The sequence below is a fragment of the Quercus robur genome, chromosome 2 (assembly GCF_932294415.1).
Source record: "Quercus robur chromosome 2, dhQueRobu3.1, whole genome shotgun sequence".
NCBI lineage: Eukaryota > Viridiplantae > Streptophyta > Magnoliopsida > Fagales > Fagaceae > Quercus > Quercus robur.
Window position 1 is genome coordinate 20,597,423 of NC_065535.1, and position 67,540 is coordinate 20,664,962.

Sequence of the window (67,540 nt, forward strand, 5' to 3'; positions counted from 1 at the left end):
GAACTGGGAGTGGAGGAAACAAATAACACATTTATTGCCTTTACTTTTAAATTTTTAATGATATAAAGTTTGCTTCCCACTATGTTCCTTTGTCAGGACATACTTTCTTTCTTTTTTTTTTCTTTCTTTTTTTTTGAGAAGATACTAAATTGGTCAAACTGTCATAGTTCCTCTGTTTTTGAAAACAAAACCAGTATATCCAATATTCTGGGAAAGGAAAAACCCAATATAGCCATTAAAAAAAAAAATGAATAAGTTTTCAATAATCCAGCAGACCTTTGAAAGAACCTACCAGAATGGATGCATTTACCTTCTTTTTTCCTTCTTTTTTTTTCCTGAGTACGATGCATTACCCACTTGAGCATCAAAACTTTCAGCTCTCCTATCTCCATCAACCTATGTGAAAAATCGCATATTCTTCCGAGCAAATATAGTCTACTGCTCCCTTGTATAGAGATCTGGTTCACAACTTGCATTTGGGCCACTCTAACCATTGCCATGATTTTTTGCAAAAAAAATTTTTAATGTGGAAAAATTACGTTTGAAACCTTATAATTTAGGGATGTAACAAGTAAACCATATAATATCCAAAAAAATAAAATTAAACTTATGAAGTTTTAAAAAATACTAAATTGAATCTTATAGGTTTAAAAGTAACAAATTAATCTCTAAAGTTTCAAGAAGTATCAAATAAAACCCTTAATTTATTAAACTAACACAATGTCGTTCTACTTAAATTATCTGAATTTTTTTTTTCTTTTGAAATTTAGTTTGTTACTTTTAAGAACTCATAGTAAAATTCACCATATTTGAAATTATAAAATGGTTCTAAAATGTAATTTTACTAAATTTCTTTCATGATCCCACAAATATTTGTTGTGCTTTCCCTGAGGTAGCTTAACTAGGATTTGTGCTTCCCGAGTACCCGAACAAGAAAGAGGTACACCTGTCAGGATCATCATCAAAACCTAGACTTACCCACATTCTTCGAAGAATGTGGATTAGCACTAGACTTACCTAGCTCCATTGATCTATGCAACAAAAATATTCATTGTCTAAGGTTTGTTAATATGGAATACCTAAAGTATTCTAGGATAATAACTCTTAACCTTGAACAGTTATTTGCCACTTGTTATTATTCCCTAGGCTTTGTTTATTTGTTACTTATTCTTGGAACATGAGAGAGAGAGAGAGAGAGAGAGAGAGAGAGAATTACTCCATTAGCACGTATGACTAAATTTAATATCTAGAATTTTAAATCATTATTTATCAATTATTCAAAGCAGTGCTGCAGCCATAATTGATTGTCATAGACCAAAAATGCAGCAGCCTTAGCACTAGACCTTATGTGGATTAGCACTAGAATTGTCTTAAATAAAGTAGACTATTCAATTCCTTGTTCTTGGTACGTTGAAGGCATCATAACTAATCCTAACCCTTATTCTTCCTTAACCTAATCCATGGAATGACTTACAATCCAAAGCACTGAGATGCCATTCAATTTAAAGCCATTGGCACATTTGAATTAAGCAAAAACTATATAATGGCCCCTAAAAAACAAGTATTGGTAGTTCAGGAAATTCATTGTGCTCACAAAAATTTTCTGAATTTTTCAAACATAGTGGGAGCGACTCAAAGTTAAATCCTAAAATGCAAACCATTAAGAAAATTTGAGATCAAAGCCCTGCCCTAGTTTTAACATCATACACAGGCACCAAATGGCTTCTTGAAGCAATTGGGTACAGGTATAGCTATGAGTGTCTTGCACCAAATGGCTTCACACACATGTATGTATGATTTTATCAAAATGAAAGGGTGAAGCCTCAGTACATGGAAAGTATACAAGAGAAATGCAACAAATTAAGACCTGAAATTACATGAAGCCAAATACCATTATACTTAACTCCTACCCCCTTTTCCTTTTTGGCTAGGTGAAGGTATGAACCCAGTATTTTCTCACCGACAAGGATGGAGGTGACACTAAGCCCAAAGACCATTGGGCTACAAATCTACCTTGTAGAAAGACCGACTGTGTAACTTCCTCCTGCCAAGGCCCCACAGAAAACAATAATCAATTTAAAATATTCTGATCACTTAACATATATTCTCAAACAAATGCATTTCTAGTGCATGCTATCCTACTACAGCTGTTTAACATCCTATTTCAATAAATTCGTACTTAGTCCATAAAACTTCAATTTTTGTAGGATCTAAGATAAGTAGTGATTCGTAGGCAGCCTTACCCCATTTGAAGAGATTGAATCTCCAACTCAAACCTACAGCTTGTCACTTTTGGTAAAAGGCATTTGTTATTGCACCAAGGCTCAATCTCTTGAACACCCTATTCCAATAATTCCAATAAAAAAGGACAATGTAACATACAACAACTATTGAGCTGTTTAGTGAAAATTTTGTGGAAGTCACAAAATTTTCAATTAGAAAAAATAAAGATACAAGAAAAAGAGTGATGGAATCTTATTTTGAGATTTATCTTTTTAACACATTGCTCAAATATAAATTCTAGAAAGCAGCCTTACCCCATTTGGTAATATTGAATCTCGAAATCAAACCTACGGATTGTAGCTTTTGGTAAAAGACATTTGCAATCACACCAAAGCCTCTTAAACACCTTATTCCAACTATTCCAAAAAAAAAGGGCAAAGTCAACAACTATTGAGCTGTTTATGGTGAAAATTTTGTGGAAGTTACAATTTTAAATTAGAAAAAGCAACTATAAATACGAGAAAACAATGATGGAATCTTAATTTGAGATTTATCTTTTGCACACATTAATTGCTAGAATATAAATTCTAGAAATTGAATTAATGTTTCATACTTTTCTTGATAACCTCTAGACCATAAACTGAGGTCATCCCATCATTCATTAGTAGAATTCCAACGTACTTTTTCACTTGAAAAAAAAAAAAAAAAAAAAAAAAAAAAAAAAAAAAAAAAGGCAGAATCAAATTAAAAATAGCCACAACTGTAATAAAAGCCTTCATTCTTTGATTTGTAAACAAACTTACAAAGGATTATTTACTTTTCTTAAAAGCAGTGACTAGGAAAGCACCAAAGCATTCAATTCCCGTGAATGCAAACCTGAGAAGAGCTTCCAAGAACATCTTTCCAAATAGCTTTCACTTTAGCTTCTTTCAGGATCAGAGCTTCCAAGAACATCTTTCCAAATAGCTTTCACTTTAGCTTCTTTCAGGATCAGAGCTTTCAAGAACATCTTTCCAAATAGCTTTCACTTTAGCTTCTTTCAGATCCTGCAAATTGTCACATACACACACAAAACCAGCATGGATCAAATGCCTTTATCGAGCACAACAACACATTATTCCCCAACCATGCATTGAGAGGCTATATTTTGATTAAAAAATATATGTACATCAAAAGGCCCCCATCTTATCTGGACTACTTTCTATGCAGTACTTCTAACAAGTATATGACAATTCCAAAAAATTTGTCCACTTCCATGTTTTGCCAAATATCTAAATGCCCCATTTTTGCAAGTTTCCACTCCTCACTCGCTGGACACCACAACTCCTTGAACATATCTATGCTACTAAGTAAGTGCATGCATGCATGCATACACAAATGAGGCAAAAAAAAAAAAAATCAATAATAATAAAATCTGAGCATCTCTACCATACAATTGCAATATTAATAAAAGTTAACACCCATTAACAAGAAACCAAGAAAATAAAAGACTAAAAGGAAAAAATTAATGGATGTTATAATTTGTATCAACAAATAATTCAAGAGCCTGAGTTTGTGAATCAGTCTCATCACTCCATTGATATAGTCTCTTTTTATGGTAGCCTGTGCATATATTGCAGGGAAAGTTGGTACCTCATATCTTGATTTTGTTGTCGTGCTTAAGTAAGATGGCCTAGCCATTTCTATTGGGAACTCCTACTAGTCACCCTGGAATGAAGAAAAAAAAATCACCAACAAAAGGCTTTGTTTGGCTTTAGTGAAGCAGAGAGAAAGGAAAACAATCCATTGTTTGGTTGAGATGAATAAGGGTAAGGGAAAGGAAAATTTGAGGGATGTCTTCTCTTCCATGGCCTACCAATTTCTTTCCTCCCAAATTGGGAGGAAAAGGAGAGAGAAGAAAGAGTTTTAGAGGTGGGGCCCACTAAAAAGACATTTTCTCTCCATTTCCTTCCTATAAACCAAACGCTTCAATGGAAAACTTATTTCCTTTATCTTCCCTTCTCTTTCCTTTTCACTCCCCCTTTCCTTTCTTTACCCTCTCCCTTGTGTTTTCCAAACACAATGTAAGTAATTATTCTCTCCATAATTTTTTTCATTGGTGATACTCCATGGAATTTTCTCCTTTACTGATGGCTCTAGCCTCTATGTGCTTAACAAATGACATTTTAATGGAAGGATGTTTTCACTCACATACCCGTATTGGATATGTATCATACTGGATACCACTAAGATACGTACCAAGCCGGGGTTTTTTTTTTTTTTTTTTTTTTTTTTTTTTAGTGTCAATACATCCAGGATGAGCCCATGATACGGTTTAGATAATGTTGTAACACATGATAGTGAGAGATAGCCCAAACTTGTAAGAATTTTTATTTAAATTTTTTATATATTGGTTAAAATGTTAAACACTTATTTAGTTATCTTTTATTTACTCTTTTGGATCATGGTTTGTATTCTAAATATCTTTTAATAGTCATGGATTCACTTTATTATCCATTATTTTTCTTAAGTTGATATATGTTTAACAATATATAAATAAAATATATTTATAGGTAATTAATACACATATCCCGATGTATCATACCTTAGGTTTTTCAAGAAATGTTGTATCCTTGTGTACCTATATCATACCCATACCAGTATCCATACCCGTGCTTCTTAGAGTAGAAGGAATATATTTAAGTACAAAGGAATTAGTAGCTTCATTATAGCCATTAAGAAGCAAATTCAAATCATCTCCAAAAAAGAAAATTTTCAGGCACATTTAGCAATTCTAGCTTGATATCCCTAAAAGTAAGTGATACCTTCAAACCCAAACTTTTGGTCATGGTGACAATTAGTTTAGGCCAAACAAATAATGATGGAAACAATTTCATATTGGTTTTGAGAGAGAGAGAGACAGAGATGAATATGGAGACTTGTCCCATTCTAAAACATTCAAAGCTACACGTGTGGGTACACGTGTGGGCATAAAATGTGAGTGGAAGTCCCACGTAGAGAAAAGGTAAAGAAGTTAAGAAAATGGTCCTATATGTAACATCTCAATTGGAGTCTCCTGAAGATACCATCTCCCCCAACAAATGATATCAAATTCAAGCCCATGGTGGTATGAGGTAAGGCCGCAATACTTTTTTTGCAGTTAAAGCAAGGACAAGGTGTGCATGTACTTGGAGCTCACACAAGTGTGCATCGCATAAGGCAAGACCACAATACTTATATATATGTTATTAGTAAAAAGTCCAACAATATGGTATTGCCAGTGGTGCTAGATCAAAGAAGAGGTTCTCACGGATGTAAGGGTCCTTGTGGATGAAGCAGTTGTAGGTGGCCCAAAAGCAGGTATGTATCAAAGTCCACAGAAAGGTAATAACTCACACAAGAAAGGGAGATTATTTAGTATACACGGGTGAGTGAAAGTACAACATGGAGAAAAAGTTTTGATAAGTAAAGAAGTTGAGTTAATATATAAAAATAATAATAATAAAAAATAAAAAAATTAAGCCAAAGTCATAGGTTTAAATTTTAAGGTCAAGTGGTATTCTTATATATTATATTAAGGTTTCAATTAGTCTCCCTAATATACTATCTCCCCAACACTATAGGTCAAAAACATATTAAACGAATATTCTTTTGGCCTAAGGGCCAGGAATATATTAATGATCAATTTAACTAGGATGGCAATGCAACATGTATAAATCAACAAATGGTTACTAATAAAACAAGAAAAGCAAATGTTGCAGTATTGAGAAACAAAAATATTTCACAAATCGAACATCATAAAAGAATTAATAAAGTTAATGTATGCTTTCAAGTCTATTAATATGCAAGTCAAAGAGTCAACTCTAGGAAATCTCATTTATATTTCCTGGTACACAGTTGTTAATAAGGTTAATGGTATTTTATAAGTACCTAGAAAATAGGAATATAATTTCCAAAGTTGTTATTCCAGTGATATTAAGTCTGGTTCCAAATTTCTTGTAAAAGGCCCGAGGCTTGGTTTTGATTACTTAATGCTGTCTAGGCTATCAAGAGTTCAATACTAGTTTCATTGTTCTCTCAAGTTTTCTGCTATTTATTGTTTTTCTTTTGTTATTGGTGTTTAGATTACTGTGTATTCTTACAAGACATGAAATCAGCAGTATTTGAGCTGCATTCATAAGAAATTATGAGGGCGTTTGGATACTGCTGAAACTCAAGTCTGCGTTTTGCGTTTTACTTTTTTTTTTTTTTTTTTTTTTTTCTGCACCGCTTCTGATTTTGGGGGACAAAAATACTGTTCATATACTGTTGAACACTGTTCACACACTGTTTGACACTGTTCACAGGTTAAAAAAAATATTAAAAATGGGTCCCACGATACTATTCACACATTTAAAAATTATTTTACTACAGTGTTTTCAGTTTTCAGTTTTCAGTTTCAGCAACAATAAGCTCAATCCAAACGGACCCTATGACCCGAATCATCATGGAAAAAAGAGGTATATCAGCAGAAAGTCAAAGAAATGAGAAATCAATGGAAAATATGATCCTAAGTTTTAGAGAGCTAGTGAATCAACTCACAAATTGTTTTGCAGTAAGAGGAACAAGCACAGATGCAAAGGCTTGGAAGATATAATCATTTTGATAGAAATTCTAATGATAATCCAAACCAACAACTTCATGGGTGTGGAAAAAGTCTGAAAGGAATTAAGATATGAACTCCAAAGTTATGACCAAAGAGAGTGGCAAGCAAGTTGGTTTCTAACTCACAAAATACATTTGTAGAAGGGAGAAAAATCCTAACCAACGACTTCATGGGTGTGGAAAAAGTTTGAAAGGAATTAAGATATGAAGTCCAAAGTTATGACCAAATTTTTGAGACTAAAACTCCTAGCCTATTAGCAAAGGTGTTGGTCAACAAACTAAAGAACGTGGCAAGCAAGTTGGTATCTAACTCGCAAACAATGCATTTGTAGAAGGGAGACAAATCCTAGTTTCTATACTCATAGCAAATGAAGGCATAGACAGTAAAGTTCATGACAAGATTTAAGGAATCATTTGCTAGGTTGATATTGAAAAGTCCTACAACCATATAGGTTAGGATAGTGATCTTTATATGTTAAGAGAGAGAGAAAGAGAGATTTAGGAAGAAATGGAAAATATGGATTAGTATGTGTATATCCATTGTTAAATTCTCAATATTCGTGAATGGAATCCCATCCCATCCCCTCTCTTTTCTTTTTCTTTTCTTTTCTTGCTAACGTGAGTGTCCTGATCTCTTCAAGTACCTAACATTTTCCCCAGGTGTGTGTAGTCCTCCCCCTCCCACCCACACAGGTAATTATAGAAAGTCCTTAGCTAGATGATTAAATGGATAGTGTTGGGGAAGGATGTCAAGACTTACTATAGAAGGAAGGAATGGAGATGCCTTAAATATATCTCATTTGTTGACTATAGATGATACTATCATTTTCAAGTTTTGAGGAGCATTTTCTGGTGTTTGAGGTAATTACATAGGGTTTAAGGTGAACTTGAGGAAAAGTATGATACTCCCAATGGGGATGGAGCTATATAGGTGGAGGAGCTAGCAGAAGCATTGGGTTGCAAGCTAATAAGTTCCTGACTCAAATTGGCTTTTAAAAAGAAGAAAGTCGACAAGGTCAAGACTTACAACAGAAGGAAGGAATGGAGATGCCTAAAATATATCTCATTTGTTGATTTTAGATGATTCTATCATTTTCAAGCTTTGAGTAGCATCTTATGGTGCTTGAGGTAGTTACATAGGGTTTAAGTTGAATTTGAGGAAAAGTATGATATTGCTAATGGGGATGGTGATATATAGGCAGAGGAACTATAGCAGTAGCATTGGGTTGCAAGCAAAGAAGAAAGCCAACAAGCTTAGTGTTACAACCCTAAACTTTAAAATGGAATGTCATCCTAAACCTCACCTTGTAAGTTAAATTTATGAGCTAAAGATCCCTAGCAGGTGTTTGGCTGAGTGTTATTAGGAAGGACTATCATGACAATCTGCTGAGATGTTTTTCCCTTAAACACCTATCATATGATTTTGGTTCGACCATGGGAGTTTAAGAAGGATGTGATGCATAAAGCGGAGACAATACCTATGTAATTGAGAAAAATCAAACAATAATTAGACTAACTCCATCCATATTTAAGAAAAAACATGGGCAAGTTTGCAATAACAGGTGCAAGGGGGAAAAAAGAGGAACAAAATTTCAAGAAGCGGAAGACAAATGATGAGGTGTACAGGAAACATAAGAATAGATGATGAGGTGTACAGAAAACATAAGAATTGGTAGATTGGTAAAGAAACTTGAGGATGATTTTTCTCCAATTAATCAGTGATGGAGCAGCAATCGCTACAGTAACCACTAAACAGTCTTTGGCAGACTAAGAGATAGTCAGAAGAGAAATAGATAAAATCAATGCATGTTGTCAACGTCTTAGTGAATCAAATAATCAAGCTCTAGGAAATCACTCATCACTAATGCTACTTTTATCATGCATCAATCAAAACAAATCACATCAGAAGTTTTGGAAAAATTTGTGCCACTAGATTGATTGGTAATGTAATAATATCGATGATTATTTAGCAGTATTAAATTCTAGAGTTATTATTAAGTCTAAAAGAGGGTCTCAAAGGTTGTTCCAAATGAATTTGATAACATGGTGGTAAAGAAATATACTTTATTTTTAGTTCTTCCAAAGGTGATTTAAAATTTGGTACAAGTTTCAAGTTCAAAAGTCTTTACACTTCAACTCTTTCAAACTTGATGTTGAGTTTTTTCAACCAGAGGAGAATGATGCAGGCACAGAAGATTGATTTGCTATCACTTTATATTCAACAATTGTTTTATGGGGTCCATGTGAAGTTCAATTAATGTAAAATTTGTGTGGCTTTGAAGGTCTAGGTAAGAATTTTAGGATTAAAATTAGTTTTTTTTCATAGGTAAAAATAATATTATTGAAAATAGACTATGTCGTGAAAATAACACAAAGTAGCCTAAAGCATTACAATGGAGTAATATCTACATATGATTTGATTCTATCAAGGAGTGAATAGAAATACTATTAGTAAGACTTGATACCACTCATAAAGAGAACTAATGAAGGATGATTGTATTTGAGAAGACTGCACTCCACATCTTCAAAAAATACAAAAATATGCTAATTTCATTCCCTCCATATAATCCACATCAAACATAAAGTGATAAGATTCCAAATATCCAAACTTGGTCCATGACATCGCCACCTACATAATAAATCAAGGACCTTCTCCTGTAAAACCCATTGAACTCCAAACACCCTAAAGATAAAACTCCATAACTAGAAAGCCATGCTACAGTTAATTAAGAGGAGATCCACAGTCTCCCAGCTACAACAGCACATACAACACCAACTTACCATTGAAAAGCTTATCTTGATGGTGAGAATTTTTTTCCCCGAGCCACTGTCCACACAAATAAATTAGTTTTTTATTTGGGTTTTGTTTTATCAATTATCGTTTTTTTTTTTTTTTATCAGTTATCGTTGATTTTGCAGTTAGGGGCAAATCTATAATTTCTGTAATTCCTACAATTAAGGTATTTTGAAGGGTTGATTAAGCCTTGAATTTTCAATGAGATCCTAAATATCTTAGGTTTTATTTTTCTCAAGTCCAAGTTCATTTTTTATTAGGTTTTTTAGTTTACTAGTCAAACTGTTTGTCCTAATACTATTTAGTACAAGAAAGAGTTTTATATGTACTTGTGCTCGATGTACGATGAAGTTCATTAATATAAATATTGGGTGTTTGAAGCATTGAGGTATGTTTGCCTTCTTGTGATGTTTTCATCTTTTGTCCTCTTAGTTTTCTTTTCTTTCTAGTGATATTGTTCATGAATTCTGTTCATAGTTCATACAACCCTAAACACCGTAAAATAAATATTTACTTTTCCCTCTTCCTTAGTACCCCAAATCAAGCTCTTTCTTTTATCTATCAAATCCCTAAAATCCCATATACTTTTTCTATATCAAATAGCCATCAAATAACTCATCAATCCATCTTTTAAATTCCTATCACAACTTCATAACCCTCTCTTCAACAATTCTAACCTTAGATTCACAAATTCTCCAAATCCTAAACCCACGACATCCACACATAGACATTCCCCACCTTTTCCTATGTCGATTTGGTATTAGAGGCGAAATCCTACCACAAGTTCTTTACTAAAATCTTCTTCTGCCACCGCTCAACAAAATTTCTCATCCAAGGTAGTGGTGACTAACACAGAATTAGAGTCCCAATGTAAGGCTTTTTCTCTAGACTTCAAACATATGCGTAAGAAATGAAACCAATGGAAGCAAAAATCAAAGAATTATCCACTATGAAAGAAACTTTTGTGTTATCAATTTTGTATTATTTACCCCTAAGGTTTAAGAATTGTCTAAACTGATCCCTCCAATTCAATTCCGTTAACTATAATTCTAAGAAACTGATTATGACTTGTGCATATATTATTTTAAAATATATATATTTATAGTAAAGTGGTCAAGTGCACAACACGACCATTTTTTGTCAATTATAATTAATGGAAATTAAGATGGGGTCAATTTGGACAATTCTTAAACCTAGGGGTCAATAATACATAATTGATAGCTTAAGGGGTCATTTGGCTTGCAACTACTAATTGAAAATAAGGTCAGTTGCAAACTGTCTTTTTGCATTTTGGCCAAACCTTATTAATAGATTAATTAATTTATAAAATCTTGTTGTACAACCTATTGGTTGAATAATTGATAGAGCCTAAACTGTGTTAAGCCTATTTTAAAATCAATGAATAGACCTAAGTTTTGTTGCCTCATGCAGAACATGTCAAAAGCACTTCTTTATAATACTATAATATTTCAATACATTAGATATATATAATTTAGGTTCCATATGTACACAGCCAAAATATAAAAGTCCTCTATATATATAATAACTATATTAAGAATTTGGTGTCTTGCTTTAACCGAGGTAGCAACTTTTTCTCACCTCATGCCTCAAGCAAAAGAAGGATTTGGCGCCTTAAGATCACCTTTTGCCTTTGACTATCTTGAGTGGGCTGATTATTACATTGATTGAAAAATCAAGGCATCCAAACTAAGTTTTGTTGCCTCATGCCTCCAACGATACAAGGCCTTGGCTCCTTAAGGTTGCCTTTCACCTTTGACTACCTTGAGTGGACTGATTATTACAAAATTGAAAAATTAAGAATCAAATGATTGATTTACAGACCAAACTAACCAGAATTCATAATGGAAACCTAAAATTTGCAAAAGCTATTGTTGATATATCTAGTAGAAGCATGTTATTAACCATTGAATCTTATCAATTGCTCACAACTCATAAGCAATCTCTCTTCTGTGCTTGTCATGTTTCCCCCACATAAACAAGATCCTGAAATTTGCACCCCATTCATCCATAAAGCAGAAGTTTGGGAGCAAGACACTATGCAATATGTTTTCCATAAATGAAACTCGCTAGAAGTCACTTATTGGATTTTACCAACTTCTCTAGCTGTCTTTACCATATACTTGGTTCTAACCTGAAAAGTTCTTTCAAAAATCACTTATTGGATTTGTCCAACTTAAAACTTTTTTTCAAACAATCACTTTTATATAAATTTCCTGTTGTACCAAAACATGCAACTAACATCAAATTATTCCTTCATCAAGAAATGTGTCTTCCGCAGATTCAACATAATATTCTCCATTGTAAACCATTCTATTTTGGTGTAAGCTAATGATAACTATATGTTGGTTGAATTCAATTTACACATAATGTAACTTCTGGTAATATTACACCACTCACTAATTTTTTATTTGATGTGTATTTTAAAAAATATATTGTTGGATTAGAATTTCTTTTTATACTATCTATGCTTACAAAATTTTAAGATAATCTAATATCAAAAATTATTTTAGATTTTATCAATAAAATATTTAAATTTTAAGTTTAAAATTGTCAATAAAAATGAGTGTCTAAATCGAAATAACATCCAATTAACTAAATTTTTTTTATACAAGATAGAAATTCTACTCTAGCCTAATCTAAGTGTGAAGTTCCCTCCTGAAAACTTGAATCCCAACTCTTGCCCCCCACACCCCACAAATTTTGTACTTGTGGAATGACTATCACACAGTGCACAGTGGTAATTCTTGATTAAGGTTTGATGTCTAAGAGCATGTTTGGTAGACTGTAATAGACACTGTAATGTAATATTTATTCCTATAGTTTATCTATTCAGTAATTTGATTATGTTTTTATTACAGAAAATAATCATTCCTTATGAATAACTATTCTTTAAAATGAGGAATAATTATTCCTCTCTAAAAGGGTTGTAATAGCTATTCTTGTGTGTGTGTGTGTAACAATTTCTAAGATTAGTATATTTTCAAATAAACAAACTTTCCATATGCACATAACAATTAATGAAATAAAAAATCATCAAAAAATAAATCATCTCTATCAAATTTAAAAACATATTATTTTCTTGGAAATATAATTGTTTGAGTAAGATATTTCCAAAAATAGATTTTAAGTTTTATTCTAATGTTACAACTTCCATTACAACACATTTTATTCCTAATAATAAAAATTACAATTCATCGTAATCTCCATTCAATGTACCAAACATGCCTTAAGAGTTTAGGTAATGAAAGATTGGATCTTGAATGTATTTAGTGGTTTTTGGGGTTAAATATGTGAATAGAATGAGAAATAAAGAAAGATTAAGAGTTTTCCTTGACATAGGGTAAAAAGCTTGAGTTAGCGCTTTCTTTCCTTTCGTGTTTTCTTATCACCTTCAAACCATATTTCTAGTGGAATTATTTCCACTCTTTCCAATTGGAAAGACGGGCAAAGTTCTTGGTCTATGACAACGAAAAATTTTGTTGACTATGCGTATCACCTCAAGAAGTGACTTAATCTGCACCTCAACTTCGTCACTTCACTCGATGTTTTGAGATGATTTTGAAGCACAAGTGAGGTTATATCTCCTAATTTTCACTCTATTTATGGTAAAATCTAATTTTTTGTCAAATATTATTATTTAAATCATATATTTGGTGATTATGAAAAAAAAGAATTATTTATTTTTTGTTCATTGGAACAAAAATTTTGAGACAATAAATTCAGCATGATCTTTAGGCTTGAGAATCATAGATTTCTCCCTTGAACATTACAAGCAACTCAAACTAAATGGTCTTATCTATAGCATGTTCGAGATCTTCAAAATATACGTGAGACATCTGATTTAGTTGTAATAGTTTTCAATCCAAATTACTTTATGATGTTATTACTTTCATGTTTATTTGAGTCTTTTGATCACTAAAAAGTCCTCTTAATTGAGACATTTTACCAAACTCACACAAAGTTAGATGCTTTCAAAAAAAAAAAAAAACATTTTTTTTATCTCATACCTCAACCTACTCTTGAATCAAGCAGTTGTCATACATTCACTTTCAACTACTCCAAACTTAAAAAATAGTTCCTTATATTTTCTTACATAATCAATCACATGGATGTCGCCTTACTCAAGAGTATACAATTGATCAAGAAGATAATCCTACAAGCAGCTTACCATGTTGCTAAGTCAATCAGTCAATCCACTTGTATTGGATCTCCAATGACGTCAGAACTTGTTCTTATACCAATAGTAGTGTGTTTATGGATGAATAGAGATTGGGGGACTAGCTTTTAGCATCATTTGTGGGCACTTTGTTTGATTGGGCTCGAGTTTGGGGATTCACATTTAGTCATTCCATTCCAACTAGTCCAATGTTTATACTCTTTCTTCTTGTACATAATTATGCCTCTTATTTTATCTTTTGTAACTATTTTGGCTTTTTGGTGCCTTTTATGAGTGACATAGTCCATTTTCAATATAATATTTCTTACTTATAAAAAAGAATATATGTTTAAATCAATCTTACCATCAAATATTGATTACAATGAAGCCTTTATATATGCTATTGCTAGATCCTTTCTTGGGAGGACTAGGACACCTAAATAACCCATTCCTAGAAAGACTAGGATTATTAATAATAAAGAAAAGCACTTAAAATTTTCTAAATCAAATAGGAAAATGACTTTAAATACAAGATAAGACTTATGCACCTTTGATACAACCAAGGATAGCCCGTTCTAGAAAATTTAGAATTAACCAAATAGGGCTTATTCTAGTCAAAGTTAATTATAATTAAATTAACAACTTTCTAACCTACAAAAAAACACAATACTAAGACTCAATAGTAACTAACAGAACTATAAAATGTGCCAAAAAATCCCACATCAAAACTATACCACAAATCTTGAATCTTTTGGTATTTAATCTAGTTTTTCCTCCAGCCCTTGATTGTTTACATAAAGGTCCCCCCATATATATATATATATATATAATTGTCCTCAACTGACATCTTCCACCTATTATCACCGTACTTCTGACCTCTAAGCTCTAGCCACTCCCAATTTATTTATTGTGCTATAATTAAATAACTGTAAACAAGACAATAGCAGAAAACTCGCTAGCTTACTTCTGGTCCACACATTCGGGGTAGGCAACATATAGTAGGACCCACAATATCCAAGATCCACCACTAATGTCTCCTGAGAAAATCTTAAACATCAACATATCTACTCTAGACTTAATAATACTTCAATATTTGCATAACAAAAGAAAATTTTCAATTTTATTTTATAACACTACTTGTAACCAAGAATCTTGTGCAAGCTTCAATTACAGTTGAAAACATCCCTAATTAAACTTTGTGATGAGCAATTCAAAAGTATTTAGAACCTTATGAAGCTTGAAAATAGAGCTTTATGGAAAAATATGTGCCATAACTTAGGCTTGGGTCTAAATCCATCACCAAAGATGGCCTAATTGTGATTTCATGATAGTAACCATATACATTGAACAAGATTAATATGAACATAACAGATTGAAAGTGTAATGCAAGCATAGGGGGCTTACATGGAAAGGAGCTTCATTTTCTTAAGCAAGCTTGAAAGAACCTTGTCGCGGCAAAGTTGGGAGACTCCTAAATTTCATTTTCATAAAGCAATCTGCATTCTACGTTCAAAACAAAAAGGTGTTTTAAATAAAAATAATAATGACATTTGACCATTAAAAAAAATGTTGCCTTGCCGCAGAGATTAGAAAGGAAGCACAAACAAATAAAGATAAAAGAATGTAATTTTAATAATATTCCCAGAATTTTGTTTGTTTCTGTAAGTCATATTCCTGGGATTTTGTTAGAAACAATCGTACTACAAACATATAAGCTTTTCACAAAGCATTCCTTGAACATTTCACTACTCTCACCTTAATGTAGAGATTAGAAAAATAAGTAAGCATTAACCAAAAAGAGCAAAGACTTGAATATCTTCACTAATCCCAGTTGTCACAGATGATGTTCCTTGCTGTAAGGATGTTATTAATTACGATGATCTTAAAGACACAAAAGCAACCAAACATAAAAGCAAACTTTCTTAACCCATCTTCTAATGGAAAAATATTTAGTCATATAGTACCTGGTTTGAAACCAAAATCTCTAATATGATAACATATTATTTATAGCTTGACTTATTTTGCAAAGGATTAAAACAAACTACCAGTAAATTTTGAGAGAGAGAGGAAACGTTATTCATGAAAGACCCTGAAAAGGTTGGAAAAACATCATGACTATATAAACCTTGAAGGGGAAGAGGTAGCAATGTTTGTGGGGCATAAAATATTGTCAAATATAAAGAGCATCACATAAAATCAAAAGTTTTTTTTGCAGGATGAAAGACTGGCATCTCTCCAATCCTTCCCTCCGCAATATCGTATGATCATTTAATGATATATATATGGTGCCTCATAAAAAGATTAAAGATCACACTTCAAGAGTACCCATTAGCTTGGCCTTCTTCCTCATTGTTGATTTGATATATTCAAATTTGAAAATGCCCAAATATGCAATTTACAGTTCTCAAAGCCTACCAACCCATCTACTAGGCTAACATTTCATAATCTTCTAGCTCCTGTATTGTAGGTTCAAGAACTTTACATTATTTATATATTGAGTTTTATTATGCAAAGTTTTTATTTTAATGTAGAAATCAATAGGAACCTCAATCATTGAAAATATATATATAACACTATCCTGTAGCCAGACAAACAGGAAAATAGGTTGAGTTGTCTTAAGTCTTTAGGTGATTCAGAGATATTCACAAAATGGTTGAGGTAGATTGATGTGAAAGCAACCTATTCAGAACAGAGTTGAACGACACCCACCCCTCCTTTTCTCTTCTTTTTCCTTGGCCAAACTGAATTCACATTATTATGTAATAGGCCACTTTGACCATCTACAAATAGAGCATACTTTTTCAACTCTTAAGTTATTCCATCCATCTAAAAAGAAAAGACTGAGGTAAAAAAAACAACAAAATTTTTATGCATTCTTATTTCCAACCAAAATATATGGGACCAACTATTCTTCTCACGACTACTAATCATAGAAGCAGTACTATTAAGAAATATACAATTTCAAATATATCTAATTTCAACCATTAAGGCTTAGAATTTCAAGAATTTTTTTTATGTAATTCAATAATTGGTGGAGAGTTGGGATTGAAGAGATAAGAACCTCAAATATTTCCATTGAAAACATGAAAAAAATGTCAACTAATTGAGGTATAAGGTTCTTGGTAGAATTTCAAGAACTTCTATCATACCAATATTGCTACTTTTCTAGGATTCCTTTGAATAAAATTTTCTAAAGAAAAAAAAAAAAAAAAAAAAAGACAAATATTTAGTCAACTTCATGCTTCATTAATCTAAAACTAAGTTTTAAGTCATGTAACATTTTTTAGTATTTCCAACAGAGATAACTAAAGTTCGAATCTCCCCACTCTCACTTAAAATATCCACACACAAAAAAAAAAAATTCCCTTGACACAGGTTTTGTCTAATTCCCCAATCAATAATTGGAGAGAAAATAACTCTACAACTCCTCTTGGTATCTCCTTTCTTTGCCCAAAACTATCTTGTGAATCTTAATCACATAACAAAAGAAGGAAAATTAGTTGATGGTCTTTAAAATGTCAAAACAAAGCTGCTTTAAACCTCAAGCAAAAATATTCTCTCCAATTCAAATAACTTTGTTTTGAGAACTGAAATTAAAATTTCAACAGTAGTTATTTTAGTGGGGCATCTACATAATTGCAAGCCCATGGTCCTCTATCTATATTGTAATCTTTACATAAACACCTTTATATGTCTAACAAAACATCTATATGGGCATGTAATAATTACAAATTTACATTAGGTAGAATTAAAAAAAACCCATGATATTTGTTTAGGAAAAATATAAGAAATATATACTATATAAAGGATGCATGCATTTATTAACCTTTATTCCAAAATTTTCAACTACTCTTCCATTCCTAGGAGCATCTACCAACTACTATTCTAACTCTCTTTTTAAATTTTGATTTGTTGCCTATAAATTATAAGAACCATACCAAACGAATGAAAGAAAAAAGAAATCAATGTCCACACGTTTTCTACACCAAAGTATCACCCAAAATCAAAGGGAATCAGCGGAACTCTTGACAGAATGCAGCAACAAACTCCATTATGCAGCAGTCAATTGAGTACAATTTACTACTTAGATAAGATGTCAACATCTCCCAAAATGATTAATTGTTAGCTTATTTATATAATTTAAATTAAATTTTAAACAAACCCCCAAATGCAACAAATCAAATAGCAAACCCAGCCAAAAGTAATCCGCAATGGATATTATATTTTCAATTAATTAATGAACACCTTATCCATCATATGAAAAACACATAATTTCATGATCACTTTAAACATTACAGAGAAAAAACCACATGAGCTTAAATTCCTAAAATTTGTAGAATTACACACTAAAGCAAAGTATTCCTACTAACTGTAGCAACCAAAAAAAAAAAAGGGAAAGAAATAAAGAAAGAAAAATTGAATAAATTAAGCCTTGGAATACGAAAGTCCAGTATAGAACGTACTGAATAAGTACTAGCAATGTCAACTTTTAACAACCAGACAACAATATTGAAGCAATTGGATTACCTTGGCCAAGTAAGTTATATGAACATTCCATCTAGCAACCGACAGCATTTACCAGCACAATTCAACGCATGAAATGACTCCACACACTAAAACCATTATTGTTTAAATGCTGCAGAAAGAGACAGAACAAACTTTTAACCAATTTGCACCTTGGAAATTACAAACCCCAAATCATAATGAAGAAGAAACAATGACTCTTCAGTCTGGAAAGTTTAGATTCAAGACTAAAACATACATTGTCTTTATGAACTTGTAAGTATGTGGTTGTAAATTATGAGTAAAAGTATTGTCTATAAGACACAAAACAAGCTGAAATCCAGTAAAAGAAGCTGAATAGGCAAAGCAATGCGCACAATATAGGGTTATAGGAAGCACACCCGAGACCTAATTCACACGTTTTCTTTTGAGACAAGATTTTTGTGCACGATACTTGAGTTGACAGTTCCTCAAAAGATTCTATATTTCTTGTCTGCCTGCAAACAAAACAGCTGAAGAAGTTCCTTAAAATCTGGAAAATTCTTACAATCGTAACCATACCCAAAAGAGTTCACATCTTTTCTACACTCAATACATCCCATCAAATCACAATATATGAGATCAAAAATGACAAATTAGACTGAAATTATTTTTTTTCTCCAAAAACTCAATAATATATATTCAAATATAATAGTAGGTATGTAACTGAAGAGATTTTGACTAAACTACAGACCTAGGAAACCCTTATCCATTCCTATCAAAAGGCAACCCTGTGATAGCTAGAATAGGGTTTCAAACCCATGAAAAATAAGTAAATAAATATGTATCTGAGCTGAGAGAACAAGCTAGCAATCAGATTCTGGCTAGATTCAGGTAAGAACAAACTCCAATCAGAACCAAATCTCGAGTGGAAAACGCATGCGCAGGAATAAAATATAAACCAAATGGCACTACATAGTCACAAACATGAAAATACTGATCCTAAGTACTAACTATCAAAGATCTGAAATCAAAAAAAAGAAGGGAAAAAAAGGAAGAGCAGTCAAGTTGTATTAGGACCATTCTACTACTCCTATATAACGTAAATGGTCCCATGCTATAAGCATGTTTTGCCGCCTAATCCGCACAGTAATCAAGCGTACCTTCTCAGAGAAACACCCTCAAAAGTCACGCTTTCAAACAATCAACAATTTATAAAACGTATACTAATAATTAAACATAAAATCATTTGTCAATTTCAAAGAATAAACACTACACTTTCAGTCTACTCGAGCTGTTCTTGAAGGTTGAAATAAACAAGTATCCACCCATAAAATTAGAGAAAATATATCTGCATATATGTTTGAGAGAGAGAGAGAGAGAGAGAGGATCTGGAACAAAAAGCAGGCCGGAAAGATAAGATTTTTGGCATCTAAACCGGCACTGGAAGGTGACAGAAAGAGAAGTGAGCACGCAAAAGCAATAGTATAGACTTATACCAAGTGCCTCTGTGTGCTCACTCTCTTCTGTCAATTTCTATGTCCCAGAGACCGCATATATTATGGAATTTTCAAACAAAGAGGAATGAAATGAGTAAAGACAGAAAGTTTCCCAAATGTGGAAACAGAAAACACCCACCAATCACCATACAGACTCAAAAGAAGAAATACTATGAAAAAATATATATATATAGTAAGAAAGAGTCAGATCTGAGAACACAGCGAGACCCAATTAAGGAAACCACACAAAATTCACTAAAAATCTTTTATTCCATTCTCTTTCTGTGTGAAACTCGGAAAAGACTTCAATCAGGATTTAGGGTTTTCTTTTTCCCCTTAGACTTGACCAAGAAAGAAAAACACCCTCCCCCAAAGAAAAAAGAAACCAAAAAAAAAAAAAACTCTTTCTTTCTTCGTTCACTATTGTCTCGCTTTGTATTCTCTTTTGCTCTCTCTCTCTCTTTCTCTCTCTCATTCATGCAGAACGTACAGGTGTCCGTGACACACAGCCACAACCCCTGACTTTACTCAGAACAAATCAAACAGTGCCGACGACAACACTGCACCAAAAACAGCCAAATAAGGAAAGTAGAGAGAGGGAGAGCGAATGATAGAAAGAAAGAAAAAGAGAGTGGGGTTTGCTTTTTACTGCTAGAGAGAAAGAGTCACTTGACTCTAATGAGACTTTGTTGCTTTGTTCTGTTTTGTTTGTGTTGTGCCTCAGTGCCCCTTCTTATCAAAAAATATCTATCATGACTCGGTGAGTGTGTCAATGTGTGTGTGTGTGTGTGAGAGAGAGAGAGAGAGAGAGAGAGAGAGAGAGAAGGGTTTTTTGTTTGTTGTTTTTTGTTTTTCGGGGAAGGTAAATAGGAAAAGATAGTACACGAAGCTTTCTGGCGAAAAAACTGTTTACGAATTTGATTGGTTGGGTGAGATAAATTGGAATACGTGTCGTTTTCATGGGGTAGGTTACTTCAATGATGGAGTTATGGCCGTTGATTAGACATGATGATAGGGGGGTAGTCTTTGCCCTCAGATTGAAATGATGGTGGGGTTTTATTTGAGTCTCTGGTGTCGTTTTCTCGGTAATTGGGGGCCGATGAGACTGCGTCATTAGAGGGGACAGACCTGAGATGTGGATTGGGTTTCCTATTCTTCCTACAATGCCTTCTTCTATACTTGTTTGCAATTGCCAACTTGGCTCCAATCACTATGATCCTTTGCACGGTTAACTATCACGTGGCTTGTTTTCACTCGCTGTCAATAACATGATAATTAAAAGTAATGTTAAATATGAATTATTTTACAATATTTTTACAAATGATTAATAGTTTATTAAAAAAATTGTAAAATAGTTTGTAATTTTAGCATTTTTCTAATACATGTCTACATATATAATGATATTAATATGTGTTTAAATATCTTTTAATGCTAATAAATATTATATAAAATTAAGGGTTTGGCTTATTATGAGTATTTTTTAACTGAAATTTATTTTTATCTAATGAGAAATTATCACATTACCTGCTGACTCACTAATTAAATTAAAATGTGGATATTAAAACTCACTACCATGTCATTTTATCTCAATAAGAAACTAATTACATGTCCAATTGAAAAAATACTGGAGGTAAACTAACCCCTAAAATTAAAGTTGTTAAGCATCTTGTAACCAAGGTTGTCAAAGTCGAATCCTATATAGGATCATAGGAGATCAATGGAATCGTGGATCATAGGATCGGATCGTTAATCATAATATCTACTTTTTGGGGAAAAAAAAAACTAAAAACAAATTGATAGTCACTTTGTATGTTGATTAATCTCATAAATTATGAATTCATCTGTAAAAAAATAAATTTTATATTAAAAAAAAATATACATCAATATAATGTCATCTTTACACCATGAATTGCTGCCTGACCTATGTCTATAACTATACTTTATATTAATAAAACAACTATATTTAAGTTATAACACAATGTATCCAAAGAGTTCGTCAAATGTTTAATTAACTACCATCAACAGATTTGGAAAATATTTTTCAAGTTGAAATCCAAAATAAGTTTGTAAATGGCAACTAGCTAACTATAATGTAAAATCCAATAGTAATATAAAAATAAATGTGAAGTGAACATTTAATTATCTATTCTAAGATTCATATCATAGCCACCGTCATAATAATAATAATCATCATCATCATCTACTTATGTCATCCATGTCCTTCCCAGCATCAACATCCATAAGATGATCATTAAAATCACTAACTTTCTCAAAATCCGGTGATTCATCATCGTCATTGGCATCATCATTCTCATCATGAGATTCATCATCAATATCATGAACTAACACACTTTTTCCTCTTGCAGCAATTCTTGAACTCTCATCAACACCTTACATTGAAAACCAAAGGTACAACATTGCTTGGGCTTCTTCTTTTTTTAAGCCAACCAAAAGCAAACTTGGGTTTTTAGTATGATCATTTAGGATCGTAGGATTGGTCTGATCCTACCAATCCCACACGATCCTACCAATCCTACATAGGATGCTAAAAAATGCATGATCCTACTATGATCCGGGTCATTTTGTTCTCGTAGGATCATAATTATCAAATTATCAAAAGAGATATTTAAGGTTCAAATCTTCCCTCTACCATTACAATTATCAAATTATCAAAAATAAATAAATATGAATATCAAATCAATGCTTTTTTTTTTCTTTTTGCATAAGTCAAAAAATTGTTTAAGATTATAAGGTTTCAAAAAATAATGTTAAGGATATATAATTATCCATGCATGTTTAAATGCTACAAATTCAATTTGATTTCTTAAATTAAGAGGTTTTTTTCCATTTAAACTATTTCAAAATCATTGTAAATTTACCAAGGCCTTGTAGGATTGTAACTCAACTCACACCTATTGGTGTTTCCAATAGAAACATCTAGAATTCAAATCCTCCCTCTTTTATTGTTATAGCTAACATTTTTTTATGAGAATAATCATTGTAAACAATTAAAGTTGCATTCACAATCAAAATTTTCAATAAAACTCTATGAGAAAAATGTAACCTTTGGATCTTTATCCATGGATGTAGGCCATAAAAACTCTCATGTCTTATGTCCTATTTTTACCTCACATTATCACAAATTTTTACAAATTAGTAGCGATAGCAAAAATTTCCCCCCATGCTTAGTCTGCCTTTGCCCCATGACCATGAGGGTTTTCCCCATCCCTAATAGATAACAGGGCAAGGAAGGGGACAAGTCTCTTGCTCATCCTAATTCATCTCAACCCATCCTACCCCGGGCCCATATATATGTGCGTCCGTATATGTGTGTGTAAATTAATATTTTTTATATATATATCCTATTTACAATTTACTTTTGTGTACATATCCTATTACCATCTCCTACAATGTACACTTACTTTCTCTCTCTCTTAGCAATCTCATGGTTGCCCTACCTTTGTGTTTCATCCTTATCTCTTTAACATATGTTGAAGTCATCTTTGCCCTACCTTTGTGTTTCATCCTTATCTCTTTAATGTATGTTGAAGTCACCTTATTAAGGATGGAAAAATACCTTCAACCCACAACGAACCCTTTGTGCTTCATTCTTATCTCATTAATGTATGTTGAAGTCAACTTTGCCCTACCTTTATGTTTCATCCTTATCTCATTAATGTATGTTGAAGTCACCTTACTAAGGATGTAAAAATACCTTCAAACCATTGCAAACTAGCGCTTCCTGGCTCCTACCTGATCCCTATGAGATTCTAACACAAAGACACACTACAAACTCCACTCGAAAGCCATGGTAAATTCTAAGAGAATAGGGGGCAAGTTATACTATACACAATACACTATCTTAAGTAATGTGGCCCTTTTTTTTAGCACGCGCACACACACAAAGGGAGTACAAATGAGATTCTAACATAAAAGTACACCACAAACTCCACTCAAGAGTCATGAAAAGTGTATACTTTCTTACACTACCCCCTCAAGTTGTTCACTCAATTCTTAATGAAATGTAAAACATGTAAAAGTCAATTTGTTGTTATGTTGATGAGTCTAGTTAACAGGTTCCTTGAGGGAATATACTAATAAAATATTTTATGAATGTTTTATTATAACTTTTACGAGAAATATAAAAAGCTGTTAAAAAATTAATTTTTTTTCCATAAAAAATGTATAAAAATACTTCATAAACCAATATCCTTAGAGCATTCTTTTAATTTTTCCCAATTTTGATTGAAGTAAGATTTGAAGTAAGATGAAGTAAATAGAAAGGCAGATGAGGCAACTGGGGAGGCTCTTATGTTTTGACTTTTGATCTCTCAACTAATTTTCTTATTAAAAATTGGTGAAAAATAAATCACCATTTACCCAAAGCCTGACTTCAAACTTATCGTCTCGAAGAAATGTGAAAGGTAGTTGTAATTATTTATTAATGCTTTTATTATAAGCTGACTACAGACAATACGTTAAAAAAAAAATGCTCACTGACACTTTTTTTTTTAGAAGAAAACGAGATGTACACTTTTTTTTTTTTTTTTATCAGGACACTGATATAAACTACATGCATATACCGCAGAAAATGTGAAGTGGTGGATATATCTTGCCGCGTAATTACTGCTATCAAATTATCAATATTTAAAACGTTTTGTACCCAAATCTAACTCCTACGATTGAGACAATTACATGAACCTTTCACATCAATTGGACGTATTTGTTTTGGAGAAAGGTTAACATCTTAAGTGTTATACCTTAGGTTTCTCTTTTAAGATTTAACCATATACCTACTTAACTAAAAAATTCACTTTCATCCCATGAGAAAAAAAATCCACATGGCAGAATCTTAAAAAAGGAACCTAAGGAATAACACCTAAGTATAGGGGTGTCAATTGGGTTAGCGTGTCGGGTTCGTGTCATGTCGAGATAAGGGTATTCGACTAAATGGTTCAACCCTAACCCGACCCATTTAATAATTGTGTCATGATCCTTCAATCCTAACACAACCTGTTAATAAGGCAGGTTGACCTGACCCAACCCATTTGACCCGCTTAATAAATGAGTCATATTAGGTTAACACAAATGTAACACAACTCATTTTAACCTGCATAATATTAAATATAACATTCATCTAGAAATAATTTTTTTTACATCCCAAAAATAGTGCATACACTTCAAGTCTTCAACCCATATTTAAAATAATATAGTTCAACAAAAATATAACATTCATTTAGAAATAAGTTCTTTACACTCCAAAATAAGTGCACACTTCAACCCAAATTAAAAATACCATAGTTTAACAAAAATAAAATAACATAGTTCAACAAAAATATAATATCCTAGGAACTCGCCAAATGCTAAGTATTAATATTGAAAGAATTGGAGCAAACAGTAGGCTAATCCTGACTATGCTACGATTATCATCCATAGATTCTAGTTTATAAACTATCTCAATAAACCCACTTGCAAGATATGCAGACAGTGTCCAACACTAATACAAAAAAAAAAAAAAAAAAACAAAAAAAAAAAAACAACACCCAGCACAAGAAAGAAGCTACAACCGTTGCTGTAATCAACAATTAATATATCTCATATATTAACAACGGCACATGGGTTCAAAATTTATAGAACAAAAACATTATGCAGAAAAAATTACTGTAGAATTTTGAAACACCAAGAAAACGGTTTTTTTTTTTTAATTCTAAAACTCACTAAACACATGAGAGAGAGAGAGAGAGAGAGAGAGAGAGAGAGAGAGAGAGAGAGCAATAACCGGTTTGAAACTTTGAGTATGAGAATTGGGCGTGAGACTATAAGATAGTAGAGTAAGTAGTACAACTAAAATAAAAATAAAAAAATAAAATTAGATATTTATAAGAAGGTTTAGAGATTTAGGGTTTGTAGGGTTTAGAGATCTAGGGTTTGTGAAGTTTCAATTTCCAATTATATCCTTTGTAAGTTTTTGTAATTACTCACTATTCTTTTTAAATTTAAAATATGTGTTGGATATTAAAGGTATTTGACAGATCTAAAATAAAATGAATATTTATTTGTTATATGAGTTAAACGGGTTGTGTTAAGTGGGTCATTTCGGGTTGACACAAATAAATTGACGTGTCAAACGTGTCTATTGTAGGTTACATAGGTTGACCCGCTTATGACTCGTTTCTTATCGTGTCGCTTTCGGGTCAACCCGTTTATGAGCAAAACTCATTAAGGCCCAACCCTAACCCGCAAAAATCCATGTCGAGTCTATGTCATGTTCGTGGGTTGGGTCGAACATTGACACCCCTACCTAAATACTGTACCTAAGTCTTACTCTATTAGTAAACTATTTTAGAAAATTTTTTATAGGAAAAGAAAAAAAAATGTAATTAATATTTTAACAATTTTTTCTATTTCTCATAAATGTTATGTAAAAATTTTCCTAACATTGTTTGTTAATAATTATACTAAGAACACCCATCTTTATTTTGTTTAATGGATTTAAATTTTTCTTTCAAAAAATAAAATATTATGTTTATGAGCACACTGTCCTAAGACCACGGTTTGATCTTGAAAGTATGTCTCAACCAAGTGAGCCAAGAGGCGGAGGATTGGAGGTCGCTACTTGACTTAAGTCCATTAACTAACTTGGACCCTTTACAAAGGCCTATGCACCAGACATTAGGTCCAAAGTTAAGGTACGAGTGCGCAAAAAATAAATGATGCAAGTTCTAATCAAGGCTTGGGTTTGATACAATTTCCTTAAAACAAATGATGCATTGAGACTCTTGGGCACCTGTCCCCCATAATACAATGATCATAGCAAATAGAAGCACAATAATTTGAATGTTGCAAAGTAAATTGTGCCTCTTTGTCTCTCTTTGACTAGGATCGTGAGATGCAAAAACTAAAAACTATTTGAAATAAATGAGAGACTCACTATTTATAATAGTGCAACATGAACATAAATTGTTTTAGAAAAAAAAAAATAACATACAGTAATAGACACTTTACATTTTGATAAATAATAAATAATTATTTAATGTTAAACAACCCACAAGGACATGTGCCCATAATAAGTATATAAATTTATAAAATGTCTAATTTCTTTCCTACGTCTAACTCATGGATTTAACCACTTTTTTTTTTTTAAATGGATTTAACCACTTTAAACCATGTTTAATTTGGTATTTTAAGAGTCAATTTCATATTCACTCCTTAAATGGTCTTGGACAAGTAACCACATCACATTAATCTCTTCATGGAAGATGACACGTTCCAATTTGGACCAGACTCAAAGAATGTATGAGTCCCACACTTTAATTTTGGCTCAGACTCAGAGAATGTATGAGTCCCACACTTTATTTTTGGCTCAAAAATAGCAATTCAAACATTTGCTGAAACCCATTTTTTCCATAAGATGTTTTGATTTATCTATTATATATAAGGGATGTACAACAAAGAAAATATTCAATTGCATCATCATCTTCATCTTCATCTTCTTTCTTTCTTTTTCAAATTCATCACTTTAATTATTTGAAAAGGAAAGAATTTGTGGAAGACGCTACTCCAACACTGTGCAAATTAATAATAAACTAATACAATGAGAGTTGAAAAAGGAATGGATCTCCGGGAACCAGAGACCACGCCCAAAAAGCCCCTGATGTACCAACCATCAAACTTCTCCTTTTTCATTAAAATACTTAAATAGGTAACTTTGGAGTCCCTAGGTGTCATGGACCACCTCTCTTTTGTAGCTAAAAGGTTGATAATCGATCTTAAAAGAAAGGGGCAAACCAAAATTCTTAAATGCATGGGAGAATTTTAGTAAAAACCATTAGCCCCTTTTACTTCTTTTGGTAAAAACTAGACAGGGACTTCTTTTTTTATTTATTGGTTACCTAACAGGTATTTATTAACTTCAAAGAAAAAAAATAGAGAGAGAGAGAAGGTACATCTCGGGTAGGCTACACCTTAGAGAAAACCTTTTACACTATAATCTACGCACAATTCTTATCTCAAGGCCTAAATCGCAACTAAATTGAACGTAAAAAAGCATCGATCATAACTCATCATTCATCTAAATTGGTCTTTTTTTTTTCTCACTTGCCAAAAATTTGTTAATCATAATTTCTGAAAATTCTAAAGAATGTGTTAACGTGTATTAGGGTATGTGGGCTTTAGGCCCACCTTGTTTACTTGTATAGCACACTTACTTGTACTACACACTCTGCCTCCTATATAAAGGCACTTATGTATATTCTATTACTTGAGAAATACAATACAATCATTCAGTATTTCTAACATGGTATCAGAGCCATTGCTCTAATTTTCTTGTGTCTTGCAGTCTTGTTTTGTCGGTATTTTCCGCTGCCTCATCTTCTGTGGTCAATAAACCCTTTCAGTGCCATCTCCCAACTGCTCCGCCGCAGTTAGAGGTCCTCAGGGTTGAATCTCCACTGCCAGAAGCTCCTCCTCACCGCCAAAACCACTGCCATCATCGGATTTGTCACCTCTGACCTCTGATTAGGACATAAGACCTATCATCGTGTAGATATTCAATCAATCTACACACCGCCGCTAGAAACATCCACATCTGACCATCCACGAGTTGCCACGCGCCGATCAAAGTTTCTACGAAGTTGATCCACACGCCTCACGCGCCACTAGGGTATCTTCGATCTTGTTGCCGCCGACACCATAAGAATCGTCCTTCTCCGATCTGCATCATCAGAGAAGAAACGGCATAATCGGACAATTCACGCGCTCTCACGCGCCGACAGAATCTTCGGCGAAGCTGGTCCACGCGCTGCACACGCCACTGGGTTATTTGCTGACGTCATCCCTGCCATGTCAGCCCTAGCTGACGTCGCCTGCTTACGTCAGCCGTAGCTAACGTTACCTGCTTACGTCAGTGCCACATCATCTGCTAACGTCATCCTGTTGACTTTGACCAAGTTTATCGTTGACTTTTGACCAGAGTTGACTTTTTGCAGTCCAGGTGCTCCTTATCCAGTTTTTCGCGTAGATTTCATTTTTGCAGTCCATTTTTGCATATTTTGCTTCTAAATGAGAAATAAGGACAGGTCTTCTTCTTGTTGCAATAATCGTCACCAACAATCCAACAAACGTTTTTGCAGTTTTTGCAAACGTTTTGGCCACAATATTGAGACTTGCTATCATTGCAACAAATCAACTGTGTCAATTTCCGCTGCTACTGTTGCTAACACTGAGAGTGTCCAACCAATGGCTCCCGTCTCTGCACAGTCTAAGTCTTCAGGACGCACTTTCACGGTTTCACCATGTCCACAGATGACCTTAAAAATATCATCACCAATGTCATTCGTATGGTTGGTAATGCATCTTATTCCTCTTCTCTCTCAGCTTTATCTAGTATGTCTCCTTCCTCTTGACTTATGGATTCTGCTTGTTGCAATCACATGACTCCTCACTCGTCCTTATTTTCTGAACTTAAACCTGCACCACACCCTCTTAATATTCACACAGCAAATGGTTCCACTATGTCTAGTCATAATATAGGTTCTGTTTCGACCTCTAGTCTCTCGGTTCCTGGTGTCTTTAATGTTCCTGACCTTTCTTACAATTTTTTTTCTGTGGGACAATTAGCTGAGTTAGGTTATCGCATTATTTTTTATTATTCTGGATGTATTGTGCAGGATCCAAGGACGGGACAGGAGCTTGGGACCGGTCCCAGAGTTGGGCGTATGTTTCTCGTGGACAACCTTCGTCTTCCACTTGTTGCTCCTGTTTCTGTTGTTGCAACTGCTGCAGTTTCTTCTACTCCTTCCCTTGCACTTTGGCATGCTCGACTTGGTCACGCATCTTCCTATCGTGTACAACAATTGGCTTCTAGAGGTTTGTTAGGTTCAGTGTCTACAAAAAATTTTGATTGTGTTTCATGTCAGTTAGGAAAACAACCAGCTTTGCCTTTCAATACTAATGAATCAATATCCACTGATATCTTTGACCTTATTCATTCTGATGTTTGGGGGTCTTCCTCTGTCTCTAGTATTGGTGGGTCTCGATATTTTGTTGTCTTTATTGATGATTACTCTCGCTATAGCTGGATTTTTAATATGAAACATCGTATGGAGTTATTGCAAGTATATTCTAATTTTGCAAAAATAATTGAAACTCAATTTTCCAAACGTATCAAAATTTTTCGATCTAATAATGCTCTTGAGTACACTCAATATGCTTTCCAAGCTGTTTTGCATTCCTATGGCACTATTCATCAACTAACTTGTCCAGGTACCTCTCAGCAAAATGGTAGAGCCGAACGAAAACTTCGTCATATTCTTGACACTGTTGTGCTCTTCTTCTCTCTACCAAAGTTCCTGCTCCTTTTTGGGGTGAAGCTGCCCTTCATGCTGTTCATGCTATTAATCGCATTCCAAGTCCTGTTATTCAAAATCAAACTTCATATGAGCGCCTTTTTGGGTCACCTCCAGACTATCACCACCTTCGCTCCTTCGGTTCTGCTTGTTTTCTTTAGCCATATGAGCATAACAAACTTGAGCCTCGGTCAAGGCTTTGTTGTTTTCTTGGCTATGGCGAAACTCAAAAGGGGTATCGGTGTTATGATCCTGTCTCTCATCGTCTTCGTATCTCCCGCAATGTTGTCTTTTGGGAACATTGCTCCTTTATCGAGCTCTCTCACTTCCGTGCCTCCCTATCTTCCTCCTCTGTTTTAGATCTTTTTCCAGATGAGGTACATATTCCTTCTGTAATTGCTCCTGATCCTCCTATAGTTGCTCCTGGTCCTCCTATAGACTTCTCTATCCAACCACCAGATACCTTTGATCCCTTTCCTAGTTCACCCTTTAATGAACAGGTAGAAGATGCACACGTTGAAGACGAGTTATCCAACCCTGAGCTTGGGTCCCCTGCTCCTGCTCCACCTGAAGATCTTGCACAAGACATTCCACCTCGTCACTCAACTCGGGTAAGATCCATTCCTACACATTTACTTGATTATCATTGTTACACTGCCCTTGCTACACTGCATGAGCCTCACACCTATCGTGAGACTTCCACTGACCATTTATGGAAGATTGCAATGAAAGAGGAACTTGATGCATTATCTAAAAACCATACTTGGGATTTGGTGACTCTCCCCCCTGGGAAATCTGTGGTTGGTTGTAAGTGGATCTACAAGATTAAGACTCGCTCTGATGGGTCCATTGAGCGCTACAAAACTCGTCTTGTTGCAAAAGGTTTTACACAGGAGTATGGGATTGATTATGAAGAGACCTTTGCTTCGGTTGCTCGTATCTCATCTGTTCGAGCTCTCTTAGCTGTTGCTGCTGCCAGAAAATGGGACCTTTTTCAGATGGATGTCAAAAATGCATTCCTTAATGGGGATTTAAGTGAAGAAGTTTATATGCAACCTCCTCCTAGTCTCTCTGTTGAATCAAATAAGGTTTGTTACCTTCGGAGTGCTCTTTATGGCCTTAAACAATCTCTACGAGCTTGGTTTGCCAAATTCAACTCTACCATCTCTCGCTTAGGTTACATGGCCAGTCATTATGATTCTGCCTTATTTCTTCGTCGCACTGACAAATGCACTATTTTACTTCTCCTGTATGTGGATGATATGATCATAACTGGTGATGACCTCAGTGGCATTCAAGAACTCAAGGATTTTCTCAGTCAGCAATTTGAGATGAAAGATCTTGGACATCTCAGCTACTTCTTGAGTCTTGAAATCACTCATTCTACAGATGGACTTTATATTACTCAAGCCAAGTATGCCTCTGAACTCTTGTCTCGAGCTGGACTCACTGATAGCAAGACTGTTGACACTCCAATTGAGCTTAATGCGCATCTGACTCTGTCAGGGGGGAAACCGTTGTCTAATCCCTCTCTTTACAGACGCTTAGTTGGCAGCCTAGTTTATCTCACTGTCACTCGTCCAGACATTTCCTATGCTGTTCACCAGGTGAGTCAATATCTGTCTGCTCCACGATCGACTCACTATGCTGCTATTCTGCGCATTCTTCGATACCTAAAGGGCACTCTCTTCTATGGTCTTTTTTACTCTGCTCAGTCTCCTCTTGTACTCCGTGCATTTTCTGATGCTGATTGGGCAGGAGATCCCACTGATCGCAGGTCCACCACTGGTTATTGCTTTCTTCTTGGTTCTTCTCTGATTTCTTGGCGAAGCAAGAAACAAACTCATGTGGCCCGCTCCAGTACTGAAGCAGAATATCGTGCCCTTGCTGATACCACATCTGAGCTCATTTGGCTACGGTGGCTTCTCAAAGACTTAGGTGTATCCACATCCTCTGCTACTCCTCTTTATTGTGACAACCAGAGTGCCATTCATATTGCTCACAATGATGTCTTCCATGAACGGACTAAACACATCGAGATCGATTGTCATTTTATCCGTTATCATCTTGTCCATGGTGCTCTCAAGCTGATCTCAGTTTCTTCTAAAGATCAACTTGCAGATATCTTCACCAATCACATCCTAAGGGACGTCTTCGCACTTTGGTTGACAACCTCAAGTTGGTCTCACATCCACCTTTAGTTTGAGGGGGGCTGTTAACATGTATTAGGGTATGTGGGTTTTAGGCCCACCTTGTTTACTTGTATAGCACACTTACTTGTACTACACACTCTGCCTCCTATATAAAGGCACTTATGTATATTCTATTACTTGAGAAATACAATACAATCATTCAGTATTTCTAACAGAATGAGACCCAGATTTGAAAACCTTTGAGATATATATCATAATTGTATAAACACGTACAGTTCTATAATCTGGGAGTGAAATTGGTATGGACAGTTTCAAAAGTGTTTATAGGGAATACAATGGGTATCCTAAGAGAGCATATTAATGACAAAAAGAGAAAAAAAAAATCATTTCTACATTTTTTTAAAAAAATAAAAATTATCTATTTGAGGTCTAGGTCGGTGAATTTGGAATCAAATTTACTTCTTCAAAAAATATATGATTTTATGTTTAGAAAATATTATTTTGAGATTTTAAAAACTTAGTAAAATACAAAAATGTGGTCTAGGGTCATGATTGGAAAAAGAATCAATTTGGAGGAAAAATGATGCATATTTGTGAAGTTGAGGAGGAAACCCTCCAGCATTTATTTATTGAGTGCCCAATTGCAAAAATTATTTGGTCAATTCTCCTTAGCCTATTAGATTCTTCGAAATGAATTTTAAATCTATTATTGACTTGGAAAAAATTGTGCTACATTAAGGGGAAAGGCCAAGTCTACCAAAAGAAGAATCAAGGAACTTCATATTATTTGTGACACTTTGCTGCAACATAATATGAATGATAAGATATCAAATTCTGAGGCAAATCGAAAGGGTAGTAATTGAAAACCGTTATCAAACAAATCCTAAATATTGCTAGATGTGTTTTTTTGCTTAAAATAGTGATAGATGTGTTTTGGATTAAAACACTTCTAGCAAGGAACTAATTTTTTTGCTAAAAATATTGCTAGATGTGTTTTTTTTTGTGTAATCAAGAAGAAAAGATCTCTTTTATCCAATAAAAGAAGAAGAAGAAAAAAAGATCTCATCTCCACCATCCCTGATTTTTGCTTAAGTATTCTTGAGCTAGGTGGATCATTTCCATCCTATGTTATTTCTTTTTTGGTTTTATTTTGTAACAATACTTTACATTAAAAAAAAAAAAGGGAAGAAATTGACAAATTGTTGTCTAGGGTTTCTGATTTTGAGTCTAAGGATTTGACTATATTAAATACGTTTTTCTTCTCAGGATAGAATTCTTAACCAAAAGAAATAGAACCATCAAGCTTAATACCTATCATAAAATCTAAGTCATAAATTTTCACCAAGGCTAAGAGGGTATTGTTATTTGTGGGGGCCCGAGGACCGAGGAAGGATATAATGAACTGTAGTTATCACTATTAAGGCCTCAAGAGCCCGAAGAGAGGATCTACCCGAGGATAGGATGAGAAGAGACAAAAAACTTCTGGGAAGTTCGAATGAGGAGGATGGGATATAGAGAGAGAATCATGGAAGGTGAAGGAAGTTTCCAATGAGAGTCCACCTACTGCCTCTGCATTAAATGTCTGGCAACGGCTTTATCAACTATATTGATGAGGAAGTAACCTGAACAGTGAAATTCACAGCTAAGCAGATCCTTCTACCACCTTCAACAGAAATTTAAGGGGACAAGTGTCATAGGGAGAGTTTGGGTAGGTGGAGATGAAGGGCCAAGATATGATGGACTGAGAAGTATATAAGGGAAGGGAACTTCCAGATAAAAGGGGGTAGAAAAATTGGAAGAAGAAGATTGAGAGAAAGAAAGTGAACAGTGTACCATTCTGTGTAAGAACTGCCTCCTCGGGCTAGCTTATAACAAGCCTCATATATATATAAACTTTGATCTTCAGTCATTCTTGCCCTGTTATTGTCCTCGGGCTAAGCCCCTTCTCCTTTGTTTTCAACCCACTCTTTTACAAATATTTATTGATTTGGGCCTAGTTGGACTGCACTAATTTCATTGTTCTAGGTGAGTTTGGAGTCTTTGGATAGCCTGATTTTTGTGTCCTTACATTATTTTTATTGTTTTTGAAAGTATTTGCATTATACAAAGTTCTATTTCTAAATTTTTTGATGTTGGTATCTCACACACTCCCTTGAAGACTACAAAGTTATATCTCTTGTAATAGACACATCAAATCACCCACGAGTCATTTAATTTTATGCTACTTTGTCAAAATTGATTCCCACCAACCTCTCGTTGTTATTTATTAATTGTTTTATAATATAGATAACTCAGTATATTTATTACAAGAGATTTTTTTTTTTTTTTGGTGGTCTTGACTCGTTTGACTATATTAAGAACGTTTTTCTTCTTAGAAAATGATTTTTAACAAAAAGAAATAGTACCATGACTTAATATCTATCATAAGGTTCAAGTCACAAATTTCCACAAAAAGGCTAAAAGGGTATTGTTATTTTTTTTTGTTTTTGTAAGTACTTGTTTTTGATTTTGTTTTTTAATGTTCATGTCTCATACACTCCTTTGAAGACTAAAAGTTTTATCTCTTCTAATAGGCTATGAAACAAATCGATAAGTGAACATCGTCTAATTTAATTTGGGTTTGGAATCTTTGGATTAGGTCGAGTGTATCTAGTGCACTGGACCCGGTCAGATGATTACACGTGTTCAAAAATAGATACGTGTCACCATCTTAATGAATCCAGTGCTATTGGACTCAAACTGCCCCCATTTAATTTTTGCTCATTTGTCAAAATTGATCCGACCAACCTCTCATTATTATTTATTAATTGGTTTATTGTAGAGTTTTTTTTTTTTTTTTTATTGCTGAGAAAAATAAGAATTATAGAAATGACTTGGTAGGTTATTACAAGAGATACTATTCTCTCCTCTTGAAGAAAAGATATTTTTGAGTGCTTTGCTTCTCTCCCATCTCCAATCCATATCAATGGGATCCTTTGTCAAGGAATCTTGACAAGTTGGGCGTTGCAACCCCATGTGATAACTGTCTAGGAATCATCATCAACAAAATGGATGACTTTATTTTTTGGTCAAGTTACTCTCAGTCTCAGACGTGCTGCTGGAACAGCTAGGTGGGTTTCAACTTTCATTTGAGATCATAATTGCTAATGGAATTTGTCATTTGTGTTAAGCCAAATAGGGAAAACAGAATATGAAATATCATAGGTTTTTCAATGAATTTTTAGGCTTTAACTCCAATTGTATGACAGAATTATATATGAATAGTTTAGGAAGGATTACAACTGGTCTGGCTTAATTATGAATTTCTCAGATCATGTTACCTATCTTAGAAGTTGACTCCTTTTTAGTTTTTAATTCACAAATCTACCATTAAATTATTACGTTGTCTAATTATAACTCCATACTTGCAATATTCTAGACTTTTTGAGCACTTTACTATTCTCCCGGGTATGTATAATCCTCCATCCTACACACACATTATTTATTTTTATATTAAAAAATATTTGATTAAAAGATTGCATATTGTCACTTGAATTTTAAGTAGCTTATTTTCCATGCTAACTGGAGCAAGCTGGAATGGCAATTTTTATAGGTTTTATAAAATTGTCTTATTTTTCTTTCCTAAACGTGGCTCCATTCGAAGGGAAAAACACGGTTCTTGGTTTTCACTATTTGTGAGTCGAATTCTTAGGATACATCTAGTATGTAGGGATAGATTCAAGATTAAAATAGTTATTCCTTATCTTCTCAACCAAAAAAAAAATTATTCCTTTCAAATATTTAGTCAATTATTTTGTTGAGCTTTCATTATGGAGGAGTAATTTCTTACTCAATGATTTGTGACAGATGTTCCTTGACTTACATGATAGATTAAAAAAATAAAGACTCCAACAAATCATAGTTGGCTGTCCGTCCCTAAAAAAATTTCTCTCTCTCAAAATAGTGCAACCATACATGGTTAATGTTTATTTTTATAATATATTTAACATTTGTAATTATTTGTTCCGCTAGCCTTTACTTTGTAATTATTGGTTTCATACTCTTTGTCGTAATAGTGCAACAAATCTTTATAGGTTTTCGCACTAGGTTTCCTCTCATACAAAATTGTATTTATATAAAATTTATTTAGGAAACATCTATATATTTTTTTTAATTACATGTGTGTTTTATTATGTCAATATTCAAGCATGTGTTGTCAATTATTTTTCTTTTTTATTAATTTCGAAATATTAATTTGGAACAAAGGACAATTATATTAACTATACATCTATTCAATATAGATGATTACTGTAGCAATATGTAAAATTAAAAACACATATTTATAGTATCATCTAAATATATATAGATGATCATTGTCTATATGGTACCAAAGAAAGTTTTTTTTTTTTTTTTTAAAGGATTATTGGGAACAAATAATAAAGAAAAAATAAAAATAAAAATAAAATAAATATTTAAATTAAGTGGTAAGAGAATAAATAATGGGATGTATGGTATATTATTAAAGTAATTACAAAAAATAAATAAAGTGACTTCCTGGTAAAATGTGTTATTTAATATGCATAACGGAATATGAATGCACTAACTTTATAAGAGTATTTTAGAAATTAAGTTTGACTAGAATATAATTTCATCATAGTATTCACATATTGTAGCAAATTGTGGAATGCTGATTCAAGGTACAATTTTAGAAATAATTATTCAAATATTTGAACTTCTTGTATTATTGGTAATAGTAATACCCATTTCTTTTCCTAGATGATTATCCTTCCACTGAACCAAGCGTATATGCCTTTAGAATTAACCCACAGTTTCTTCCCATCCTAGGTAGCACGAGATCCAACCCCCCAAATTTTTAATGCAATCACCTGCTAATCTATCAATAGACCACCCAAATTGTCAGTAAGCATTAACATCTATAAACAAAGATACGAAGAATTTTTCTAGCAAAAAAAAAAAATATATATATATATATATTGAAACAATAATTTTGTTTAATTCAAAAAGATTAATTTTGCTTAATTTTTTCAAAACAAATTTGTTACACCATTTACATTATTCCCGTAAATCTTCTGTGTGGAAACTTCAGCATCCTAATTAGTGAATTAGTCATAAATCATAGACATATAAATGATATAATGTGAGGATTTTCTTTTTCTTTTTCTTTTTGCGTTGAAAATTGTTACTCTGGTAGCCAATTTTTTTTTTAAGTGTCGCACTCGGCACTCCCATTAGAGATGAATTGGCAAAGCAACAATTGGTCTTTATGACAATAAATGGTTTAAATAATTTGTCTCCTTGACTTCTTTTGATAATTAAACAATTACTAAACCTCAAATCTCTTATTCGAGTTAAATGAGAATAAATTTTACTAATTAAAATCTATTTATTTCCAACTTTGTATATTTATTTTTGTGCCAAAACTCCTACCTAGGCCTAGTTCTTAAGCAAAATTCTTTGATTTTTTTATTACAAATCTTTTTGAAATTGAGTCCTCAAATTCATGAGAATTGAAACACAGGTATGTTGGGACGTTAGAGGCGGATTGATCCTTGCGAGTTGTGATGAATACCATGTACCTTGATCTTGATCTTCATGTTCTAAATTCTAATTAAACATCACCTTTGCCACATCATCGAAAGTACTTTCTGGGATAGGATTGCATCATTTGATGGATCTTGCTTAATTATTACTTTAACAGGGTTGCATCATGTGATGGGTACTTTAATATATAGGGTTGCATCATTTGATGGATCTCGCTTATTTATTATTTCTTTAATTAATGAGCTCAATTCCTCCCCACTAGTCATTTGAATGAAATTTCATTCAATCATTGGAAGGTAGAAAAATCAAATTAGTGGTAAAATCTAAAACAATAGATTGGTGTCGGTCACGAAATGGTGTAACAAATAATCAATTTGTACTTGATTTGTATATATATGAGTACAATCCTCTGTATAAATTTTTACAATGAAATAGTACAATAAATTCTTCTGATTCGATCTCCAAGAAACGTTATAATCCGAATGGGCTATGAAGTTTGATCTTGAATCGTGCTTTGATGTATCCAAGTTGAATGAATAGTTGAACGTGCTTGATTTGATGCGAGGGCCGTTAGCTTGATCACGAACTAGATTAAAGGAAAATCCCCACTTTGATTTGAAGAAGTAGAAATAGGCCTTGATGAACAATGAAATTTTTGTGAACTTTAGATAGAGATAACTCTCTATTTTGGCAGAGTGCCAGTAGTGTTTTCTCTCTAAGTCTTCTACCCCCTTTTTTCATATGAGAAGTCTATATTTATAGGCAACTCAATCTTATTTAATTTGAAATTTTCTTTCAGCATTTATTGAGAGTTAATTATGAATTTAATTTGGTCTTCCATTTAATAAGAACTTTCTATATAGATCTTTTCTTATGACATTGCCATATGGCTTTCTTATTTGATGTTGTCACGTGGCTTGATTTCATTTGTTGATCATCTATCTCATCAATTGAAAATTAATTTGATCACAAATATTTTACTATGAACAATCGAACGGTTGTGAATACATCATAAAATATATTGTAGCTTTGTGTTAGAACCTCTTTCCCTCTCCCTTATGTGTGTGTATGTGTTTGTTTTTGAATAATAGGTAATTGTCTCACATTGCTTAAGAGAGTGTGTTGTGTGTAGTATAACTTACCCTATCCTCCCTTAAAAGTTACAATGGCTTTTGAGTGGAGTTATAGTGTGTTTTGTGTTAGAACTCCTTTCCCTCTCCTTTGTGTGTATGAGTGTTTGTTTCTCAAAAAAAAAAAAAAAAAAGTAGATTGGTGTCAGTCTCTTATTTTAAATATTTATAGGGGTTTTAAGTTTAAACTCTCATGTTAAATATAATAACTTTTTATTTTTCTAGGTTATTATTGATTGTTGCTTTCTTTCTCTCGTTATTTTAGAGTCCTATTAATGGGTGACTTCCAGTTATTTGTTAATAGATTATTTTTAAAAAGTTTTAATACTACTCTCATAAAAAAAAATTAAAAAAAATGGTTGTTTTTTTTGTCTTTTCACATAAAAAATTAATAAACCAATGATCTCACGCATTCATTAACTTTTTCCATTATTTTATTGGAAACTTGGAGCATCATTATGGATTAATGATGTGTTTGAAAATATATGTAATTCCACAAGTTAATTACATCAACCATGGTGATTTCTGACACTGACAATTGATGAAAATAAAACCATATTTTAGTAAGATTTGCATCATGAGAAGAAATGTGCATATTGCTTGGCTTGGTGTGTAGGACTCTCTGATGCATGAACCATATCTCCAACTTCCAAAGCGGAAAAGGGTACAGGATTTCCAACTAATTCAGCACCCATGCCATTTGGGTTAATGACAAAAGAAAGTCACTTTTGCTTCATGAACCACATTATCAAATTTTATAAAGATACATGACATGAAATTGCACTTTGCAGCAACATTTGACTAAATATAAAGTATTGGAAAAGACCCATTAAAAAAAATATAAAGAATAGGAACAAAGATGTAGTGTTCATCCAACAAGACTTGGAATTTGAGTTTCAACAACCACCAACATAAAATAAAGCAAAATCCACTAGCTCTGTGAAACTACCCAAGTGGGGGGCAAATAGATGTTGTGTGGGGATTGCAGCAATAATCACGGAAGTTAGAACTTTCAACCAATTAATGAAAAGAAAACACACAGTGTTCTCACTAAATTAACAAGTAAAAATTTATTGCTATAGAATCATATCATGGTCTGCCTTTCCATTGAAATATGTCAGTGCCTAAAACAATAATAAAAAAATTAATATGCAATCTAAAAGTTATGATCCATAATTTTCCAAAACAAAGTGAAAAATGCTGACCCTTAAATATTATAGAATTTTGCAGAAAAATGCTTAGAGGAATGAAGTCAACCCTTGAATTTGGGAATTTGTATAACTACACTACGCATTCGTAGTGGATGGATGCAGAAGAAAACGTGTAAACATTGAGTTGATAGGGACATTGTAATTGCCACTAATTGGAAAACAATTTGGAAAAGCAAAAAACATGATGTGATAGTAATGGTGATAAAGTGATTGTAGTGGGATAGAAGCGCAATAAGAGCAGGAGTGCCTGTCGGGAACCATGAAAAACTACTTGTAAATTTGAAATTTTGATAATTGTTGGTTTACATTTACTGTTGCTGTTGCAAATGTATACATTTGCATGAATGGTGTATACTGTTAAGTAAATGCGTACAGCATTCATTTAGTGCACAATGTAGATCTTATTTTTTTTTAAAGAGAATTTCAACCTATGACGTCTGCTCTTGATGATAGCTCTTTATCATCAAACCAAAACATCAATCAGTTTTTAGTATAAGCGGAATAGGTTCTTGAAGCTCTACTTCCCTCTTATAAATTTATAAATTGATGCGTTCCTATTATTATTATTATTATTATTATTATTTTGAAAGTTTACTCTTTTTTTTGTATTGAAATTCACAAAAGTATGATTATACAAATGGTCAGTTAACAGGTACTAATACACACTAATTAAGGTTGAGTTTTTTTATTACAATCTATTAGTCTTTTTTAGGGAGTCAAAACAACTTTCAATTAAAATGATTTTTGTATATGGGAAAGTTGACAGATGTCATAAAGACATTGGTTTAAGAACTATTTTTAGAAAGTTTTTATGGAAAAAAATCATAATAATAATTAACCTTTTTTTACAGCTTTTTATATTTTTCATGAAAGTAGTATGAAAATTTTCTTTAAAATGTCTATTAACAAATGCCCCAAGAGAACCTCATTAACATAATCCTTAGTATATTAACTTTGGCTATTTTTCAATACAGTGAGACCTGCTAGATTCCTCCTTAGCAGGTGTGTCTATGACTCTATATATATAATCCTTATCCAAACTCTCTTTTTTTTTTTTTTAGAATCTTATCCAAACTTAGAGGTATGTGAAATGCTAGATTCCTTCTTAGCAGGTGTATCTGTATATATAATCCTTATCCAAACTCTCTTTTTTTTTTAGAATCTTATCAAAACTCCAGAAGTATGTGAAATCAAGATGTGGGTTTATTGTTAGAAGTCAATTTTATTAACTTGGAAATGTGCGAGTATTTAACGTCTTCGAAGCAGACAACGGGTTTGTCATATTTTCTCACTAGATTAAGCTTCCTATAGAAAATGTGGTTAGGTTAAATTGCAAAATGGATTGTCTGTATCCTAATGACGTGGACTTAAATTGATATCTAGCTAGAATAAGCAAAATTAAAAAAGCAGGTTCACTGAAACAAATCGATGACATATACATGTTTGACACATTCTAAACAAACCAGCACAATATACTATTTTGCTAGGGCAGTGTGTCTTTCGATTCTATTCCTTCCCCTCGAAATAAATTTCATGAACCGTTGCTAAAAATATTTATACAGAAACTGATACTATTTTGGTTTTGTCTCTGATTATATGATGATTTTTAACTTCTTACTACTTCACCTTTAAGATTCAACATGATGATTTTTAACTGTTTTTTTTTTTTTTTTTTTTTTGGGGGGGGGGGGGGGGCGATTTTTTTTTAGTAGGCTATGTTCATGTTGTCCCCGTTAAAATGGAACTGTTTCAGCCGGTCCACACTCCACAGGCTTAAGCTTTCTATTGTACTATATATAATAGGCTTCGTTTCAATTTAAGGCTAAGTTTTAGTGGCACCTCAAGCTCCGGTAAAGAACATCCACATGAACCATTAGAAATATCAAAGACTACAATTCTCTGCCTGCATTCTTTACACTAGATGTGGTTCATTGTAACTAGCAGATGATATTGTTCTCCCAAAATTAATAATATTCTATAATGCTTTTATTTCCATCAGGCAAATTATTGACGATACAGATTTTTTTTTAAATAGTGCTTTTTTAATAGACTCAATGAATCGCTCCAGGCCCAAAAAAGAGTGCTTTTATTTTTATTTTTTGGTGGGGAGGAGTGGTATCTGAATTCTGTCCTGCTGGGCAAAAACCCTTTATCTAATTTCTTTTCTTTTCTGAAAAATCATTTCCAAATATTAGATCTATATGTTCGGATCCATGTTTTACAAGTATATTGATAATAAAAACTGCACATCATTATGGAAAATTTGATAAAGTCGTTCAAAGAAAAGAAAGAAAAGAAAATCATTTCCCACATAATGGAGATCTAAACCCCTGGAGAGCTCGAGAATGAAATAAGGCTAGGAAATTCATAAACAGAGGTCTGTCAATCGGCCAGCAAGTTGAATCTCTAATACACTACCTATAAAAACATTTTTTTAAACAAAGCTAACCAATGTTTTCTACTGCTGTCACCAAAATAGTATTAAATTTCATCTAAAACAAGAATGTAGAGCAAAACTAACTTGAACCTTAAAACGACTATAAACTAAACTACCTGTGGATAACAAACTAGTCACAATCCAGGAATTATGTCAAAAGATGATGTTGAATACCTAATTTGAAAGCTTGCTCTTAACTGCGGTGACCAGATATCAAACAAAGCTGCTAAGATGGTGATAGAAGATTCAAACATTAATGTAGGAGAAAAGACCAGGCAGCTTCAGAGCAACGAGCAGGCAAATCAACTTTTAACTCCCCTCCGTCGCTTCTTCCCACTCTTGGAGTAGTTCCCTGGTGCTTTTGATGAGTTTGGCGACTTCGTCTTTGTTCTTTCAGGCCTTGCAGAATCAGTTGAGTTCTCCTTCACATCCTCACTCTCTTTTGACTTTGATGAACCACCACCAGATTTCACCTTGCCAGTACCATTAGCACTAGACTTGCCACCACTTTTGGGGCTTTTGCCCTTGGAAATGGAGGTACTCTTGGACGTGTCCTGCTTGGACTTTCCAGTCTTTGCAATGTCTTGCTTGGACTTGGTGGAAGCTCTGGCTGTGCTTGTATCATCATCCTTAATTTTGCCAGTCTTGGGTGTATTGGGATCATTGCCCTTGGATTTCCCAGCTGATTTAGGAGCAGCATCAACTGATTTACTACTGCCACCTCTAGGCGTATGATCCTTAGATTTGCCACTATTGACATTCTCTGATTTACTTACAGTCTTGTGAGAATCATCTTTGGACTTGCTATCAACTTTAATGCCATCATGGGATTTACGACCAGATTTTGCCAATGTACCTTTGGATTTGCTAGAGGAAGTACCTCCACCCCTAGAAAGTAAACTACACTCTTAAAAGCCAGCTAAAGAATAACACCAAAAGACAGATTAAATTAAAGATCACTCACTTTTTCAGCGAGGCATCCATCTTTCCTTGCTTGGTTGTCTCATTCGAGTTTCTTTTTGCTTTCTTCTTCAAGGGCCTGGTAAGTAATGAACAAAACAAAGCCGAGAATTGGAAAGTGTAATTGGAATTATTTAAAGAAATTTCCGCAGTTTTATAAATTTACAGGAATATATAAAAGTAGTTTTGATGTATTCACATAATAATGAATTTAGGAAGGAGGTGGGGGGAGAAAAGGGATAACGCCATTCATAAACTCCTGTGAGAGGGCAATACATCAGTGGCACCATGTCAAAGCAGGCAGAAGGGGAATTAACAAGTCGTACCAACACAATTTCCTAAATGACAATTCTGTGAGTAAATCCATCATGCTAACCCAAACTAAATAATGACTGAATGACAACAGAAATGTAGGTGTCATAACAATCACCATGACAGGTAAATAAATACTCCAACAAATTGATCAAATTGGTTTTGGACTCTGAAAATTTAATTGCAAGTACAGATGACACTGAAGAATTCACTTTAGAACATCTCAAGATACATGAGCATCACAGCAATTTTCTTGATTAAAAAGTCAAAACTCAAAAGCAAAGTAAGCAAAACATACGTTTCAGTGGAAGCATCAGGACTTGGGTGATCACTTGCTTGTTCCTGTTAAGATAACACATCAGAATCAATCTGGAACACAAGAAGAAAGTATAAAGTAGCAACAAATATTAATGGACATAATCACCCACCCCATCTGACCCCGAGTCATCTTCAATTAACTCAAACCTTTCTGTCTTAAGAGATAATATTTCTTCATCACCATCATTGTATGAGACCTACAGAAGAATGACAAACCACAATAAATGTTAGTAAAAACAAAAGTCATCATCGAATAAAATTTTACAGAAAAAACCATCTTTCTTTATTGATAATTAGACATGCACCTTGTGGGTCTTATACTACAACCTCACCCATTCCAATTTTTCATATAAAGGGGCGAGAGACCAAAAGGTCAACACAAGGAAAAAAAAAAAAGGATAATAACTGGCTTGCATAATTAGCATCTGACCTTATGCTTCTTACTGGCAGGATCAAAAGAGTCAATAACACCTTCATAAAACCTGCAAAGTTACAAAGTAAACAAAAGAAAAAGAAAGCTTAACATTCCCATTGCACAACCATATTGAATTACCCAATTGAAGTTAAAACATCACAAGAGAACAATATAAAAGCAAATGAACTCCAGCTCAGTTAAAAGGCAATGGAAAACATGATTTACAATGCGGTTATACAGATTCAAGGTTTAAACTTGTATGCAATACCATTCAAACAGCTATCAAGATACCACTCATGTGAATTTGGGTGAACACTGGGCTGATTTGCTGAAATTTGGTCAGCGTATATACCGTATAGTAATACTTTGCAGAAGTAAACCTTTAAAAAGCAATAAGCAAATAAGCTTTAAAAGAAAAAGGATGTTGACAAATGGACACATAAAAAGACATGGACAAGGGACACATGAACAAACGCCCAAAAAACACACCCAGCATTTGACAGTTCAATGAACAAAAATATCTAGAGAGGGCTTAGAAAGGAAAATTGAGATAAAACATAAGATCACAACTTCACAAAAAAACAGCATTCAAAAAGATCAATTAATGAAGATCTCAAGCAGCAGCTTTTGAGAATATATAGAACATAAGAATGGTACTTACGCCTGATCATCTGGCCACCAAACTTTAATCCTTGAACCAACTAAATTCTCACCATATTTAGACACCTGAAATAGTATTCACTCAATAAGAATTTGATTTAAAAAGCACAATAAAAATTCTTCAAGTAAAATCCTAAATGTAAAAATTGCAAGGATAATCTAAAAAGAACCCAATGACAGAAATTATAATAAAACTAATTTAGACATAAGATAGGTTAGCTCAAAGTTTGTAACATAATCGTTTTTATAAGGCCAAAATCAACCATCAATGCCTCTATTTATAATTTTGATAGTCTACATCTACAAACAAACAGATTAGTTGCATGCACAGAAAGGTATTCTACCAAATCAAATATATGCAGAAGACAACAAATTCTACATATTTGTGCAAGAATATAGTGACATCCCACAGACACCAAAATAATGCTCTGCGAGTATGAATCCATACATCCATTGGAACAAGTGAATGTATCAGCAACTAACAAAAGAGAAAAGGAATCACAATAGAAGAACTCACACACCTATACAAACTTTTTGTCCACAAGGATCCATTGATATCATTCTTACATCAAGTGGACAGCAACTGACTTGGATAATATGTTTTGATAATCAATAGTTGGGGGTGGGGGGATTCCAACCCTAGATGTCTCCATTAGAAACACCAGGAGATGCCAACCAGTTGAGCTATAAGGCTCTTGGCACCTACTTGGACAATAATTATACAGACATACACATACATACATGCATATTCTCCACAACTCATAAGGAAAAAAAAAAAAAAGAAGAAGATACCAGCATGCAATGTACTTATAGATTTATGGAAGATATTCTATATATTCAAATGACAAGCTTGATATATTATGCAAGTTAAAATTTCATTTTGAAACTGAAAATAATGTGCATGCACATGTATGACATTACGGAGTCAAGATTAGTACATACTTTTTCTTTGCCTGAAGTACGCTTCCTCTTGGAATTTGACTTAGGAGTGTCCAAGTCACGATCATCTTTAGTTGATTTCGTGACTGACTTCGGTGAAGACACCACTTCCTATATAGCAACATATTGTTAGGACTACACAAATTGTTAGCATTACACAGCAGCAAAAGCACAAATCAAGAGTCAATAAGAAAGTACTTTGTCATCATCTTTAGCAGAAGATTTTGTTGCATCCTTTTCAGAAAAACCTTTTCCCCGTGCTCGCCTTTTCTTGTCCTGCGGCTGCTTTGAAGAGGATCCAGCACCAATCTTACTGCTTCCATCCACCTTCTTAGCTGACTGCTTCAATGGCTTTTCTTCTGAATCATTAATGCTGCTACTGCCCTTTTTTGAAGCATCTACCACAGTCGGAGTTTTATTCTCAATGGAAATCTCACTAGACACCTTTTTCCCTGAGCGTCTATTTGGTTTTACTTCTGAATCACTTGTGGCTTCGGAAACCTTTTTGGAAGCATCATCTGCAGATGGTGTGGCATCCTTAATTAAGCTCTCTTTTTTCTTCTGTCTTCCACCAGCCTTTTTGGAATGACCATCTGGAAGGCTCCCACTTGGTGATTGGGCAACATTTCCAGATTCATCCTCCAAAGGCTTGGGTGAGGATGGCTTAATAGAAGTCTCTTTTTCATTTTCTGATGGCCCAGCAGCCTCAACAGATGGGTCCGCAACGGGTGAACCGGGCACATCCTTGTTTTGACTGTTATGATCTGGTAATTTCTTATTTTCCAACTCATCATCAATAAGGGAACTATCAGAAGGTTCTGTTGATTTGATTGAAGAATTAGATTTTTTTCCTCTTGTCTGAGTACTTTGCTCAGGCTTATGTTCTGCATCCATTGCCTTCTCAGAGTCCAAACTATCTGGTCCAGCATTGCTTGATGTATTTATACTTATGGATTGATCGGTTTGATGATCATGCTCTGGCTTCTTTTGGGAATTCGAATCTATCTTAGAGTCATCTTCCGCCATCGGTGCAACACCATTGCTCATTAATGATTTGGGAGATCTCTCAACAGCAAGATCAACTTGCTCAGAAGAACCCAATACCGTTGTTTTCTCTTTATCCTCCTGATCAATAGAACATTAATGTAAATGACCACCTCAGGTTCAAATATTTAAGTTTACTTGGAAGCAGAACAATTATAAATAAATGACAAGAGTAAAAAAATCCTATGTTGCACGGACACGGACACGGAGATACGGCAATTTTTGAAAAATAAGAACACGACACGGCAGGGACACGGCGGTTAAATAATTAATTATATTTTATATTTAGGCATATTTTTTAATATTTTTAGACATAAAATACGTTTATGTCTAGAATTTAAATTATGTAAAAACTACAAATAAGTAAACTAACACCTAAAGTAGTACAATAATACACAATATTTAACTTTAATAAATAAATAAAATTATAGCAGGACACACAAAAAAAAAAAATCACTAAATTCATAATATATATTATAATTTATAAGGCAAAACAAAAGGCTGAGTAAAGAAATACATTAACTGTGAGTGGGATTAAAAAAAAAAAGCGCGTTATCTATACTATTATTTAAAGGGTTTTCCCTGTTTGGATTCTTTATTTTTTTTGTTCAAAAATGCCTCTACACTCTTATGTTTAAGTAGAGACAAAACTAAAGGACAATCCGGTAAAAATATAACTCTAACTCCCACTAAAACATTGCCTAAAAAATAGAGTCACTCCCCTATTAGTTTTCAAATTACTTTATCCACTTATAAATTAAATTTCAAAAAAAAAATTTATATATTCACACCCAATTGATTACTCAACTTCAACCGTTCTTTAAAAAAAAAAAAAATTTGAGACGCGTTATTCCATTTACTTCACAGTTACACATTTATCACATCAGAGAAAATAGAAGAAAGAGAGGGAGAAAGAACACAGCACCGAGAGAAAGAGGGAGAAGGCCGGTGGAGATCAAGTGTCGCGGGAAGGACAAAGCCGGCAGAGATCGGCGTCACCAAAATTAATATCCGGGAAAAAAAAAAAAAAAAAAAAAAAAAACCAAGAGAGAGGAGGTCGGACCTGTTGTCCACACCGAGAGAGAGAGAGAGAGAGATCGCCGGAAGGGACAGGGCACAGCGTCACTCGACGTCTATGGAGCTCGCCGATCGACCCGATCTAGCTCCGGCGAGGGACAGAGGGCAGCGGCAGAGGTCAGAGGGAGGGTGGGTTGAGAACTTGAGAGGTGGGTTTCTCAAAATGACTTCTCAGAACTCAAAATCTGTGATTTTCATTTTTTTTTTTTCTTCACTGCTGGCATGTCGGACACGTCGGAGCCGCGTCGAAAAAAAAAAAAAAAAAAAAAAAAAAAAAAAAAAAAAAAAAAAAAAAAAAAGAGGACACTCGCCGGACACCGGAATCCGGAGAATCGTACCCGTTCCGGTGTCCAGCACGTGTCCGACACCGACATGACGCCAAAAATGGCGTGTCCGTGCAACCTAGAAAAAATCAAAGCAAAATATAAAAGAAGTGGAAGAACAAATATCATACCTGAGCTGCCTCATCCAAAGATGCCCTCACTGACTTGCTCTCATCAGCCTGTACCATATAAACACACAAATTCACTCATCATGATTAAAGTCACAGCACACGGGCAAATTATAACACCAGTAAACTATGGTTAGCAACAACCAATGACAACATAGCCAGTTTGAAAGTAAGAAATCACCACATGAAACTTGTAAACAATAGACACAGGATCTCATTAAACTAGCAAGGCAATCCAAAAATAGCATACTATTGTATAAGGAAATATTTCATAAGCAAACTAAATTTGTTCATTTTTTAGTAATTAACGGCCACAGTTTGGATGGAGTTTCTACTCTACTCCCCCTCAATCCAAACTGGCCATAAGGAACACAGTTTCCAGGAGAAGAGAAGATGATTGGTGGACAAAGTGACAGAAAGACGGTATAATGGCAACAGTGTTGTCATAGAGCAGTAACCAGATTTAGGTGAAATGCCATGAGGCAAAGGAGGGTACACAACAGGTGCAGGGACATTGATGGCTATAGAAAGCACCAAATCAACAAGTTCTTTCAGTCATGAAAGAAAGCAAAAATTGTAAATTTATCTATCTTGAGACTAATAACAAGATTACCATATCAATGCCAGCTCCACGGTCTTCATTCTGTTCAACATCACCAGAAGTCTCTTGGCATATTGAAGCAACAACTTTACTATAATCATCAAAAGATATTCCCAAGGTCTGCACTGCTTGAATCAGGTAAGGCTTAAGCTTGGTACCAGAGCTTTCAAGCACTCTCTCCGCCAACTTCCGAGCAACAGGTAGAACTTCCTGCAAAGCGAGGATGTCACCAAATTGATATAATTGAGAAGGGGAGAAGCATATTGTCAGTCGAGTGTATCTATAACCTCATTATCTGTTTTGACATTAGTTAAGATGGGGGTGAGTAGCTCTAGAGAAATATCTTCACTTTCTTCTAAAACAAGGTTCATAATTGTCTCCATAGATGAAAACACATTCTCTGGGTGATAGTCCCTGACAAAACAAGATGAAACATCACAAATTTATTACAAATTTGAAGAATTATACCACAAGGTTTTTATGGGCGGTAGCAACGACTTATCAAATGTAACAACAATAGATATTGAAACAGGAAACTCAAACTGGAAAATACTAAATCACCCAATCTGCAAAAAAGATGGGGGTTGACAGTGTGAAAAGGAGAAGTGCATGAAGTTGATGCAGACACCTCTCAATCAAAAATTAATAACTTTGAAGCTCTCAAAATAACAAAATACATCCTAAGGAGGAAGAAACACAGGGAGAAGCAAAAACTCAGAAAAGTACATAAACTTATAAAAGTAAGTTTAACTTCAAGTCATGCAATAGAATTGCCATGTTAAAGCCATTTCCACAATGTAAATCTTTTATATTCCCAAAATTCCATCCCAATCTAAAGGACACAAATAGCTAAATGAATGCATTTCTTTTTCTTGCTAAGTTACACATTAATGCAATGAGTTTGGAGCCCACAACCTCACCCGCCATCCCATTATTATGGGAGGACGAGGTGCCAGTGGAGCTATAGCTAATTGGCATAACTAAATGAACGCATTATGAATTGTACACAAGGCAGGAAAAAAAAGCTTAAATCTCAACCACTTCATATCAACAACACTATATTATAAGTGTTAAATCTGGGTATAACACCTTAACCACATTCTTTCTCAAATTTCCATCTTTTTCTCAAGTTTTGTTAGTTATGTATTTATTTTTTAGCCAGGTATGTTATTCATCTCTACCTGAACTAAAACATCAATCTCAACAGCATTTGCATTATGCCTTTTCATTTGTCTTTGGTTCCTTTTAACAAAGTAAAATATTTTTAAATTTAAAAAAAGCACTACTAACTTTCACTTCCACTTTAATACAATAGCTAAAACAATCCCTGGAATCCCTAGCAATAAATTGCTAAACAATTCAAAAAATTATCCTGTCATGCTCACAAACCTTTAGTGGAAAAATAGTTCTCACGGGCTTCAGCCACAAATTACCAAATGACAGTTTAGGCCATTAGCATATTTGTCACAGGAACTACTATGTCCTTCAAGACAATGCAAGTGTAATTTCAAGTTTTCAATAATCAAACCACAAAACACAGGCATAAGGTTGTTGTTTAGTGTCCAATGGGACCATTTAAGAAGCCATTCATATTTGAAAGATAATAATGCCTTACAATAAGGTTAAGAACTACACTCACTTATTTATCAAAAAAAAAAAAAAATTACACTCTCACTTAGAGCTGTTACCAATTTCGGATATCTTGTGTCCAGAGCATCAGTAATGTACATGTACCATTTCACAAATCCAAAGGTATTGAATAGATACTTGGACTACACAAGGAAAAAAACATACTACAGAGATCTATCAATGAGAAGACATCCTTGAGACAGAGCGACACAAGTGGAAAATAATAGTTCATACCTTATTGACTTGAGGAAATTCTGGAACATCTCAAGGATCAGCGCATCACATTCAAGGTCCAACATTACCACACATGACCTGACCTTAGCAACAGTTTCAAGAATCGAGGTCCGCTTTGTATATGACCGACTGGACTTGTCAGATAGATTTTCAAATGAAGATACAATCAATTGAAAGACCTCCTGCATAACATTAAACAGACAAATAATAATAAATATTTGATGAATAATTTTAGGAATAAAGACAGCCACTTGACTTATGAGTTCCCTTACAACGTCCAGACCAACAAGTTTAAGGTACCTTCATTTGATCATCATCATAAGGAGCATCAGGTGCAGTTATCCTTGTTATCTCACTTATGCAAGAGGCAACCGCAACCTTCACATCAACATTTGAATGCCTAAAGAGTTGATCAGCAACTAATGCTTTCAGTGATGGAGAAAGTGCGCTCTGCATTGATTTGGTAGGAGATTGTTCCACTTTTGATAGACAATTCTCTACTCGCTAAAATCACAAGGAACAAAGAAAAAACAAGATTATGCTAATGCAACCACCATCAAAACAAGTAAGGTAGCCACTTCTGCTACTTTCAACCTCTCACAATTAAAAAAACCAAGATAACAACTTAACCCTAACCCTGGCCTAGTGGACGTTGTATAAAATTGACACTCAAAATTTTCACAGCTCAACAGTTGCACAATCATATAGAAATATTTGCAAAAAGAAGATGCTTTAGCATTAACGAAGCAAAACAAAAAGGGTTTTTGTCTAAATTCCTTTGTTGGCAAGCATCTCATATTTTTAGATAACATTTGAATTTTGATGCCTGCTCACTCTGTTGCACAGTGGCCTATTTCTTGTAATAGGTGGGAGCTATCCCCATCTCAGAACATCCTGCTCATTTATTGAAGGAACATGTAGATGGAGAGGGATACCATCCTGCCCCCCTTTTGAGGAATAAAATTCTAAGTATTACTCAGTAAATAAAATAAAAACAGAACAAAAACAGAAGAGACTGTATGTTAAACAAACTCAACTTAAAATTGACTAGTAGTAAACAAAAACAACAGCTCTAGTAAATCAAATAATTTGACCCAAAAAATAAAAACTAATTTTTTAACTTCAAATATCTCACTAAAGCTACTCCTGGGCATGAACATAAATTGCTTAGCCCATCAAGGGTGAATGCCCCTGCATGGTTTTGGCAAATGGGGTCAGTTGCCCATAGGTTTTACTGGCTAAAGGCAAGTCCAAAGGGCTCCTATTTAGAACGGTTCCCCTACGTTATCTAAAAATAAAAGTCTCACAAAAGCGTTATCAATTTTTTTTATTGGTACTCACCATAACATTATATAAACCAAGCAAAAATATGGAAAAGGCATTGCATAATCAACAAATCCCTTTCTCCCAACAAGCTGGTTCAGAAATTATCTAATTCTGAAATTTTTCCAAAAAGTCCTCATAAATTTCCTTCCTAACATAGTTTTCAACATTTAAAAAAAAAAAAAAATCGTGATTTTTGACTATAAATAGCAATGTTTTATACAAATCCACATCAAGAACTGGTGCTTGAATATTCGTGAATTATCCAAAGCTTAGTTAGAATGAAGCATGTTTGTTTAACATTGTTAAGGTAGATATTGAAAATGCACATCTACCAAACTCATTACAGAGTCGGAAAGAAAAGAAAAGTTTTAAAACATGTCAAATTGCAGACATTCCAATTTTTTTTTTAACAAGGTGGTTTTTGACAAGGCAGGACCCCTAGGACCCACTACTGGAGAGTAGACTGTAAACCCCGGATACCTGCAACCGCCTGCAAACCACAAGTATTGGGTAAGTGAGGGTGTATTGTGGGTGATTGAACCAGGGCACCCAAGTTGGAGTGGGATTTGTATGCTACCTTGACCGATCAGCCCACACCTTCGTGGGTCAGACACTCCAAGTTTTGGAAATTGAACTTATGTGAGTCATGGTGTGATAGTTAAGGAATGCATTGTTGGGCCCACTTGGAACAAATCCAATATAATACAGGCATTGATGATTGCCTTTTATGCCCCAAACATAAACCGCATGTAATGACCAAAAATAGGGATTTGCCACTTTCAACTAAGGAAAGAAATACTATAATATTAGTTTTACAAACATATAAAAAAAGGCCCTTAAAATATTTGATTATACTGCAATACCAACCAGGATATGGAGAATTTGATGTTTCTACAAGCGCACAAACAACACTGAAGATATTAAAAGGAAAATAAATAACCCCTGTATATATCATTGATTTTTAGAAAGCAAAAAATAAAATATAAAATATTTAAGCAGGAAGAAGAAATGTGTTAACTCATGTTTACAACCGTGATTTGACCAAAAAAATCTGGTAGAAATGGAAAGAAACAAAAGTTCAGTTATTAAAATGTCATGCTTATCCAAGTCCCTTCTTTGGCGAAGTTTATAAATAAAATAAATAAATCTATTATGCCCTTTCCATTATTTTCTTTCCAAATTTACGGCGCAAAACCAGGAGGGAATGCAGAGTTCCAATTGAAATGTCCTCTCTCTCAAGTTATAACAGCAACAATGAACTTTAACGAGCTCAAAATTTTTATCAGTACCCAATTTGATTTTATTAGTTGTACTGCCAAAAAAAGATAATAATAATACTACCAGTTTTAAAAAAATCTTTTCAATCAATACTGATAACCAAATTCATTTGTGTTTCCTTAACTATATGAAAAATACAAACCAATCTTAATTATAGCTCATTCCCAACAATCCCCTGAACTTAATACTAACATGGTAATGTGTTTAATGTCAAATACAAATCATTTCCCCACAGCTACCAAAAAGAGGCGCGCATATCTGCATATATAACTAACAAAAAAGGCTCGCAGACTCAATCTACACGCTAAGATTAAATACAATTCCTCATTCAATGGATTGTCAAGCATGGACGTAACAGCCACACAAAAACACAACAGTTTAGCATCAACAATTGGTTAAACTGCATTGGCAGATTTCAAATTCCAACCATTCATGTGTAATTCAAGTATGTAACACAATGAAACCATGAAGTAAGCCTAATAGTATAAACCAAACAAGCAGGAAGAAAACAAAAAAACAAACACGAGCAAAGCAAGCAACACAGATCACAAAAACCACCAAAGCCCTCAATATGACAAACCCATTTCAGCAAATAGACTAAAAATCACATCCACGAAATAGAAAACAAGAAACAAACAAACAAAACAAAAAAACCTAGAGAGGTAACGAAATTTGAACAAAAGATTAGGGCTTTTACATCGAGAAGAGAGAGGAGTTCGTCGACAGAAGAAGGAGGGTCGACAAGCTTATTCCCAGCTTGAAGAAGCTGCTCTTCGAGCTCTCCATCCGAGGAAGCCATTGCTAGTCTCTTCGTAACCCTAGATCCTTTCAAATCTCACTAATTCACCGTCAATTTCACACCATTGAAAACCCTAAAACCCCAAAAAAAATAATCGAAGACAGAGAGTCAGAAATTGAAGAAAATTTCCGATTCTCAAAGATTGAAACAAAATTAGGGTTTTTTTTTTCTTTTTCTTTTTTTTTTTTCTTTTTTTTTTTTTGAGAGAGAGAGAGAGAGAGCGAGTGAGTGAGGATTCGAAGAAAAAAAAAATAAAACTCGCACGAGAAAAAAATTAAAAATATCTGATGTAAATACTGGGTGCTCAGTAGATTTATAAAATAAGATTTTATTTATTATATTTTGGTTGTGTCTTGGACTTGGTGATGTGGTCTAGTATGGCTAATTTTTTTTTTTTTTTTTTTTTTTATTGGGAGCGCTTTAAAAGGGGAATCCAGCGAAGCTTGGCTCGGATTCCGCGGGTATTGTGAATTTGAGTTAAATTCGGGGTTTCAGATCCGCCTTTGGATTTTTTCACCACTTTGAGGGGGGGTCCACTTTGGGTTGGATTTTGGACCGTTGGATGGAATTTTTTTTTTTTAGGAATTATTCTAATTACACCTTTCTTACCTAATTTCATAATTTACTGACTTTTACTGACCTGTGCGACTACAAATTATTCTAATGACATTATTTTTTTGTCGGATTTGAAAATTGTAGTATGAGAAGTGCTACCTTAGTAATATTTTTACTACAAATTTTAATATGACAAGTCATTATAAGTAACAGCTTAAGAGGCTAAAATTTGATATGGTAAAAATTTTTTTTTTTTTTGAGAAACAAACACACACAAGAGAGAGAAAATTATGTCTTTTAAGTAGAGTTGTGGTGTGTCTTTGTGTATAGCAAAAATATTATGGACCTAATATTTCCTGTATTTGCTTTTGAGACTATTTTTTCTTTTTCTTTGTGTGTGTGTGTACAGGATGAGAGGAATTTTGTTTTGGTATCTCGAAATAAATGGGTGGTAAACGTATTAGGTGTTGTGTCACGTTTCACAATGCTTTTATACATTATCCACTCCACTAGTAAGTCCTCTACTAACAAATTAATTCAAATGCTTACCTCAGGACAAAAAACATGTGATTGGGATTTTTATTTTCTTACAAACCTCGGACATTGACAAATTTTAAAAACACACTCTCTTTTTTTTTTTTTTTGGCTTAATGGACATTAAAAAAAAAAACCTTATAAATAAATGAGAATTTTGATAGATAAACTTTTTGCTGAAAAAAGTAAATAGCTTTTATGATTATGTAATTTATAAGCATGTATGTCATATTGTTTGACAATTGTACTATAGACCCCTAGATCTCATAGCGTGCCACTTTATTGCACGCCTGTACATAACTTTATAAACCAGTACTAATTGAATTTTTTTTAATAATTAGTTAAATTTGTGTATGATTTGTAATAAATGCAACAAGTAAATTGCATCTTTTTTTTTTCTCTTTTTTTATACAAGATTGAATTTTACTCTAACCTAATCTAAGTGTATATGTATGTGAAGTTCCCTCCTAGAGACTTGAACCCCGGCCCTTACCCCCACACTCCAAAAGCACTTATACTTATGGAGTGACCACCGCACCAAGGAAATGCAGTGATGCGTCTTTAAAACTTGGTATGGGAATCCATATTTTAATGAGGTTAGCTTTTTCTTTTTCTTTTTTTTTATGGAAGCTTTTTTTTTCAAAAAAAATTTAATTATAATATGCCTAGAGTTCTGAAAAATACATAGTTTACATTCTAAAAAATTTCTTTATTTATTTTACTAACTTATTTAACAATATATCCGACATTTCAATTCTTATTTTTACATATAACCTAATAAAATAATATAAACTAAGAGATAACGAAAGAAAGTCATAAATAAATAAAGAGAGGTAGGAAAAAATAATAAAATAATATATATTATTCTACAACCACCGCATGTATGTCAATAGACTATATTTTCATTTTAAAGAGAATCTAATTCTACAAATTTATTTACAAAGGAAAGGACACAGTCCCTTAATATTTAAAATTTTCTCATGATAAATGTTTTTTTATCCTTTTTGAAATCATGATAAATGTAATTCAAGATTCAGGTATCTTGATTATAATATAAGTTGTCTTATTTAAGGATGTTTCCGTATTGGATATAAGATCTTATTTGGAAGGTAAAACTAATGAATGTACCAATGATGATTAGAAGTTATTTTTCTCTTAGGCTCCGCTTGGGAGGAGGGAATAAAATGGAATGGAAATGAATGAAAATAATCATTTTGGAATATTCTTCCCTTCCCTTAGTTAGGAGTTTTAATAGAGATAATGGAAAGCATATTCTCTTATTTGGGAGTTTAAATAGGAGGAAATAGAATGGGTAAGAGAGAACACTCATTCCTCTTTATTCCTTAAAACCTCAAATTTTTATTCCCCCCTAAATTGCGAGGAATTAGAGGGAATGAAATTAGATGTAATGATTTTTTTACTAAAACTCCCAAAATACCCCTGTATATTCAATTTTTTATTTTAAAATAGGAGTCTAATAGTAATTGTAAGGACACGATTTGTAACGACCCAAAATGATATTGGGTTCGCACGTAAAAAGGCCCAAACAATATCACTTATAGAGTGTGGGTTTGAAAGGCTAGGTCTTGATTACCGGGCGGAAATTCGGGTTGGCTCTGGTAAGTAAATCTCATCCGGGGAGTCTGGGGAGCTCTATGCTCTTCTTATTCTCCTTGCTTCTAGGACGCCATGGCTGAGACGACGGGTTGTCCCCCCCTCTCTCTCACACTGCCTCTCTTATCCTTTTATACGGGCATTTATCCTCTCACCAGCGTCCACGTATAAGCTCAATTTCCTAGGACTTAAGACTTGTCCTGTCAACTCATACCTAGAGTGGTTGGGGGTGGTTGCAAAAGCTGAAGAGTATGGCTCTGTCAAGTGCAGAGTATTGAATGGCAGTAATGACAGTTTTCCCTTTGTCCTTGGTCGTCATACTATCCAGTGTCTCCTTCTCTATTGACATAGATATTTTAGATTTTTTCCAAACTGTTCCTATACCGTTTTTGCCCTTTCTTTCAGGGGGACCTCGGATATGCCGAGAACAGAATCATCCTCAACTGTATCTCAAAACTATTTTGACTTTTATTACCCATCCTCGGCTATACCCTTCCTCGGCTCGGGCCTTGGACCCCAATGTAAAAATGGGCCAGGGTCATAAATTATTAGGCCCCACAATAATATTGTCATAAAATGATTTCATTCTATTCCCTTCATATTGCTTTCAAACAAGATTACTTACATTCCATTCATTTTCATTCATTTTCACTTGTTTATTTTAAAACATCTAATTCCGCTTGGGAGTTCACAAGGGAATGGAATGGAATGGAATGATCATAAGGGAATGAAATGGAATGTATTTAAGTAAGGGAAAGGAATGGAAAAGAATGGAATGGAATGGAATGAAATTAAGTAACCTTGATTGAATGTTTTAAAATAAAGGAATAGAAATGAATGAAAATGAATGGAATGTAAGTAATCTTATTTATGTGCAACATGGAGGGAATGAAATTAAATAATTTTATGATAATATTACTGTGGGGCCCAATAATTTGTGGCCCTGACCCATTTTTACATTGGGGCCCAAGGCCCGAGCCGAGGAAGGGTATAGCCGAGGATGGGTAATAAAAGTCCAAATAGTTTTGAGACACAGCCGAGGATGATTCTGTCCTCGGCATATCCGAGGTCCCCCTGGAAGAAAGGGCAAAAACGGTATAGAAACAGTTTGGAAAAAATCTAAAATATCTATGTCAATAGAGAAGGAGACACTGGATAGTATGACGACCAAGGACAAAGGGAAAGCTGTCATTACTGCCATTCAATACTCTGCACCTGATAGAGCCATACTCTTCAGCTTTTGCAACCACCCCCAACCACTCTAGGTATGGGTTGACAGGACAAGACTTAAGTCTTAGGAAATTGAGCTTATACGTGGACGCTGGTGAGAGGATAAATGCCCGTATAAAAGGATAAGAGAGGCAGTGTGAGAGAGGGGGAGGGGACAACCTGTCCTCCCAACCATGGCGTCCTAGAAGCAAGGAGAATAAGAAGAGCATAGAGCTCCCCAGACTCTCCAGATGAGATTTGCTGACCAGAGCCAACCCGAACTATCGCCCGGTAACCAAGACCTAGCCTTTCAAACCTACGCTCTATAAGTGATATTGTTTGGGCCTTTTTACGTACGAACCCAATATCATTTTGAGTCGTTACAAATTGCGTCCTTACAATTGGCGCCGTCTGTGGGGAAGGCATGTGTCTTGGCACAGGTGGTGGGTTGAGACAATCCCTTACATCATTTCCAACAGCCGGAGGTAGTGTTCTAGCGTAAAGTTCCACTAGGGGCTACGTTTCTTCACTAGGGGCTGCGCTTCGTAGCGTCAGCCGCACGGATGGTTCTAGGGGCTTGGCCGAGGAGCTAATCCCCCTAAACCAAGGTCCCACGCCATAGCCGAGGGGTTAATTCCCCCAACTACTTAAATATCAAGTTTTGGACAGAACCAAGGTATTGCATGGTCCTCGAACTCAAACCTATGGGGAAACCAACTACTTAAATATCAAGTTTTGGACAGAACCAAGGTATTGCATGGTCCTCGGACTCAAACCTATGGGGAAACCAACTAATTAAAAAACCAAGTTTTGAACAGAACCAAGGTATTGCATGGTCCTCGGACTCAAACCTATGGGGAAACCAACTACTTACAAAATCAAGTTTTGGACAGAACCAAGGTATTGCATGGTCCTCGGACTCAAACCTAAGGGGAAACCAACTACTTAAAAAATCAAGTTTTGAACAGAACCAAGGTATTGCATGGTCCTCGGACTCAAACCTATGGGGAAACCAACTACTTAAAAAATCAAGTTTTGGACAGAACCAAGGTATTGCATGGTCCTCGGACTCAAACCTATGGGGAAACCAACTACTTAAAAAATCAAGTTTTGGACAGAACCAAGGCATTGCATGGTCCTCGGACTCAAACCTATGGGGAAACCGACTACTTAAATATCAAGTTTTGGACAGAACCAAGGTATTGCATGGTCCTCGAACTCAAACCTATGGGGAAACCAACTACTTACAAAATCAAGTTTTGGACAGAACCAAGGTATTGCATGGTCCTTGAACTCAAACCTATGGGGAAACCAACTACTTAAAAAATCAAGTTTTGGACAGAACCAAGATATTGCATGGTCTTCGGACTCAAACCTATGGGGAAACCAACAACTTAAAAAATCAAGTTTTGGACAGAACCAAGGTATTGCATGGTCCTTAGACTCAAACCTATGGGGAAACCAACTACTTACAAAATCAAGTTTTGGACAGAACCAAGGTATAGCATGGTCCTCGGACTCAAACGTATGGGGAAACCAACTACTTAAAAAATCAAGTTTTGGACAAAACCAAGGTATTGCATGGTCCTCGGATGCAAACCTATGGGGAAACCAACTACTTAAATATCAAGTTTTGGACAGAACCAAGGTATTGCATGGTCCTCAGACTCAAACCTATAGGGAAAACAACTACTTAAAAAATCAAGTTTTGGACAGAACCAAGGTATTGCATGGTCCTCGGACTCAAACCTATGGGGAAACCAACTACTTACAAAATCAAGTTTTGGACAGAACCAAGGTATTGCATGGTCCTCGGACTCAAACCTATGGGGAAACCAACTACTTAAAAAATCAAGTTTTGGACAGAACCAAGGTATTGCATGGTCCTCGGACTCAAACCTATGGGGAAACCAACTACTTACAAAATCAAGTTTTGGACAGAACCAAGGTATTGCATGGTCCTCGGACTCAAACCTATGGGGAAACCAACTACTTAAAAAATCAAGTTTTGGACAGAACCAAGGTATTGCATGGTCCTCGGACTCAAACCTATGGGGAAACCAACTACTTAAAAAATCAAGTTTTAGACAGAACCAAGGTCCTCGGACTCAAACCTATGGGGAAACCAACTACTTAAAATATCAAGTTTTGGATAGAACCAAGGTATTGCATGGTCCTCGGACTCAAACCTGTGGAAAAGTCAGCTACTTAAGAAAAATTCTAAGTTACTCAGTCCTTGGACCAGATACCAGAAAAGGCTAAGGCTATGAAGGTCATTAGGCAGATGGCGAAACGCCTTATTTCTCAGCGACATGCAGGGGCTGTTCATTTTGGGTTATATATCCTCGGATGATTACTTCTTACACGGCACCGAGCATTCGGCTATCATCTCGTTCAAGTTTGGGGTATACAACCCATTTTCAGGTCGGTCTTATTGTACATGATAGCTCCAATAAGTTCGTAATAACATCTTTTTTCTTGATAAGGGATTTCGGCCCTAAGTATTGTTTTCTCAGGTCGGCATTATTATGCCAAACAGCTCTAATAAGTTCATCATAATATATTTTTCTTTTTTCTTAGTAAGGGTTTCTTCCCTAAGTAGCATTTGTTAAAATCGACATTATTATGCCAGATAGTTTCAATAAGCACAGAGCAAGGTCTTTTTATTAACTGGGATTTCGACCCTAAGCATCGTTCGGAATGTAAAAATAAAAGAAGTCATATGGTAGTACGTCTATTCACAGTATAACCATTTCAAAAAGAAGAGGTAGAATATACGAAATAAAGCAATGATGACTTTTATTAATATAAAGAGGTACTACAGCGTACAATGAAGGGCTTAAACAAGCCTATATAGAAAACGAATTACAAAAAGAATAAAAATAAAAACAAAACAAAGAACAACAAGACGAACAAACAGCCAGAAGTCTTTTTAAGCTATGCTTCAAAGTCTTTCCAAATTCTGCCCCAGTAACACCCATATTGAGAGGAGGACCTCCCTTGGTGGAAGAGGAGAAGAAGAGGAAGAAGGAAAAGCACCAGGATGGATCTGGTGATGGGAAAGAAGAAGAAGGGGAGGCAAAAGGAGGCACCAGTGAAGGAAGAGAGGAAGAAGCAGGGATACTATGTCCCTGCGTCAGTCCTGACTCCTAACACGCTGGTGCCATGTTAGCTATGCTTATAAGAGAGCGGCTGGTACTGATAATGGGTGACCCTAGCTCAGTCGCACCAAAAGTTTGACGCAACGAGCCCCTGCTTCGGATTTTGGCTGAAGGGAGGGTGAGAGGTATCTTGAGTCTCTGCCATCCCTGTCCTGACCGAGCCATCTTAAGCTTCGGAGGGACAGAACACTTCTGAGAATGATATGATCTTTTCATCCCTACTTCTATTTCAAATGTGCCACACTATAAGCTGTGGCTATGCTGATAAAGAAGACTTAGAGCACAGCTTGAAGGTTGAGGCTTTAGGAAGGTTAAAGAGTCTTTACGTGAAGGGGATACCCTCTCGTTTAGCTTCTTATATGGAAGGTGAATTCAGTGGCATTTAATCTGTACATATCTCCAAGAAGATCTGCAAGTAAGGTAGCGTCTGTTCAACTCCCCAATGTCATCTGTAATTGTCAGATTTGATTGGCCTCGTAAAGGCAATTTATTAAAGACGCGTCTCATACATTGAAACGACGGAAGCGCATCGTGTGTAAATCCAGAAGAATGTCTCGTAACCCGACGCATTTCCTAAGCAAATGAAGAGACACCAACATTAATGAAGGGCAGAGCTAAACGAACCGTAATAAAAGCTTGGCATCACCAAAACCCTCCTCTCCGACCAAGAGGTCGGACAGCAGGATTTTGAGGGGCTATTATGGGGCCCAATAATTTGTGGCCCTGGCCCATTTTTACATTGGGGCCCAAGGCCTGAGCCGAGGATGGGTAATAAAAGTCCAAATAGTTTTGAGACACAGCCAAGGATGATTCTGTCCTCGGCATATCCGAGGTCCCCCTGGAAGAAAGGGCAAAAACGGTATAGGAACAGTTTGGAAAAAATCTAAAATATCTATGTCAATAAAGAAGGAGACGCTGGATAGTATGACGACCAAGGATAAAGGGAAAGCTGCCATTACTGCCATTCAATACTCTGCACCTGACAGAGCCATATTCTTCAGCTTTTACAACCACCCACAACCACTCTAGGTATGGGTTGACAGGACAAATCTTAAGTCCTAGGAAATTGAGCTTATACGTGGACGCTGGTGAGAGGATAAATGCCCGTATAAAAGGATAAGAGAGGCAGTGTGAGAGAGGGGGGGGACAACCCGTCCTCCCAGCCATGGCGTCCTATAAGCAAGGAGAATAAGAATAGCACAGAGCCAACCCGAACTACCGCCCGGTAACCAAGACCTAACCTTTCAAACCCACGCTCTATAAGTGATATTGTTTGGGCCTTTTTACGTACGAACCCAATATCATTTTGGGTCGTTACAAAGTGTGTCCTTACAATTGGCGCCGTCTGTGGGGAAGGCATGTGTCTTGGCACAGGTGGTGGGTTGAGACAATCCCTTACATCATTTCCAACAGCCGGATGTAGTGTTCTAGCGTAAAGTTCCACTAGGGGCTACGTTTCTTCACTAGGGGCTGTGCTTCGTAGCGTCAGCCGCACGGATGGTTCTAGGGGCTTGGCCGAGGAGCTAATCCCCCTAAACCAAGGTCCCACGCCATAGCCGAGGGGTTAATTCCCCCAACTACTTAAATATCAAGTTTTGGACAGAACCAAGATATTGCATGGTCCTCGGACTCAAACCTATGGGGAAACCAACTACTTAAATATCAAGTTTTGGATAGAACCAAGGTATTGCATGGTCCTCGGCCTCAAACCTATGGGGAAACCAACTAATTAAAAAACCAAGTTTTGAACAGAATCAAGGTATTGCATGGTCCTCGGACTCAAACCTATGGGGAAACCAATTACTTACAAAATCAAGTTTTGGACAGAACCAAGGTATTGCATGGTCCTCGGACTCAAACCTATGGGGAAACCAACTACTTAAAAAATCAAGTTTTGAACAGAACCAAGGTATTGCATGGTCCTCGGACTCAAACCTATGGGGAAACCAACTACTTAAAAAATCAAGTTTTGGACAAAACCAAGGTATTGCATGGTCCTCGGACTCAAACCTATGGGGAAACCAACTACTTAAAAAATCAAGTTTTGGACAGAACCAAGGCATTGCATGGTCCTCGGACTCAAACCTATGGGGAAACCGACTACTTAAATATCAAGTTTTGGACAGAATCAAGGTATTGCATGGTCCTCGGACTCAAACCTATGGGGAAACCGACTACTTACAAAATCAAGTTCTGAACAGAACCAAGGTATTGCATGGTTCTCGGACTCAAACCTATGGGGAAACCAACTACTTAAAAAATCAAGTTTTGGACAGAACCAAGGTATTGCATGGTCCTTGGACTCAAACCTATGGGGAAACCAACTACTTAAAAAATCAAGTTTTGGACAGAACCAAGGTATTGCATGGTCCTCAGACTCAAACCTATGTGGAAACCAACTACTTACAAAATCAAGTTTTGGACAGAATCAAGGTATTGCATGGTCCTCGGACTCAAACCTATGGGGAAACCAACTACTTAAAAAATCAAGTTTTGGACAGAACCAAGGTATTGTATGGTCTTCGGACTCAAACCTATGGGGAAACCAACTACTTAAATATCAAGTTTTGGACAGAACCAAGGTATTGCATGGTCCTCAAATTCAAACCTATGGGGAAACCAACTACTTAAAAAATCAAGTCTTGGACAGAACCAAGGTATTGCATGGTCCTCGGACTCAAACCTATGGGGAAACCAACTACTTACAAAATCAAGTTTTGGACAGAACCAAGGTATTGCATGGTCCTCGGACTCAAACCTATGGGGAAACTGACTACTTAAAAAATCAAGTTTTGGACAGAACCAAGGTATTGCATGGTCCTCGGACTCAAACCTATGGGGAAACCGACTACTTAAAAAATCAAGTTTTGGATAGAACCAAGGTCCTCGGACTCAAACCTATGGGGAAACCAACTACTTAAAATATCAAGTTTTGGATAGAACCAAGGTATTGCATGGTCCTCGAACTCAAACTTGTGGAAAAGTCAGCTACTTAAGAAGAATTCTAAGTTGCTCAGTCCTTGGACCAGATACCAGAAAAGGCTAAGGCTATGAAGGTCATTAGGCAGATGGCGAAACGCCTTATTTCTCAGCGACATGCAGGGGCTGTTCATTTTGGGTTATATATCCTCGGATGATTACTTCCTACACGGCACCGAGCATTCGGCTATCATCTCGTTCAAGTTTGGGGTATACAACCCATTTTCAGGTCGGTCTTATTGTACACGATAGCTCCAATAAGTTCGTAATAACATCTTTTTTCTTGATAAGGGATTTCGGCCCTAAGTATTGTTTTCTCAGGTCGGCATTATTATGCCAGACAGCTCTAATAAGTTCATCATAATATATTTTTCTTTTTTCTTAGTAAGGGTTTTTTCCCTAAGTATCATTTGTTCAAATTGACATTATTATGCCAGATAGTTTCAATAAGCACAGAGCAAGGTCTTTTTATTAACTGGGATTTCGACCCTAAGCATCGTTCGGAATGTAAAAATAAAAGAAGTCATATGGTAGTACGTCTATTCACAGCATAACCATTTCAAAAAGAAGAGGTAGAATATACGAAATAAAGCAATGATGAATTTTATTAATATAAAGAGGTACTACAGCGTACAATGAAGGGCTTAAACAAGCCTATATAGAAAACGAATTACAAAAAGAATAAAAATAAAAACAAAACAAAGAACAACAAGACGAACAAACAGCCAGAAGTCTTTTTAAGCTATGCTTCAAAGTCTTTCCAAATTCTGCCCCAGTAGCACCCATATTGAGAGGAGGACCTCCCTTGGTGGAAGAGGAAAAGAAGAGGAAGAAGGAAAAACACCAGGATGGATCTGGTGATGGGAAAGAAGAAGAAGGGGAGGCAAAAGGAGGCACCAGTGAAGGAAGAGAGGAAGAAGCAGGGATACTATGTCCCTGCATCAGTCCTGACTCCTAACACGCTGGTGCCATGTTAGCTATGCTTATAAGAGAGCAGCTGGTACTGATAATGGGTGACCCCAGCTCAGTCGCACCAAAAGTTTGACGCGACGAGCCCCTGCTTTGGATTTTGGCTGAAGGGAGGGTGAGAGGTATCTTGAGTCTCTGCCATCCCTGTCCTGACCGAGCCATCTTAAGTTTCGGAGGGACAGAACATTTCTAAGAAGGATATGATCTTTTCATCCCCACTTCTATTTCAAATGTGCCACACTATAAGCTGTGGCTATGCTGATAAAGATGACTTAGAGCACAGCTTGAAGGTTGAGGCTTTAGGAAGGTTAAAGAGTCTTTACGCGAAGGGGATACCCTCTCGTTTAGCTTCTTATATGGAAGGTGAATTCAGTGGCATTTAATCTGTACATATCTCCAAGAATATCTGCAAGTAAGGTAGCGTCTGTTCAACTCCTCAATGTCATCTGTAATTGTCAAATTTGATTGGCCTCGTAAAGGCAATTTATTAAAGACGCGTCTCGTACACTGAAACGACGGGAGCGCATCGTGTGTAAATCCAGAAGAATGTCTCATAACCCAGCACATTTCCTAAGCAAATGAAGAGACACCAATATTAATGAAGGGCAGAGCTAAACGAACCGTAATAAAGACTTGGCATCAACAAAACCCTCATCTCCGACCAAGAGGTCGGACAGCAGGATTTGAGGGGCTATTGTGGGGCCCAATAATTTGTGGCCCTAGCCCATTTTTACATTGGGGCCCAAGGCCCGAGCCGAGGATGTGTATAGCTGAGGATGGGTAATAAAAGTCCAAATAGTTTTGAGACACAGTCAAGGATGATTCTGTCCTCAGCATATCCGAGGTCCCCCTGGAAGAATGGGCAAAAACGATATAGGAACAGTTTGGAAAAATCTAAAATATCTATGTCAATAGAGAAGGAGACGCTGGATAGTATGACGACCAAAGACAAAGGGAAAGCTGTCATTACTGCCATTCAATACTCTGCACCTGACAGAGCCATACTCTTTAACTTTTGCAACCACCCATAACCACTCTAGGTATGGGTTGACAGGACAAGTCTTAAATCCTAGGAAATTGAGCTTATACGTGGACGCTGGTGAGAGGATAAATGCCCGTATAAAAGGATAAGAGAGGCAGTGTGAGAGAGGGGGGGGGGGGGGACAACCCGTCCTCCCAGCCATGGCGTCCTAGAAGCAAGGCGAATAAGAAGAGCATAGAGCTCGCCAGACTCCCCGGATGAGATTTACTGACCAGAGCCAACCCGAACTATCGCCCGGTAACCAAGACCTAACCTTTCAAACCCACGCTCTATAAGTGATATTATTTGGACCTTTTTACGTGTGAACCCAATATCATTTTGGGTCGTTACAAATTGCGTCCTTTATAATTACTATTAGAACCCTATTTTAAAATAAATTGTTGAATATATAGGGGTATTTTGAGAGTTTTAGTAAAAAAATCATTAAATCTAATTTTATTCCCTCTAATTCCTTCCAATTTCAGGGAGGAACGAAAATTCAAGGTTTTAAGGGAATAGAGAGGAATGAGTGTTTTCTCCTACCCATTTCATTCCCTCTCATTTAAACTCTCAAATAAGGGAATGAGCTTTTTATTCTCTCCATTAAAACTCCAAAACAAGATAATGGAATAATATTCTAAAATTATTATTTTCATTCTTTTCCATTCCATTCCATTCCCTCCTCCCAAACAAAACTTTAAGAAAAACTGTAATGTTTGTCGATAACATATAGCCAAATAGCTATTATCGCATCTTTAGCCCTTATTTAATAGGAAGGAATGGAATATAATGGAAATGAATAAAAATAATAATTTTAAAATATTTTTCACTTCCCTTCA

General features: G+C 34.9%; 1 protein-coding gene and 1 long non-coding RNA gene across 10 annotated transcripts; both read right to left on the reverse strand.

The window, feature by feature from the left end:
- Positions 1-1,638: 1,638 nt before the first annotated feature.
- On the reverse strand, positions 1,639-20,628 carry LOC126712836 (uncharacterized). 8 transcript variants are annotated; one of them, XR_007651171.1, is made up of 8 exons: positions 18,722-20,628; positions 18,345-18,453; positions 15,222-15,320; positions 3,856-3,930; positions 3,027-3,269; positions 2,538-2,639; positions 2,244-2,341; positions 1,639-2,044 (listed from the first exon to the last, which is right to left on the reverse strand). It is a non-coding gene; the product is annotated as an uncharacterized LOC126712836 (long non-coding RNA). The 8 variants fall into 8 exon arrangements; XR_007651168.1 differs by lacking the exon at positions 3,856-3,930 and adding an exon at positions 11,240-11,431; XR_007651170.1 differs by lacking the exon at positions 3,856-3,930 and adding an exon at positions 14,782-14,854.
- Positions 20,629-42,525: 21,897 nt separating this feature from the next.
- On the reverse strand, positions 42,526-54,885 carry LOC126712837 (sister chromatid cohesion protein PDS5 homolog C). 2 transcript variants are annotated; one of them, XM_050412326.1, is made up of 14 exons: positions 54,558-54,885; positions 51,557-51,760; positions 51,257-51,438; positions 49,681-49,807; positions 49,406-49,603; positions 48,796-48,843; positions 46,419-47,345; positions 46,224-46,331; positions 45,283-45,347; positions 44,637-44,688; positions 44,317-44,403; positions 44,187-44,230; positions 43,581-43,655; positions 42,526-43,516 (listed from the first exon to the last, which is right to left on the reverse strand). In XM_050412326.1, exons 1-14 carry the CDS (start codon positions 54,657-54,659, stop codon positions 42,919-42,921), a joined length of 2,817 nt encoding a protein of 938 aa, XP_050268283.1. In that variant the 5' UTR covers positions 54,660-54,885; the 3' UTR covers positions 42,526-42,918. The 2 variants fall into 2 exon arrangements, with proteins under 2 accessions (XP_050268283.1, XP_050268284.1); XM_050412327.1 differs by having other exon boundaries at positions 42,526-43,504; positions 54,558-54,879.
- Positions 54,886-67,540: the final 12,655 nt, after the last annotated feature.

Bases quoted from the DNA above. Each gene is read 5' to 3' on its own strand.
- LOC126712837 (XM_050412326.1), bottom strand. From the start codon at position 54,659: ATGGCTTCCTCGGATGGAGAGCTCGAAGAGCAGCTTCTTCAAGCTGGG. The intron at 51,761-54,557 runs GTAAAAGCCCTA...TTGTGATTTTAG, and splicing joins AACTCCTCTCTCTTCTCGAT to CGAGTAGAGAATTGTCTATC. The intron at 44,231-44,316 runs GTGGGTGATTAT...TTATCTTAACAG, and splicing joins ATGACTCGGGGTCAGATGGG to GAACAAGCAAGTGATCACCC.